The 72089-nt window shown below is 33.2% G+C and overlaps 2 protein-coding genes and 3 long non-coding RNA genes across 5 annotated transcripts; 1 reads left to right on the top strand and 4 right to left on the bottom strand.

Annotated features, from left to right (window-relative positions):
* The first annotated feature begins 10392 nt into the window (after positions 1–10392).
* LOC111906745 (uncharacterized) lies at positions 10393–11389 on the top strand. The gene is made up of 2 exons (XR_002855339.3): positions 10393–10737; positions 10984–11389. It is a non-coding gene; the product is annotated as an uncharacterized LOC111906745 (long non-coding RNA).
* A 1215-nt stretch (positions 11390–12604) lies between these two features.
* Positions 12605–13646, bottom strand: LOC128128651 (uncharacterized). Its single transcript, XR_008226651.1, has 2 exons — positions 13297–13646; positions 12605–12944 (listed from the first exon to the last, which is right to left on the bottom strand). It is a non-coding gene; the product is annotated as an uncharacterized LOC128128651 (long non-coding RNA).
* A 5760-nt stretch (positions 13647–19406) lies between these two features.
* On the bottom strand, positions 19407–20319 carry LOC128128560 (uncharacterized). Its single transcript, XR_008226547.1, has 2 exons — positions 19877–20319; positions 19407–19790 (listed from the first exon to the last, which is right to left on the bottom strand). It is a non-coding gene; the product is annotated as an uncharacterized LOC128128560 (long non-coding RNA).
* Positions 20320–24550: 4231 nt separating this feature from the next.
* LOC111906755 (uncharacterized) lies at positions 24551–25511 on the bottom strand. Its single transcript, XM_023902525.3, has 3 exons — positions 25329–25511; positions 24891–25231; positions 24551–24809 (listed from the first exon to the last, which is right to left on the bottom strand). Exons 1-3 carry the CDS (start codon positions 25417–25419, stop codon positions 24735–24737), a joined length of 507 nt encoding a protein of 168 aa, XP_023758293.1. The 5' UTR covers positions 25420–25511; the 3' UTR covers positions 24551–24734.
* Positions 25512–35939: 10428 nt separating this feature from the next.
* On the bottom strand, positions 35940–43416 carry LOC111906736 (receptor-like protein 7). Its single transcript, XM_023902506.3, has 4 exons — positions 43321–43416; positions 43128–43208; positions 39436–39567; positions 35940–39317 (listed from the first exon to the last, which is right to left on the bottom strand). The coding sequence occupies exons 1-4, from the start codon at positions 43414–43416 to the stop codon at positions 35940–35942; spliced, it is 3687 nt and encodes a 1228-aa protein (XP_023758274.3).
* Positions 43417–72089: the final 28673 nt, after the last annotated feature.

Below are 72089 nucleotides of genomic sequence, written 5' to 3'. Positions count from 1 at the left end.
TGTGATGTAAGAGGAATATAATAGTGAAATTTTGAAAATCTTGAAAGTAAATCAAGTTAGAGATTGTAGTTTAAAAACGATATAATGAATATATCATACAAAAAGATTTATTATGATGGGTTTGGATACCTAAGCTTATATACCCTTTATATATATATATATATATATATATATATATATATATATATATATATATATATATATATATATAGTTATTTTAACAAGATATTTGGGCAGCATAATAACTAAGTACAATGCATATCCTAAATCTTGTCTAGCATAACTCCTAGATGCTAAGCTTTCCTAGGGATTGGCCATTATAACATCTAAGTAATACCTACTCTGAGATTATCAGGCATTATATCCTTTAGACACAGATCATATCTTAAATCTATGTATAGTATCTACATTATACTATCCTAAGGCATCTAGCTTATTATAAAATGACTTAATATTTATAAAATAAATATTTTATTAAAATCATTTGTTAAGCATGTATTCCCCCTGAAATCATGTTAAAATAGTAAAATAGGGGTCGTGAACTCATTCTAGGGTTTGAAACCGCTAATGTAGGATAGAGACAAGCTCGAAACTTCGGGGACCACTCTACGAGGTAACACACAAACCAGAGAGAAAGAGAGGAGTACTGTTTTGAAGGTGTGTTGGACTAAATGGAACAACCCTCTATTTATAGTCGAGTTTTGGTGGTGTGCGTCACGCCTTTTCTATGCGCGGCGTGCATTTGAACACAATGGCTCCATATGAAGTTGCCACGTGTCCCCACCCTACTCAGCCACGTCACTTGCAATCTATTCGAATCCGCTGTCAGGTGCATGATGCATGGTGGCGCGCACTTGACGCGCAAGTATAGATTTCTGAAAAATCATTACTTCCACATGTCTTCTCTAATCTAGACCCTCTCTATATCTATGTGACGATTTCAACGGGCACTACAACTTTCCTTTTGGTTGTTTTGGCCGGGTTTGACTTTAATTTTTTAGCCCAACGGGGGTAAGAATTAATGATTCTATAAAAATCATAACTTACTCATTTGGATCCCGTTTTCGACAAACTTTTTTCTAAAGCTTATATCTCGAGGAGTACTACGAAACTCCTTTTTGCACTTTTAGTCAAAACTCAACCAATCTGTAAGTACCATTTCGACGTAATTAATTTTAACTATGCAGTTGATTTCTATTTTTATAAAATCCATAACTCTCTCCTTCGGAGTCAGATTTTTATGAATAGTATATTCTTGAGATCATGTTAACAAGTGTTATCCAAATATGTTAACTGAATCGGAAACTGTCACATCTTTTTGATTGCTAGTTTTTAGAGTCTAATGGACGATTTTTAGCAAATAAATGTAACAACATATATGATCTTATTATCTTAAAAGTCGAATATTACAATGCTTTCTATTACATTTATTTTCCTATTATTCCCTAATAGTGACTAGTGATGGAATTTCTCTGGGTTGTCATAATATATATATATATATATATATATATATATATATATATATATATATATAGGGAAATATGTGGCTGTTATGTACCTAATATTAGATATAGAACCATCAAAAACTACATTGTTTTAACAAAATACAATCAAATACATCTACCATCTTTCTTGCATCCTCTATTAGAGCTTATGTTAGGCTTTATATATATATATATATATATATATATATATATATATATATATATATATATATATATATATATATATATATATATTATGGAGTTTTATAAAAGAAACATACAAGTGTACATATGGTAGGTGTTGGGTAAGTTATTAAACCTATTAGATGTCTAATAAAAAAAACATTCGAAATACATAGATGTTGGAGATGAATCACGAGATCAAAAATAATATTAGTTAAAAAGCGATAAGAAGAAGCTAACAATGAAAGAAAATTATGTTTTTTTAGTCACAATGAAGTTAATTTTGATGGTTCTATACCTATTGTTACATACATGACAGCCACATATTCATTTTTTCTATATATATATATATATATATATATATATATATATATATATATATATATATATATATATATAGACACACACACACATTGTGCTTTCAATACAATGCTTTAATTATGGAAAAAATAACATAGAAAAGTAAAATCTTAAAATTTATGAATAAAATAATAGCATTGTACTTTTAAAATACATTTGTTTAATATGAAAAAAATAAAGTAAATTTAAAATGTTTACAGAAACAGAAGTGAAATTAAGATGCTATACTAGGAAAAAATGAAAGTACATTATCATTACTTGCATTTAGCTTAAGGTCGAAATAACTACAGGAAATAGCAACGTTAAAATATATGAATGAATAAATGAAATAGAAGTTTAAAATGACAATATTCAGATCAGAAAGAATAAAGCTAGAGTTACATTTATATGTCGGCTTGTATATTTACTTAAAATGCCAACATGTACAATTACAATGACTACAAGGGTTTGCAATCTGCGTACAAATGCCAAGAAAAGGTTATAAATTACACAATTTTTAGAAGTTGGCAGGCATTCAAATCGTTCCAACTTTGTGTATTTGAGCATTCTTGATGTTAAAAAACATATTCCATATTATGATTTTGGGAAAATGACACTATAATATATTTTGTCATTTGTCTGATTTGGTCACTAAAGTAATTTTCTTACGTATTAGACCACTAAACTCATATTTAACCTGTCAATTAAATCATTTTTGTCAAAATTAACAAGTTACAGGTCACAAAACTGACTTGACATTTAATAATTAATTTATGTTTATTATTTGGTAGCCACGTCATTAATCCACCGGTCTCCATCGATCCTTCTTGTTTACCCCATCTCCATCTCTCTTTTGCTTTCCCTAACTTCAAAATCTCATTTCCCATGATCTCTTCTCCGATTTCTCTCTGTGAACAAGTTCTTTGATAGCCTAAGCTCGAACAGTTTCTTACACTCGCCAAGTGTTCAAGGAATTTCCCCGGAGAGATTGTTTCTTTGAAGCTTCAGAACATTTAAGCCAGTTAGATTATCAATCTCTCATGGCATCCCACCGGAAAGCTTGGTCAACCTCGCTAATTTTGAAGGAATAAACCCGGAGAAACTGTTATTAGTCAAATCGAGCAACAACAACAAATCGGACCCCACAAGAGGCGAAATCGAACCCGAGAATCGATTGTGAGAAATATTCACAATTGTGAGATTCTTTAAGAGAGATTGTTTCAGGAAGAGGACCTTCGAAAGAATTATTATAAAGACTAAGAAACGAAAGCTCAAAAAGATACCTAAATGTATTTGAAAGTGATCCTGAAAGCTTGTTATCACACAACGGTAAAGTTTGAAGCTTTCTGTAGTAACCCAAACTCAATGGAACCTGACCCGATAAATCCTTTTGCCTCAACTGAAGAAAAACCAGATTCTTGAGCTTCCCAATTGTACCCAAAATCTGACCCGTGAAATGATTCCCAAAAAAATCAATTCATTTAACATCGAGCAATTCCTGAACTCAATTGAAATGTTTCCTGAAAGATGATTATTGTAAAGATATAATACACTTAGCTTCTCTAATTTCCCTATTTCAATAGGAATTTCACCAGTAATCATGTTCCCAAATAGATATAGATTCACCAAATTACTCAAGTGACTTGAAAGATCAAGATTCTGGAGCTCAGAAGCCAGAGTAGCTCCAGCGGGATTTCGCCGGTCAACCGGTTTCCATGAAAGTTCAAGTATTTCAAGGTGGAAAGGTTAGATAAATCAGGAATGAACCTGAGAGGGTGTTGTTTGCTAAATTCAAGATTTCGGGGGACTGAAGTTGTCCAATTCAAGAAGTAATTTGCTTCCATTAAATGACGTGGCTACCAAATAATAAACATAAATTAATTATTAAATGCCACATCAAATTTGTAACCTGTGACAAAAATTGCTTAATTGACAAGTCAAATACGAGTTTAGTGGTCTAATGCGCAAGAAAATTACTTTAGTGACCAAATCAGACAAATGACGAAACTTTAATGTGCTACAGTGTTATTTTCCCTATGATTTTTGTAAAAACAAAAAGTAGATTAGGACTTCAAATTCCTTCGAACCTCTTTTTTACACTAGATAAAACAAAATAGATTGTATTGTGTTTGGTTTGATCTAAATAAAATTACAAGTCAAGCTGTAAATATAACTTAACTTAAATCGCTATGAATGTTAAAAAAAAGACATGTTGAATATAATAAATTAATAATTAAAAAAATCTTGGTAGATGGATTAAACATATTTTCCAAAAGTAAACACTTGCTTGGGTTTCCAACAGACTCTTAAACAATTTGGGCTAAAGCTGGAATATAGACTGTAGATGGCTCATTAATCAATAAGGTCTCAACTTGAATCAGACCAGATCTATTGACCGAAGGGGCTCCTACTCCAAGAGGCCCTGGAACAACACTGCAAAGGGTAATACCGTAATTTTTGTGTTATATAAAACTAATACTATAAAATGTAACCAAGTTACCTTGATGCATTACCACTTTGATTCAGCTTTGCAGTAAACATCACCCTTGCTAGTGCGCACATTTAGAGTCGGTAAAATAGCCAATAAAAAATCTGAATATGATTAAATGACCATTTTACACTTACATAATAACACTCCAAAATACACATTTTTTAAATCAATTTTAACATCAGAGTTGTGAGAAAATATAGGAAGGGCTGTCACAGATGTCATTGCCCTGACCGGTCCCCATCTACCATCAGCCGCAGACTTGACTGGTAGTAGCGGATTTATAACAAAAATTAACTGGATCCCCTACATATAAAAAATTTAAAATTAAAGTTCTGAAATTAAAAAGTTTTTGTTTTATATACCAAAAGAGAACATCAAAATACCTGAATAAGGAGATACTACACATTTTATATAGAGAGGGACCGAACCAACTCTCAAATTGGCCCATTGTACATCACAGATTCGCTAATCCGTCACTCCTTACCACACCAGTTTTCCTTTGTCTATCTCTCCACTTGAATTATTTATAAGATTATATCATTATTATAGTAATAATATAGTTTGTATAACTATATCTTTGACACTAAGGTGCTGTTTGTTTTTTCGAAACAAAAATTCATATAGTCTGTGGACCACCTCTGTAGTAGAAGAGGCGAACCAAATGGCTGCAGCCTATAATAAGAAACATGTTTGTTTTTTAACAGCTGCAGTAAACTGAAATTTAAATAAGCTAATTTTACAAACTAAAAACTTTTTTCAACACCAAAATTTTAATAATTCTAGTATTGAAACATTGAAATAAAATTTATTGGATTAATCGAGTTTTCAAGAATTTGATTAATTTCATAAATAGGCAGAAGAATTTCTTATCCATAGAAAAATTACTTAAAACATTTGATTACATAAACAATGTATGATAGGAACTCCTAAACCTTTCAAAAAATCATCATTCTCATACAAATTTATTTGCTTTTCATCTCCAACCACACAACAATGGAATCTTTCAAAGCTAAAACCTTTACTCCTATTCTTCTTGTTCTTGTTCTTTTTTCATGTGTTATTTGTTCATCTTCTCAACAACACATCAAAGAAGACATGCTCAATGTGAAAACTAACAAGTGAAAGATATATAACGGCTAGTGTTTCATATTGTTATCAAAGAGAAGTATAAATACAATGAAAAGGAAAGACATAATATATATATATATATATAATAGCTAATTAGGGTTTCCTAGCTAAAAGGACCAATCATAAAACCCAATACAAGATAAAGCCCAAAATCTTATTAGGTTAACATCCCCCCTCAAACTCACAATACAAAAACAATACGCATTGAGCGTATTTCAGACAAAAAATGGAATCGAGGAGTACTCAACGACTTCGTAAGAATATCAGCAATTTGTAAAGAGGAAGGAGCATAAGGAAGGGAGATAGTGCCCTTCTGAAGATGATGACGTGTGAAATGATAGTCAATCTCAATTTGCTTTGTGCGCTCATGAAACACTGAATTCTTGGCAATCATTATCATACTCTTGTTGTCACAATACAAAGGGGTAGGCTGAGAGATGTGAACGCCCATATCTGCAAGACGCCATATCAACCAAACAATCTCACAAGTGGCGATAGCCATGTCTCGATACTTAGATTTTGTAGAAGATCGAGAAACAACATGTTGTTTCTTGTTTTTCCATGATATCATTGAATCTACAAGAAAAACACAATACCCAGTAGTGGACTTACGATCATAAATATCATTATCCCAATTTGCATCATTATAGGCACGCAACGCAAGAGAGGATGTAGATGGAAACATAAGAGTGTGGAACTGAGTACCACGTAAATATCTCAAAATACGGAGAATAGCTCCCAATGAACAGTATTAGGGGTAGTGACAAATTGGCTAAGCACATGAGCTGCAAGAGCAATATCCGGTCTAGTGACAGTCAGACAAACCAAACTCCCAACAATGGTATGATAAATGTCTGGATCAAATAATGGGACACTATCAGTTGGAGAGTAATTTACATTACTCTCTATAGGCGTATCAACTGTTCGATTATCCGTGAGTCACGCACGTTCAAACAAATCTGAAATATACTTCGTTTGAGATAAAAGATAAACATTTGGAGATTGAGCAACTTCAATCCCCAAGAAATAACGTAGCAAACCCAAGTCTTTCATAGCAAAATGGTGAGACCAATCACGTTTTAAAGACTCTATACCATCATGATCATCACCAATAATAATCATGTCATCGATATATAGGGAAAGAATAATCCGACTTGCATTCATACATCGAATAAATAAAGCCGAGTCATGGTTACTTGGTTGAAAACCAAGCGAATTAATCACCGTAGAAAATTTCTCAAACCAAGCACAAGGAACTTGTTTGAGGCCATATAGTGCATTTCGAAGTCGAAAAACTTCACCCGGTTGGTGAGCAATACCAGGTGGAGGAGACATTTATAATTCCTCATGAAGATCACCATTCAAGAAATCATTATTGACATCCATATGATAAATCTTCCATTGGCGAATGGAAGAAACTTCAATCAAGGTGCGAACGGTAGTCATTTTTGCAACATGAGCAAACGTCTCCTCATAATCCATACCATACTTTGCACGTAGCCTTTTGCAACAAGTCTGGCTTTATAACGCTCAACGGATCCATCAGGCTTTGTTTTGATTTTATATACCCAACGACAACCAATCATCTGTTTTCTGGGTGGAAGTAGAACCAGATCTCATGTATGAGTCTAATAAAGACCTGCAAGTTCCTCAACCATAGCGGTCTGCCAATGAGGATCAGAAATGACCTCTTTGTAGGATGTTGGCTCAGAGAGACGATGTACATTAGCAATAAAAGAGGCAAACACCAGTGAGTAAGAGGAATAGACAAATTCAGGAAGCTTTGTGGACTTCTTATTATGATAAGGCCTCGATGGAGGGGGGTCTTGATGATCCGCAGGCAGAGGATCAGCGGTATGTGGTGGATCAGCAGCAGATGGTGGATTAGTAACAAGTGGTAGATCAGTGACATGTGGTGGATCATCAATGTCAATGCTAAACGGATCAATAGTATGAAGCTCCTTTTCGGTTGCATCATGTGACTGAACATGAATGCTATATAATGGAATATGCTCCAAAAAAAGTGACATTGCGAGAGACATACAATTTTTGATTTGAAGGATCATAACGCCGATAACCTTGTTGACCAATACTATATCCCAGAAAAACACAAAGAGCTGATTTTGAAGACAACTTATCTCTCTCTACATGAGGCTTCAAGACAAAACATGTACACCCAAACACTCGTAACGAAGAATAATCTGGAAGTTGTCTAAACAACATTTCATAAGGAGACTTCCCCGACGTGTATGCAGTAGGAATGAGATTAATAAGATAAGTGGCAGTACCGTGAACAGTACTTGATGAACAGTACCCTCAAAACTGACAAAACGAACAAATCAAATCAAGCCGAATACAGAAACGAGCAAGAAAACCATACCCAAAATTGCAAACAGTGCCAATGAAAAGTACCGTGAACAGTACTCGATGAACAGTACCGTGAACAGTACTCGATGAGCAGTGTGTAAACAATATTCGATGAACAGTACGATGAAAAATACTTGGTGGACAGTAATCGATGCATAATACTCGGTGAATAGTGCCGATCAACAGTAACTTGCCCCCAAAACGAAAGTACAGATGATCAACCGAGCTTTGATACCATGAAAAGTAACAAGTGAAAGACATATAACGGCTAGGGTTTCGTATTATTATCAAAGAGAAGTACAAATACAATGAAAGGGAAAGACATAATAATATAGACTAACTAATTAGGGTTTCCTAGCTAAAAGGCCCAATCATAAAACCCAATACAAGATAAAGCCCAAAATCTCAATAGGCTAACACAATGATCATCACCAAGTTGTTCTGTCGATCAGTCCTTGATAAGCATTACACATAGTTATTCATGGGGTTCTCCTATGGGGTTCCATGGGTTCCTTGATTTCTGTTGGAATCAAGTAATTGAAAAAAAGGCTCAAAATCATGTTATGTATACATGCTTTCAGCAACAATTGCATAATAAATATAAACAAAAAACGATTTCATAACAATTGCCATTTCAACAATTGCATAACAAAAACGATTTCTGCAAAAATTTGATAGAAACGACTTGAGCAAACATAAATAACAAATTAGAAGCACAAATTCGATTATTGCAACAGCTACAATAGAAATCAGAAAAAAAAAACCCCTACCTTTTCAATACAACCTAGTTAGCCTTTAGCATTGCTACCGAGACTTGTTACTCTTTGTTGAATACAAGATTATACACGAAATTCACATACATACCCAACCGCAATTTTAACAAATAGAAAAAAAACATAGCAATCGATTTCATCTTCTGATTATCCACATCCCACCAAAACACAAATCAAATGATAGTTCATGAACAATCAATTTTAGGAAAAGATTAATCAGAATCTAGCAATCAACATTTATGTGGGTGTATGATAGTTCATGAACAATCAATTTCAGGAAAAGAAACATTGATTTCAACAAAGATTAATAAGAAAAATTGATTTTAGGAGGATACAATCGATTTTAAAAGCTGTTGATTTCAGGAAAGGAAACAGAACTGTTCAAGAGGATGGCAACGACTGAGAAGGCGGGGCTGGCCGATGACAGTGATGTGCCGATATGAGGCAACAAATCGAAGGTTGAATGGAGAAGGAAGGTGCAACAGATTCGATGGGTGGAAACAAGAAAGCGGCGTTTTATTATTATTATTATTATTATTATTATTATTATTATTATTATTATTAGGTTTTAGGCTATGAGTGGTTTAAAGAGCTAAAGCAAGTGATGCATGGCGCAGAACACACGCTGAGGTTTTTTAGGCTAAAGAGTTTTAAAAAACAATCTGCTGCAGGATGGAAAGTGTTGCCAGTGTGCTGCGTCGTGCAACAATAAGTGTTCAAAAGATGTTTTTTTTTTTTTTTCAAAAAACAAACAACGCCTAAAAGATAAACAAACCCATAACCAAAGATCCATCGAAGTGTGTTACTTTTATTTTTCTTATAAAAAATGAAAAATTTACTAAAAACATTACTACTAATTCATGAGCCCTACTTATGCCTACTCTGTAAATAGGGTGTGTATTAGTAATTTGTTTCATAATCTGAAAGATTAACAAGATCATATGGGAGCAAAGCAAGATTAACATCGACTATCTTATAAACAACATCGAAATTTGAATTAGAAAATATAACCTTAGTTGTCAATTTGAAGTCGCCTTGCTTCGATACTCCATTATGTATCTAACATATTAATCACAGGACTCACAGATGCGATGATCGTCACCTGAAAAGGAATAAAAAATATTTAAAACTTAAAAAAATAAATACAACAGTAGCTATGTAAAACATCGTGCCACTCATGTGTAGAAACTCAAAAGTTAGACCATGTATGTTCTTCTCCACAAAAGGCTTGCCAAGTATACCCATCAAATCATTAACCTTCAATGCTATGTTTTCTCAAATAAAAAAAAAAAAATACAACATGAATAAAAGATTAGTTTCTTATAACCTTATTAATTTCCATATTCATTAACACACAATAATGAAATTTTTAAAAAAATCCAAAAAGTTATCCATATCCACACAATTTCATCATAACTTACTATTTCCTATTTCGTATATAAATCCATTAAATAAATTGAAATGTATTTTTTAATAGGTTTACATGGGAAATATCGTCTTTCAATGAAAAATTAAGAATGAAATTCAGTTCTTACCGGACACGCCTAAGAACGATAAAATATCTCAAAAATGACTTTAAAGGAATCTCCCGTAATTCAATTCCATTGATACACCACGCAATGGAATTTAAGATTCCAATTCCTTCTTATTCCATAAACCAAACACACCAAGGATGTCTCTGAACAGCAGTTGATCTTATAAAATACCTCTGAATTGAATAATTACCTCTTAAAAAATCAGACATCAACCCACATCCGAATTAAAAAAAGACGCTTGTGCCCAAGAAAAAACCACGCCTCTTTTCCTTTCTTTATCGTAAGCGCCTCCAATTCCTTTTGTTCTCATCAGACATCGGCGCCACTTCTTTCTTCCACCCCTCCTCCTCCATCTTCGATCTCGTCTGCCATCGCCGCTTTCCCTGTGTCGCCTTCGCTTTGGGCTTCGACAGCTCCACCTCCGGTATCTTCTGCAGGTAATGGTTTCTCTTAAATTCGAGTTTAATGCTTGAAAATCGAGTATGATAGTTGCTTCCCCTGAAAATCGAGCACAGAGCTTTATTTGTTTTCTTTTTGTTAAATCCAGATGCTATTTGAAAATCGAGTTTATAAAGATTTTTTTTTTCTGAAAATCGAGCACATAGCACAGAGCTTCGTTTGTTTTCTTTCTCTTTTTTCTAGTCATTAATGCAGGTTTATGTTTACATGTATACATTGAAAAGATGAAGGTACATGAGTTCACTCATTGAAGCTCTTATGCACACCAACTGTTTGTGAAAAATCCTGTGAGGTTCATCAATGTATGTTCTGTGAAAATCCCAGACAGAAAATGCCCTCATCTTTGACCTCCAATGGTCTTACAACAAAAAACCAAGTCCATAAATCACAAGCATTATCATTGGCACACATATGGAATAGACCATTTGGTGAAGAATAAAAAGATGACAACATCAGTTGACTTTGAGATTGTACACCTTCAAAGGACACACTTTTACATAATGTCTTTTTAATCAAATCATAAATGCCCATCGATAATTTTGATGTGTATGAAATAAATCTTTGGTTCAGAAATTCAGACATTTGGGTTAAAGACACATGAGATTGGTGGTGGTGTTTTTTTTCCATGGATTGAAAGAAATGAATTTGTAAAATTTTATGTTTAATTTGGCTATATTGTAATTGAAAGAAATGAATTTGAAAGAAATTATGTTTAATTTGGTTATAGCACAAAACAAAACTATATAAGGGTAAAATAGTCATTTTTATCATTAGATAATAATTCAGATGTTCCAACCAAACAGCATGTTAAAAATTCAGATCTTAAAAGTTCAGACCCTCTTAGAAATTCAGACCTCTTAAAAGTTCAGATCTTAAAAATTAATATCCTGCCAAACAGCCCCTAAGGCCTAAAACACAGATGAATGAAACATAAAAACAATCGTATGACTTTTCAAAAGCATCTGCTTGTTGGGTTTTTTTTTTTTTTTCTTCTTCTTCTGAAAAACACAATGCCTTGTGAAACTGAATTCAATTTCGATAAAGGGAGTTGAATATAATGGTTCATGTTTCCATAATTTGTCCAAGAAACTGCTCATTCTATTATAAACTAGTTGTGAAACTCGTATATTATACAGGTTGATTAAAACAAAATGTTAAATAGAAACGATTAAATGAAAAGTTTATTTGAATTTAAAATTTGAAATAAATAAAAATTATGAGAAAAAAAAACATTCAAAAAATAAATAAATTAAAATTATTGTTTAGTTATCAGACCCATATACTAAATAGGTTAATTATAACAAAATGTTAAACACAAAGGTTTAAACTGTAAATTTATTTGAAATTGAAATTGAAATTTAAAATTTAAAATTTGAAATTAATATCATTATGGTAAGTTTAATTTATGGAAACTAATTAATAATATATTAGAAATGGAAAATGAAATAAATGACAAGTGGAAAATAAATATATCTCTAAATTATGACAAAATGACATGTCGCAAATTGAATGAGAGAATGACATGTGGCAAAATCATTCTTATTTATTAGGGTAGATATGTGAGTTGGCATTTTTTTTTAAAGAATTGTTGTTATAAATTCCCAAAAAACTTATCTTCTTTAGGGAATGCCACTGCACTACTTCTGTATTTTACCTACACTCTTACATAATTATTATGCTTCCGAAAAATGAATAAAAACCTCAAACAATTGATTATATATATATATATATATATATATATATATATATATATATATATATATATATATATATATATATATCCAGTTATTAATGTCAGAATAGATGCTGATAAGAGTCGATCCCATGTAGAGTTGCAAGGTATGCTAAAACCCACAAACAATTTTATTGATATTAAATAAGTAATAAACCATCAGAAATGACAGCTGGCATACACGAAATTAAGTCATGTGACCGGTGTACATGTACATAGAATAGTATTATAAGTAACTTCACTGAGCATATGCTCAAGATTAACAAATATAGTTACAGACACATCGCTTAACCTTATCCCTTATCTCACATTTTCCGGTTACATTCCTATCACCAGGTAAATCTATGCAGTCCTGATTACATGTAAAATCATCCTGACAAGGATATTTCGTGTCTACTTCTTGACATTTCCTTGGTTCTCTCCCTGCTTCTGTCCAAGTCATCAAAGTCTCATCTGCAACAAAACAATCCATCACCAGTCAACCATACAGATCTACATTTATTCATTCTCTCAAAATCACATTAATTCTTCATTCTCATCTTAATGTAAACATCACTTGTACTTATCCTTTGTATTCATGATAATTGTATATAATGAATAAAGTGTCCTCACCCAGAAAACATACATGTACAGGTGATGAATATTGTTTCTATAATATATATCCACTTTGAAAATCCAAAACCATCATTAATCATGTACTTTCCATAATTATTACTAAAAACAAAACTTAAAGAATCAACATGTATGTGAAAAATCTTCATATATGAACATGTAACAAAAAGAATATAAAAAGCAATAACATTACACGAGCAAAAAGCATAAAATAGGAATTAGGAATAAAGTAAAATGTCTGTAACAAAAAGGACAAGGAGCAACATGAACACAAATAAACTTTTTCTCATTTTGATATCTCATCACAAGAAACAATTTATATATATGTAAAGAAACACACCCCGACCCCCTTATATAGGAGACTCATTACGTTCCCTATTGTTATGTATAGATAAACACCACTTATGGATCATTAATTATTGGCAATTTAAGCACGTTTTCAAATTAGTTGTTTAAAAAATTCAATTGATGGACATATAATCCACAAATTAAAAATTCCATTCAAATGTAACCTCGCTTAACCTATATTCAAAGCTCAAACAATTATAAATTTTATAAATTTAACAAAATCACATAAGACTCACTTCACAGTTTAGAATCATAATTAATTATTTACAAACACGTATTTACATAATCTCAAATCACATTTAAGAGCATAACTTTTCCAAATAATCATATGCATTTATATAAAGATATAAAATATTACATAATGTTAAGTGATAAGAATTAGGGGCTTCTAAAGTTACCAAACACAAGTTAGGTTAAAACCTAACTGCATTCGACAAATAACCAATTATTTACATTTACTTAATCAAATATAATACGAACTTATTGACTACAGTAGAGAAAGATAATGAACAACATGAACCAAACTTATGTTTGGTTGGAGATTAAATTGTATCATTGTTTCTTTTTTTTTTTCTTCTACGTAAGCGTTGAAAGCTAAGAGAGCCAACAAAATGGGTTATATTTACTTTCCAGCTTCATTTACTCCTTAGCCCAAAGTGCACCCAACAAGCGAAATCTTTTAGAGCCTTACCCAAATTTCATTGTGGGCCTTTCTTCAATGGCAGAGGCAACAAGGGTATATACTCGATGCCCCTTAAATGTCCATAAATCTCTTGACATAAATCAACCCATTATATAATTCAAAACAAACTAGAAAATGCCTCCATTATACTAAGGAAAGAGGGAGTCATTTTCCTCTCAACCCACTCTTAGGGAGGAAGGAGTCGTTCCCTCCCAACCCACTGAACCTACTGTCAAATCAGTTTTGTCTCTCTTTTTTCTTCATCTTTCCCAACCCACAACATAGGAAAATCATATATTTCTCAACTCACTCAATTAAAAAAAAATACAAAACTAAGGTACAAGTCTTAAAACACATGGTAGAGGAGAAAATGAGAAAGAGAAAGTAGAGAGAGGATGAAGCGGGTTTCTTGGGAGTGATATCTTGGGAGTACCATTGGTAACTCTATTGCTAATTAAGATTTTACCTTGATTGTTTTGTATTTTTTTTAATTGAATGAGTTGAGTCAGTTGAAAAAGATAGGGTTTCTGTGTGTTGTTGGTTGAGAAAGATGAAGAAAAATGAAATAGAAAAACTAATGTGACAGTGGGTTGTGGGTTGGAACGAAATGACTCCCTCCTCCTTTACAACAAGTTTTCTCTCTCCTCTCATTTCTATCTTTCCCAACCTACAACAAACAAAAACTATATCTTTTCCAACCCACTTGCCATATAATTTTTTTATTTAATTAAACTAGAAAATATAAAATAAAATAAAACTTAACATTTTTTATTTAAAAATAAAATTTTGCTAATTTAAAACAAAAAAATCTTAAACATTATTAAAAAATAACATTTAATTAAAGAATCACACTACAATTAAAAGAATAACACGATAATTAAGTAAACACACTTTAAATGACAAAATAATTAAAATCCTAAAACGACAATTAAAATAAACTAGTTATCCAAAGTTGAAATGTAGATATTTTGAATACGATCAGTAAGATCGGATCGAAGTTGGTGGTGGTTTCAGCATTGCGTAATTCATATAGTATCCATGGGTCATAAACTTCATCATTTGGGGGGGAGGGGAGGGGGGGGGGGGGGGGGGGGGGGGGTTCGGCTGATGTATATGAGATATCGCAACATCCCAATCTTTCATTATCATATTGTTTAGGATAATACAAGCATATATTATATTTCTTATTTTCTTCACTGTCATGGACCATACGTGCATTTTTAATATGTCCCGACATCCTTTAAGGACCCCAAAAGCATATTCTACGTCCTTTCTTGTTGATTCTTATGCCTTTAACTGTACTTTTTGTCCGTTACAGGATGTGGATATGCCTTCACAAATACAACCTATGTTGGTTATATTCTGATGGAGCTCTTATGGACACATAAATTGGATCTAAACCATTATACCCACAAAATACCATGCCTATCTACATATGTGTTTTCTTGTGATTTTGACCGAAAATCCAAGATTATTTATCTAAATCTATCTACATGTGCATTTTTCTTGTGATTTTGACCAAAAATACAAATTATTTATCAAAATCTAAAGTCTGAACATATTTGATTCGCTTTTCATGGAGGTTGTGTTCCTTGCTGGTAGATTATGTGGCACTACTTGGCAAGTGCGGGACCCGGAACCGTTGCATAGGTTCCTAGATTCTTGGGAACAGTTATTGCCTCACTCTGCTCTTCAAAGTTCAAACCATACTTGGTAACATTGGCATGCACAAATTAGCATTTGATGTTGATTCGTAGGATCCACATCGCAAAACCATTCCTATACACTCGTGGGTCCACCCATGGATGCCACTGTTGGGACAGAAGCTCGAGACATTGTATTATATCATTATGAAATCGTGTAGAAGGTGTTCTGCAAGCATGACATTCGAGTGACATGTCAGCTTACTATATTTTATCACCATGGAAGACGATTTTTAATCCAAGAAGCTAGGAACAGATAATAGTTCGATATATCATTCCAAAATTGTTGGCTGTGATGCATAAATTCCATGTCAACCTAGCAAATCATAAGTTTGACCACTGGGTGAGGACTTGGGCTTCTGTGATTCCGATTCATCACATGCTTCATATAATGGATGTGTTTTATAACAAATGGTTAGAGGTTTTGTAGTAATGGTTATGTTTAAAGCCCAATTTTCAAGAAGTGATAAATTGGTATTTGAGTTGGAAGGAGTTGATTCCACCTGAGATTTTATCCAATAAGCATGTGAGATATCGGCTCAATATGGGTCTGAATACAGTGAACCAAGCGGACGAAGGGATAGAGGTGATTATGCCATGGTTAAGGGGGTTTAAGGCTCAGAAGGCGACTGCACAGGTGTCAAAAGGATGTGTGACAAAGAAGATGGGTGGTTGTTGAGGTTCATGCACAACAAAATAATTTGATGTTTAAACCTGAAATGGGGAAAATGAAAGATAGACACCAGGTTTATGGATTTGAGAATGTTAGTATGATTATAGACTCTTTGAATCAGAAGGTGTTTGCTCAGATTGAAGATAGGTGGTCTATAGTAACACTTGAGCAATTGGTAAAGTTGGAGAAGATTTCTGTTTTGAGAAGACGTTAAGTTTTAAATATTTTGGATTTTGGAGTTGAGTTATAATTTATGTGCAGCAGTTTGTTGTTTAGTAATGTTAGCATGTGACTTGATGTTTTGGTAATTCGACTCAAAATGAAGTGAAGAAAACCTAAATGGCAATCTAGAAGGGATAAGTGTTTGGAGATTTCCTGATTTACTTGTATATGGGCGAAACCCTATATAATTGCTAGGGTTAATGGTTATAAGTATTTGTAGTTAGGGATTCAATTGTAATCTCTTTTGAAACATTTTGGTAATAGAAAAGTTATATGGTTTCTACCCATGAATGTAGGCCATATCGACTGAACCATGTTAACTCCTTGTATCGCTTTATTTTTGCTTTCCCGAAGTATTAAAGGTGTTGGTTATTTTGTGTTATATATTACTTGATGAAACTTATAACAATGAAAAAAAACATATATTTTGTATCAAGTATTATATATAAAAAAAACAAATATACTTAAGGTCAAAGTTAAACAAAAAAGACTCCAAAAATCAAAAAATACAATAAATATAGGACCACTGGAGTACAAAACATAATATTAAAAGAGATCTCATTGAAAACTTTACATGTTTCCTATATTAAACCGTACAAAACATATTATTACAAGAAATCTCATTGAGATCTTTAAATATGTCCACTTACGAAAGCAACTCTAATTTTTTTAATACCTCATTAATATTTGTTATTATCATGATTTATATTTAACTATTTTATAATGGTAAAAGAGAAAATGGTAAAAAGAACGACTATATAATTTTTCATTTTCGTGAAACAAACCATCCCTAGTTATTTTAATAAAGTGGACACTCATTTTTATTTCTAATATTGCTAAAAATGTCCGCTTCAAGGTTACCGACCAAGGGTGGTGGACCTAATGGCTATGAGGTATGGAGAGAGGGAGTTATGCAAGGTGGATGATGACATAGACTGCAGGGAAGTGAAATTTCATTGAGGGCCTCTTTATATATATATATATATATATATATATATATATATATATATATATATATATATATATATATATATATATATATATATATATATAATCTAACAAATTTTAAATCTATTATCTTGAATCCTATTATATTATCTTATGTTAACTCTGTTATCTTGAATCCTGGTATATAATCTTTATTCCAATGATGCATATTCAACTTATTTATTAATTTATCTATTCTGTAAAATATTTATAAATCTTATATCAAAGAGCATTTTCTTTATCAAAAGTGTCGTTATCATTTTGATTGTGGTTCTTGCATCAAGTTCAACAATTTTTTTACCATTTCGTTGAAACATATTTTATTTAGACAAACACTTGATCCAAATAATACATTCATATAAATTGATGAAAAACACTACAAAAACTTTTCTCTATCTTTCTTGAGTTTGTTATTTGAAACTTTTTAAATGTTTATAATATTTGATTTTATTTGTAAACTACTTTACATTATGTACAGATATATCTAAACAACAAGATGAAGGGGCTTACTATCTTGGTGAATAGCTGGATCTTCAATGTGTATCATTGGTTCAATCCATAGCACCCACAAGCTTGGTCGTTTATATTCTTATGTTTGTGATTGTAGTGACATTGAGTTATGGAATTGTCCTTAGTTACCGGACAAAGACATAGTATCTAGTTATTTTCAGTTTAAGTCAAATCTTATTAGAAAATATCATTTTATTAATAATTAATGTTACTCATTCTAATTTAAAATTTTCTCTCAATCAACCCGTATAGGAAATCACTTACTACGTATTATTTATGCTAATTTTTAAGTCTTAAACTATGTATTACACAAGTTTTAATATTGTGTGTATGTGTGTGTGTCTATATATATATATATATATATATATATATATATATATATATATATATATATATATATATATATATATATATATTAAAATTTAGTTTCTTAAAACTTTATTAATTTCCATATTCATTAATGCACAATAATACAATTTAAAAAAAAAAATCCAAAAAGTTGTCCATACCCACACAATTTCATCATAACTTACTATTTCCTGTTTCGTTTATAAATCTAGTAAATAAATTGAAATGTAGTTTTAATAGGTTTACAAGGGCAATATCGTCTTTCAATGAAACATTAAGAATGAAATTCAGTTCTTACCAGACACCTCTAGGAACGATAAAATATCTCAAAAATGGATTTAAAGGAATCTCCCGTAATTTAATTCCATTGACACACCATGGAATGGAATTTGAGATTCCAATTCGTTCGAATTCCATAAGCCAAACACACCAAGGATGTCTCTGAACAACAATTGAAGGGAAAACAGAAAAGAAACAAGGCCTAACACAGAGATGAATGAAATACAAAAACAATCGTATGACATTTCAAACACTTTTTTTTTTTCTGAAAAACACAATACCTTGCGAAATTGAATTCAATTTCGATAAAGGGGGTTGAATATAATGGTTCATGTTTCCAAAATTTCTCCAAAAAACTGCTCATTCTTTTAAAAAATATGTGAGTTGGCGTTTTGACCAAAAAACCAAGATTATTTATCTAAACCTAAAGCCTGTACATATATATTTAGCAGATCTGTACACAGTAAACTTTAACAAAATTATTATCCTTCCGGAAAATGAATAAAAATCTCAAACAATTGATTATATCCAGTTTTTAATGTCAGAATATATGGTGATAAGAGTCTAAACATGGGCAGTTGCATGGTATGCTACAACCCACAAACGTTTTATTGATATTAAATACACCATCAGAAATGACAGCTGGCATACACAAAAATTAAGTCATGTGACTGGTGTACATCGTACATAGTACTTATTTATTATAAGTAACTTCATTGAGCATATGCATGCTCAAGATGCACAAGTGTTACAGACACATCGATTAACCTTATCCCTTATCTGACATTTTCCAGTACTCTTATGATTATTTTCCGGTAAATCTATGCAGTCTTGCAAACATAGATAATCAGTCTCACAAGTTTATCTCGTGAATACATATTCACAAAACCTTGGATCTCTCCCTGCTGCTTCTGTCCAAGTCATCAAAGTCTCATCTGCAACAAAACAATCCATCACCAGTCAACCATACAGATTTACATTTATGTATTCTCTCAAAATCACATTAATTCATCATTCTCACCTTAATGTACAGGTGATTAATTTTGTTTCTATAGTATCCACTTTGAAAATCCAAAACCATCATTAATCATGTACTTTCCATAATTATTGTTAAAAACAAAACTTAAAGAATCAACATGTATGCGGAAAACCTTCATATCTGAACACGTAACAAAAAAAATATAAAAAGCAATAACATTACATAAGCAAAAAGTGTAAAATAGGAATAAAGTAAAATGTCTGAAGCAAAGAGGGCAAGGAACAACATGAACACAACTAAACTTTTTCCCATTTTGATATCTTATCACAAGAAACAATTTATATATATACGTAAAGAAACCCCGACCCCCTTATATAGGAGATTCATTGCCTTACCAATTGTTAAGTATAGATAAACACCATCTATGGATCATTAATTTTTGGCAATTTAGGCATGTTTTCAAATTAGTTGTTTAAAAAATTCAATTTATGGACATGTACTCCACAAATTAAAAATTCCATTCAAATGTAACTCATGACCTATATTCAAAGTTCAAACAATTATAAATTTTCTGAAATTTAACAAAATCACAAACAAAACTGACTTCATGGTTTAGAATCATAATTAATTATTTACAAACACGTATTACATTATCTCAAATCAAATTTAAGAACATAAGTTTTACAAGCGTTCATAAATATATTTATATAACGATATAAAGCATTAATTACATAATGTTAAGAAATAAAAATTAATTATGGGCTTTTAGACTTACCAAATAAAAGTTAGGCTAAAACCGAACTGCATTTGACAAATAACCAATTAATTACAATTACTTAATCAAATGTAATACAAACTTATGGACTGCAATAGAGAGAGAGAGAGAGAGAAGGAACAACATGAATCGAACTTATGTTTGGTTGTAGATTAAAGTGTATCATTGTTTCTTTTTTTTCTTTTACGTGAGCGTTGAAGGTTGAGAGAGCCAACAAAATGGGCTATATTTATTTTAGAGCCTTACCCAAAACTTAAAGAATCGACATGTATAAGAAAAATATTGATATCTCAACATGCAACAAAAAGAATATAAAAGCAATAACATTACATAAACAAAAAGGGTAAAGAAGGAATAAAGTAAAATACCTGCAGCAAATAAAGCAAGGACGAACATGAACACAAATAATTTTTTTCCCATTATGATATATTATCACATGAAACAATACATGTAAAGAAATCACACCTCCTTATATAGGAGACTCATTGAGTCTCCTCTTGTTATGTATAGGTAAACATCTAACTATTAGCAATTTATTCACGTTTTCAAATTAGGTTTTTGAAAAGTCCAATTGATGCACATGTAATCCATAAAAAAAAAAAAATTCTAATCGAACATCACTTAACCTATATTCAAAGTTAGAACAATTATATAATTTCAAAATTTTAACAGAATCATATAAAATTGACTTTAAAGTTTATAATCATAATTAATTACTTAAAAACACATATTACATTATCACAAATGAAATTAAGATCATAATTTTACAAACAATTATATGTATTTATATAAAGACATAAAGCATTACAAAATGTTAAGTAATAAAAACCAATGCTTTTAAAATTAACAAAAAAAAGTAGGTTAAAACCTAACTCCATTTGACAAATAACTAACTAATTACAATTACTTAATCAAATATAATACGTATCACAAAAATGTCAAATTAATATAAGTATTTCAAAAGTATCAAATAAGAATTAGGTTAAAGTTTGAATGTACTTGAGTTAGAAGGGATTGGAGTTCTAGAACGCGATTGAGAGACGAAAGAGAGGTGGATCGAAGTAGAGAGAGACTTTGAGGGTCATGACAATCAATCAAATCATAGCATACATATCTAATACTCTCTAAGACTGTTAAAGTCATCAATTAATATTTACCTAATCCTAGGATATGGGCAATCTCTAATCCTAACAATTTAATGGTCATAAACTAGTTAAGATTCAAGTTAATGTAATTAGATTGGTCCTCTCAACTACATGTAACTTAGAAATAGGCAATAAAAATCATAACTTTAACATGAAAGGTAAAACGATCAATCGAACACAAGTATTAACCAAACTCACATAATAACTAACGAAATCAAAACATACTCAATTAGGGTTCATCAAGATCTAGTGAAAGTAAAAGTTTTTACACCATATTCAGTAAACTAAAGAAGAAAAACATCACCAAAAGATTGGTAGACATGATTATCAAGAAAACCAAAGTGAAATCTCAATACAATAATGCTTGAATCTCCAATCCTTGCTCCAATTGAATATATAGCTTCAAAATCGACCCTTGGAGGGTTTCTGGACTTCAAAATGAAGTAAAGGTCACACCTATAGCCCCCCAAAGGCTGCACACCGATTAGGTATGGAAATATCGTGTTTTTATAGATTTTTCGGCACCACGACATGGTAAACAACTTGTCGCTCCATGGGAGATGGAATCTTCCTATCTATGGAATTTTTTGTTTTGCCACGCTGTGGAAATGACTTTGTCATGGCGTGGGAACTGGGAATCAGATTTTCATAAATATGAAATTCATCAAGAATTTTGTCTATTTTTCAAAATATCTTGAAACTCGTCAATCGGAGTTATGAGTCATGATATATAGTCAAAGTATTGACGAGCGGTCAAGCTACCAACAACGTCCTTTTGTGTCTTTTATGTCTTTTTGAGCTCCGTTTGCTTCATTTTGCATGCCAACTTCCATTTTAGCTGTAATTTAACATTTCAAACATATTAAGTATCATATCTCTAAAAAAGTAAAAATATATCATTTTATAGCTCAAATGTATTTACATAATGCATAAATATATGTATAAAGATAACAATATCACCCTTCCGGGAAAATGATTTGTCCCAGTTTGGATGGTCGTAACAGAACCTTCGGGAGAAGTGATCAGTCCCATTTTGGATGTTAATGACCGACCCTTTAGGAAAAGTGATCAATCCTAATTTGGATGGTCATGATAGATCCTTCGGGAGAAACAGTCTGCTAGTATAGGGTTGGTACCAACAATATGTGTTAGGAAATACATACACATTATGTGATACTATGTAATTAATCTATGGTTTATTAATTGAAGTTATTATGTGAAATGTATATGATCTGTATAATGGGTGAGTGTTATAATTACTCACTAAACTTTAGACTTGCAGTTGTTACTTTATGTTTTTAGTTGTAGGTTCTTTAAGTTTGAAGGGCAAGGAGCCAACATGATTGAAGATATTTGGACATTTTCAGAGAGGCATGTCACCCAATTTATCCATTCTATGCTACAATATGGTTTTCGAACAAGACTTAGCTTCCGTATTTTTACTAAGATTATGTTGATGTAACGTCAGAAAATGATTTTATAACTTATTAATGTTTATGACTAAAATCTTTTGTGAAAACCTATACTCTTATTTTTAAAAATTTATGGTTGATTTTTGAGTTGTTACAAAAGACTCTTATATAAAGACAAAGAAGACTCTTATATAAAGACAAACGAACTCGAAGAACGAAGACCCTGACAAACTCGTCCATTTTCTAACCGAATCCTTTTTTTTTTATCTTGGATCGGATGAAATTATTTTTGATTTATCAGATTTGAACAACTTATCCAACTTTTATAGGACTTCAAACCTAATTGTTTATACTACTTACAAGAAATTAAATATCCTTTTATATTCTTCCTACGTATTCTCTATATGAAATGATAACAAATATTTAAAATAGCGTGAATTTTATAAAAATATGACACTAACAATGTTTTACATGGATATGAAAATAAATATGATAAAATATAAAAGGAAATTTAATTTCTCATTATTTACCATTGTTAAAATTTATGATATTTGAATATTATTCTAACTTTATGATTTAACATGTTAAATATACAATTTCTTTTTAAAATTTAGCTATTTGTTATGTTAATGAGAGAAAAAGAAAGGGATAATGGCATAAAAGTCATTAATTTTAAATCAGAAATCTAATTTGACACTATGTTTTTTTGAATTGTTATGATTCTGACCACTTGATCGTAAGGAACAGTTTGTCCCAAATCTCGATCCGATCGATGCGGTACTAGTACCATTATCAAACCGTATCGAGTTTAAAAATATAAGACAGTATTTGGTACTTCAAATACATGAAATTCGGATATCACTGGTACCGGTTACTGAAAACCAGTACCATTCCCGATACTTCGGGATTGACTTTCGACCAAATTCGGTTTTTTAGAAATCGGGAACGATACAGACCAGTACCGATTCCGTCTCATGCTCATCCTTACTTGACCGGTCTATCTGATCATAATTCTAATTTTGTTTTCGCCGACCATTTTTTATTGGAAAATATATCAATATTTTTCTATTACATTTTAAACAATATAAATACAAATTTTTTTTATTTAAAAATCACATATTCTTATAAATACAAGGATTTTTTTACACTTAAAATAAAAAATAAATAAATAAATAAAAATAAAAAAAAAAATCTTAATGTCATTTTAAGAAAAAAATTCATTTTTGATACATCAAAATAATGTCATATCATTAAATATTGGTTGTACAAAATAATGTCATATCATTAAATCTTGTATACAACCGGATTGACCGGTCAAAATGTCAAAATAATAAGATAATCAAAATTGTAAAAAGTTAGAAGACAAAGTGGAAAATTCAAAACAGAAAAAAGACAGCATGACATTAAAATTCTAGTGGAAACTTGGTGGTTTTTGTCCTGTTTATCCAAAAAGAAAACTATATGTATTTGATATTTCTATAGACGATGGCAACAAAGAAAATTCCGTACAAAATCGAAATCAAGTATGCATTATTCAAGATTCATTAAAAACGACGAAACTCTGCTGTTCAATGGATTGCTGTAAGAACGGCTTCCCCAACCACATGACCATCAATAGCCTCCACCAGCTTCTCTTTGGTCACCTATATATGGATAATGGATTAATCCAAACAACTTAGCCATATAAACACGTAAATTAAGAAACTAATAAATCTCTTAATTACCTTATTTCCCAAATCGATTTCATCATCCAACGCATAAAGCTTGAACTCAAACCGATGTCCAAACGACGGCAACTTTGGGCTACGCCACCCTGGTAGCTTGAAATCATTGTTCCCTTCCTTGATATTAGCAAAATCGCCACCCTTCTCCTCCTCTTTGCCGGAAAATCCCTCCGGCAACCCTTTCAAGGTTGGTGGTATATTGATCACCACCCACAAAGTCCACGGAACCAGCGGACCATTTGGGTCCGGTGCGTCGATATCCTCCGCCACCAGTGCTAATGTTTTCGTCCCACTAGGAATGTTGTACCATTCTAACGGCGGCGAAATATCTTTCTGTGTACCTGAAAGTTCGAACATTGATAAATCAAATGATCAAGCTAATGAATTAATCCTCCCAACTGAAAATATAGTAATGAAAGGAGTAACAGTTATATATACCTTGGCCTTCGGATGTGTATTTTCTTGGCAGCCGGCCTTCATGATCGATGCCGGAAGATGTAAGTCTGAACTCATCGCTTGCATTCGCCATTGTTGGATCTTCTAAGTTAATTCAAGATCTTGTATATATAATATATATCTTCTTATTTGATATTGGAGAATAAGTGTCTTGAGATTAGGAAACTAATTGTTTTCTGTTGTGATGTTTGACGTGTAAGAAGCTTATGGAGTGTCGTAGATGAATAAGGTTGTGTAGGTTGTTGACACGTTTAATTAAGAGTTGTAGCAGGTTAGAATAGCTTGCTGGCTCTTGACACCTTGCCATCCACGTGGCAGTTAGAGTCGAAAGAACAATAGTATCACATTTTCCATCGTTTGTTTTTAATTTGTTGGATAAATAATACTAAAAGATCAAATCCACTTCGGTGTTTTAATCACGACAATTAGAATTTGTGGTGTTTCTTAGGGGTGTACTGTATACTTTATGCTCAAAGAAAATTAGAAAATTGATTTAAGAAGATGATATGATATTTAATACCATTAGATAAAGAAAACGACAAATTATTGGGTTGGGTTTTGGCCTAACCATTATTGGGTTGGGTTTAGGGTTGTTGGGTTGCAACAAATTATTGCTGGGCTAGAATTTTGAAAATTATGAATTGGTTGAGGTTATTTCATCCGTAAGAAAGGTATGTGAGGAACACAAGAGTGGTAGAAGTGTGAAAGTTGTTGAGACCAATTGGAAATTTGATTCATCAATTGAACCTTAGGTAGAAGAATCGAATGAGTTTCTAAAAATGTAGGGAGCGGGAGCGATGTGGATTCATACTAGCAACATATATAGTCGAATTTAGGAGATAAACCATTGCTAGTATAGGTAAAGGGATTTTTCTGGGATTGTGGCGTCAATTTTATAGAAAAGGTCAACGATATTCTTGATTTTGGTGAAATATTCGGTGATCCAGGAATCTCCCATAGCAATATTACCAAGTTTTATATATATATATATATATATATATATATATATATATATATATATATATATATATATATATATATATATATATATATATATATATATATATATATATATATATCCAATTGGATGACATTTGCATCTTTTTTGTCACGAAAAAAGGTTTCGTGGTTGATCCATACTTGTTCTGAAGTTGCACTTTTCTTCAAATCACCTAAAGCATTTACTTAGAGATTGTTTCGTATATCCACATCTCGATAATGGAATTAATGTAGTGTCTTATGTTGTTGGGCCCTTCTCATTTGGTGGTTTCATTGGATACTCCAAGTTCGTTGTGGGTTTCAAAGCGTTTGCGCCAAATATTACATGATAATTTTTACATTTAATAACATATTAGGTCTGAAATCCATGTATTATACGGTTGAATTAAAAAAGATTAAACATTAAAGTGTAAATAAAAAATATTTTTTATTGTACAACTATAAAATAAGAAAAAACATATTATTGCAATTCAATATCTTATATATGATATTTAATACTTTACATATATAAGTATATGACTTTAATATTAAAAAAATGAAACAAACCAAAATTTGACAAATGGGTAGTATTTATTTCAAAAATTCCATAAAATGATAAGTGTCCAAACTTATGAGAGATTGACATGTGGCAAAAAAAACCTTCATTTATTAAAGAGGATTTAAATTAATAAAATTTATATAAAATATAGAAAGTTGAAGGGCTACGGGGTTACAAATAGATATGATGAAAATAAAAATGTTTCATTTGTAGTATAATAATATAAATATAAATATAGATATAAGATACCAATATGTTTTTTTATAGTTGAGAAATTTCAAACGTTGGTAGGAATTCAAATTCGATTATCTCGGCGAAAAAGCCGACTCATGAGCATAACCCTTGACCGGTAGAACATGGCAGGTGGGAGAATGTAACCATTAATTAATGTGGAACAATACTATTAATACACACACACATACATATATATATATATATATATATATATATATATATATATATATATATATATATATGGTTAGGTTATTTTGTTTTTACTATCTATTGTGTGCATGTATGACTGATTCTGGACCAATCATTTTATTTATTTTAAGAAACTAATTAATGCATATTACATGTTAAAGATATAATGAATATTAATTACATCTTCAACATTTAATATGCATTAATTACTTTCTTAAAATAACTAAAATAATTAGTCCAGAATCAATCATACATGCACACAATAGATAGTGAAAACATTTGAACCTAACTCTCTCTAATAGATAGTGAAAACATTGGTTCAAATGTTTTTCACATCTATTGTGTACAATAATGCACCAATAAGAATTTTATATTAATTATATGTATATTAAATGCTATCCATACTTTTAAATCTTTTTTATGGAAACTAATTAAATTCGTCATTAATGTCAACAATAAAATTCTTTCAGAAAAAATTCATATCTAGAAGAATGAGAGTGTATTGCAGCAGAATAAGAGTGTATTATAGTAGAATACATTCTCGTTCTTCATATTTCATACAACTTTATTGTATTTTAAATGATTGAGCCTTGAGACAAAGTACGAACTCATATATAAAAACCTAGATGCAAATTTATTATTAAAGAATGTTATTGCTGGCATTAACGACGGATTTAATTAGTTTCCATAAAAAAAGAATTATAATTATGGATATCATTTAATATACATATAATTATGGAAATCATTTAATATCTATAATTATTTAATTTACTAAATTTCTATTGGTGCATTCTAGCCCAATAAATGTAAAAAACAAAATAACCTAGCCCTATATATATATATATATATATATATATATATATATATATATATATATATATATATATATATATAGGTTCGAATGGTTCTACTATTTATTGTGTGTATGTAAGATTCATTGTAGACCAACAATTTTAGTTATTTTAATAAAGTAATTAATACATATTAAATGCTAAAGATTTAATTAATAATAATTATATTTTCAACATGTAATAGGCATTAATTATTTTCTTAAAATAACTAAAATGATTGGTACACAATCAATCCTACATGCATACAATAGATAGTTAGAACACAATAATCTAAGCATATATATATATATATATATATATATATATATATATATATATATATATATATATATATATATATATCTTATCTTACTACTTTATAATGTATATATGATAAGAAGACCAAAAGTTTTAAGACTAAAGTCTTAAAAACAAGGAGAAGAATTGTTAGCCATTAGATTTTATTTGAAAGGGTTAGATTAAAAATTGATAATCCCAGTGCCTAAAAACCGACCAATAAAAATCAAACAGTTTTAGTATATAAACCGGTGGTGGATTAGATGTACATCACACTTTTTGAATAACTCTTCCAAAGTCTTCATAGATATCGGGTCTCCACCTCTTGTGTTTGTAAAGAAGCTTAATTGCGGCGTTCACAACCATCATCCACCTGCAAAATGGTTGTTGTCTAACTTGCCGCCATTTATCCTCTGTCGCCATCACCATTTGTAGTGATTTGTGTTCACCATCCACACACAAATCCGTTACTACTATTAAGTTAAGAAGGCGCCCGTTCTTCTCTTTAGCGTTTTTAGATCTTGAAACAAATATGTTTAGTTCCATCAGTTGAAAACCATGAAGCTGATAATCATTCTTCGGTATTTTCAGATACAAATATAAGCCTCAACATTATCCTCATCTTTGGTTTCCAGGGATTCTATTTCAATTTGTATTATTTTGTTTTTTTTTTTTTTTGTTGAAGTTTTTGATATCGTTGTGATTTGATTTTTTTTTTCTGAAAATTTGATTGTATATTTGTATGTCATCATTTATTTTCTTTTGTTATGGAAGTTGGACCATTATTTTTATAAATAGTTGATTAGCTGCATGGTGATCGAGTGTGGTTTGGTTTTTATATATTCAGGTAGAAGAAAATGGTTAATTTTCTGCAATTTTTAAATATTATTTACTTTTTAGTAATGAATTGTGATGTTGTTTGTAAAATTATTAGGACAATGCTTGTCATGTTGTTTCTAAAGTTATTGGTGGAATGCTTTTGATTCTTTGTATTTGGATTGTAACGTAAAAACCTTTTTACATGACTTGACTCCCCTTTTTATCCATCAATTTATTAAAATTCATCATCCTTAAGTTTGGTTTTAATTTCTTTTCTTTAAGTTTAAATATTAAATTTTAATGGAGATGGATCTATATAGGAAAAAATTTAATTGCTATGATTTTACAAGTAATTTAGCTTAAAACTTTTGTTGATATTATATAAATCTATAAAACATTTTTATAATGTTATATCTTTTTATTTACAAATGAAGATAAATGATAAAATTAAATATTATAAAACCAAATAAAGTTAATAAAATAACAATTAATTAATAATAAAATAAATATTATGACATCTTACTAATTTATGTGTACAGTTTCAATGTAAAGGTACCAAAAGCAAGTTGTCAAATCTCAAAATTGGTAAACTATGATTATCTTTATAAATAAACCTTATAAAGCTTTAATGTATAATAATTACTTGATAGTTCCCAAAAAATTTCATACACTCCACGAAACTCAAAAGAAAGTATATAATGTAACCTATAAAACTAAAATTTATAATATTAATATAAATATCGATAATTTTTTTTAACATAGTTAACTATATAAAAACATTTTAATTAAAAATGTTAAAGTATGTTTTCACATACAATAATATATATATATATATATATATATATATATATATATATATAAAAGCATATTAACTAATATTTAAAAAATTTTAAAAGATAAAATTCAAATACAAATAGTAATAGTAAAATTTAATTTAATATGCGTTTGAAGCCTAGAAGACAAATCGTTTTTAGATGAGTTAAATGTATGTTTACGTAATCATCTTTAACCTTCTTTTATTTTTGTTTGTGCTTAAACATTATTTTTCACAACACCAATTTATGAATGAAATGTCTTAAAATCTAACAAATTTTAGCAAAATATATATTTCACAGAAAATCATTAATATGAAACTACATTTTTCTAATGATATAAGAAATAATACCAATTAATTGCACAATATATATATATATATATATATATATATATATATATATATATATATATTAAATAATTCAAACAAGATTTTTATATTTTTAGAATTTTGACCTTTTAAAAGACTTTTTAAACAAATATGCGATGTAGTTTGATGTTTACGATTTACCTTTTTAACTTTTTTCAGCGTTTCAAACTTTTTAAACGTATTTACAAAATAAAAAAAAAATTGTCATTTTTAAACGTATTTTTACTGCTTACATAAGAATAGTGTTTGGGGCATTGTCCCTTGTTCATTTTATTTTTTTAGATTTACCCACAAGTATTTACCTTATTAGTTGTGATATGAATTTGACAATTAAACATTGTCAAAAGACTAACAAACGACATACAAAACGTGAGAAACAACAATAAACAATTAATGTTTCTTCAATGATGCATTTTTCTTTCTGTAAATTTTTTTTGATAATATTAAATAAAATAATAGTGATTCTTAGAAGATGAAAATATATAATATTTTATATCTAATTTAAAAAGGTAAAAACTGTCAAAATGAAGTCAAATTAATGTGATAACATACAAAATTACAATAAACCATTAAGATTTATTCACGACCAAATATTCATATAATATCATATAACTATATTTTAATTTTTATAACAAAATTATTCTTTAAAACGATGATTCGTTAGAAGATAAAAATATATACTATAGCTAATTTAAAAGGTAAAACCTGTCGAAATAAAGTTAAATTTATGTGATAACATATAAAATTACGATAAAACATTAAGATTTATTCGCGACCAAATATTCATATAATATCATATAACTATATTTTAACTTTTATAACATAATTATTCTATAAATCGCTTATAACCTATCGTATTATACTTTATAACCGATCAACAAGCTTTTATTTTATCCAAAATATTAGTAGAATTTTATTTGTAATAATAAATACCAATGTAATGTTTATATTAAACCCAAAACCAATATATTTTTCTTTTTAACATGCCAAATAGGCCATTGAAAGGAAACTAATTATCGTTTTGAAATTAATTTTCACCGCTGCATCGCGCGGGTAGACTACTAGTATATATATATATATATATATATATATATATATATATATATATATATATATATATATATCCGGTAAGAATCTTTTTTGATAGGAAAAAAAATGGGCATTTTTTTAGGAAACAAAACAAATGAATCATTATATGAATTAAAATAACATGATTCACAAAAAAAAAAAAAAAAACAAAACAAAAACAAAAACAAAAACAAAAAACAAAAAACAAAAAACAAAAAAAAATCTCGATTTCATTTTTACGATGATTTTGTTGCTATTTGTTAAAATTGTCATAAAAGTGAATATTTTCTTGGTTGACTTAAAATTGAATCATGAAGGTGTTTTTTGAATCGATCATTTTGTTTATTTGCTAAAAAAGTATGTATATAAAAAATTTCTTACTTTTCTATCAAAATTTTCCTTGTTATTTGAGCTTGGTTATATATATATATATATATATATATATATATATATATATATATATATATATATATATAGTATCTTATAAAAGAAATCTCACTATTTTTAAAAATAGATTGAATATAATAATATTATTTTTTTAAGATGTTCAAATCATTAAACTAATAGCACAAGTAGTCATCAATAAAATAATATTAAATTTTAATCTGTGTTTTGAATCCTTATATTTCTCAATAAATTCTATCTCATTCCCTGAATTTCGGATAATTCAAAATTTGAAACCATCGGAAAATACATGTTGATTCAAATATCCCTCCTGCAGATGATTCTTTCTTAACAGGTTTTTATTTTAATCCTTACTTGTAATTGATTTCATCATTTTTAACTTTTATATTTTTATCTTATAAATATATTGGGTGAAGACTTTATTATATCAGGTTTGTTCTTAAAAAGGTTTTCACTATGTTTCTTTAATATGTTGGCTTTGCAGGTTCAAATAACTCAATCAAGAGGGTCACTTAGAGCATTGTATTATCATTAGTTTGTATATTTTGGCATCTTACTTTTGCAATAAAGAACAGTTAAACACAAGATTTGACATGATTAAGGTAGTTTGTATATTTTTCATCTTGTTTAGTCTAAAAATGAAACCTTTTTCATCATTGGTCCTTATAATATCAAGTTTCATCACATGGACTTCCTGATTACGGTGATTGTTGTCCATATTATAAGTATCTATATAGATTTTGTTCAATATTTTAAGGTTTCGAGAACCTAAATCAATATGAATCCTTGAATTACATACCATCGTTGAAAATGTTTTAATTTGTGACCAAACTTGGTTTAAAATCACGATGAACAAGTTGACACCTGAGTATTTTGGCCTTCTCAAATGCCTATTTATCGACTTTTGAATCACAACACCTGATATTCTAAAGGTTTATTTTTATAAACTATTATTTACATATTTTAGCATTTTACTTAGTAGGACATTAAATTAATAAAGGAATTAAGGAAAACGAAAAAAAAAAAAAAAAAAAAAAGAGGACGATAAACAGTACAAGTGGTTTGGGTATGTATAAATGGAAGTAATAACCATTTAGGGGGTGTTTGGCAAAAAAGCTTATTGCTTATTAGTTTATTAGCTTATAAGTTAATAAGTAAGTGTAGGGCAACTTATGAAAAAATGACGTATTAGAGGTTCCCCACCGGAATAAGTTATTTTAATCCAAACATTTTTTTAACTTATAGTGATGTGGAACCTAATAAGTTGTTTTAAAAAAGCATAGCCAAACACCCCCTTAATATGGTATGGTAATGCTCTTGAAAAATAGGCGTCATTTAATATTCATTTCTCGAAGTGAACGCAAAATGGTTTTAACTCTAAAGAGATCAAATTATTCGCCGTCCGCCGCTTTGCGCGGGTAGACGGCTAGTATATATATATATATATATATATATATATATATATATATATATATATATATATATATATATATATATATATATATATATATATATATATATATATATATATATATATATATATATACTTCACAAGAGGCTAAGAAATAGTAAAGTTTACTATCTTTGGGTTTTTGTCACAGCAGTTTGGAAATCTTAGACTTTTGGTCCCTTATCACCCACATCTTCTCTTTTCTAGCTAAACTTTTTTCCTTGACTCATTAAAAGATAAAATATAACCCAAAATCGGCCCATTTATATAATTGAGAAGTTGATTTATTTTGTAACTAATTAAAATATCATATAATTGCAAAGTTATAGTATCAACATAATCATCTAACTTTATAAGCAGTAATGATGCATACACTTGGATCCACTTTATCTAACCTTCCACCTCTTTTGTTTTTAGATTTAACTTTTTGATTTACCTACTTGATAGGTTAAATGATCAAATATAACCCAAATTGACCCATTTTTATTTTAAATTGATTGAAACTGCTATATTTTTTTTTTGTCATTAGTAATCATCATTAAGGGGTATAATACTTTTATTCAACCATCTTTGAAGTCAAATTATTGCTTTTATTTTAAGAATTACCACTGTAACTTGCATAATTTCTCAATATTTTCAGGTTACGAATTGCTCCCGCATGGAGATCTATTTGATGTACGGAGTCGGAATCCCAACTGAAAGAGCATTTGCAGTTTGTTGTATTATGATTACTTTGTTAAACATTCATTATTGCCGTGAAAATGCAAAAATATCATCTAAGTTTGTAATATTTAAACGATTCTTTCAATTAGTCTAAACGGTAATGTAATTTCTAGGCATTTCATTAAAACTGCATGTACTTCTATTTATACTAAAAAATGTCAAGATTATTAACATATTTTCACATGGAAATTGTTGCATTATGATCATTTTAGAAACGCCACGACTTTTACAAATTTTAATCAAGTCTCCATAGATTTCGCTAAACTTATTCGAACCCGTGCCAATGGCGCGAGAGGTTTTACTAGTTGAAGTTATTTTAGGTAGTTTAATGTTTCCTTATATGTAAGTTGGGCAATTGTAGGTAGGGATTTAAAGAACACAACAAAATGGGGTCATGTTCATGTTCATTCATTTAAGCCTTGAAGTTTAACCGAACAAACGAATAAACACGAATGCATAAACATATTAATCTTGTTTCTATTCGTTCATTTAATAACTTAATTTGTTCATGTCCTTCTTTAAGATACTACCCATAAATCATAAATCAACTAAAGATAAACGTACATAATGAACAAAGATGAACAAATGTTTATACAACATCCAAACTATGAAAAAGGTTTATCATTTTTAGCCTTTGTGGTTTTCCACCTTACATCTCTACCAAAAGTTTTAAGTTCTAACCTCTATTGTCTTGGGCTAATATATATGTTCTAAAAGTATCCATTATAAATGAAAGAAAAATGAACATTTATATAAACGAACGAACGAACATGAACAAACTTAAACGGTCATTTACTAATTTGTCTGTCATTTAATTAAACAAACAAAAAAAAAATTATTCATGTTTCTTCGTTTATTAAATAAACAAACTTCCGACCGAACGGTTCACGCATAAAACTTTTAGTCATTTACAACGCTAATCGTAGAGGTTCAGGAAGCTACTATTCCCACTTTTACGGCCACAATTTGCGGAGATGTGCTCACAAAAGTTTAGTAAGTTGTTAGCACTAATTTTTTTTGTAATTTACAATGTGGTTACTATGCTTATGTAATGTTGTAATAACATATGATCTTTGAAACTCTTGTTGTCAAAGCACACAACATTTTTTTGGTGAATCATAAGCCTTATTTTGATGTGCTTACTTATTATATAAGGGTGGTTGATGCTCTGCTTAGTGCATCAACATTTTTGAAAAAGCTCTCTTCCTACTTTGAGGAGTTTTTTCACTCAAAGTTTTTTCAAGAAAACCTGTTAACTAATTACAAGCTTTTCATTGAGCTTTTTTTTTTACCATTATTGTGGGCCCATATATATATATTCAACCAATTGTAATTAGCCAATTAATACAAAAAGCCATAAAATAGTATAAATAATTTTGATGAGTCACATATGGGATTATGCAAAAGCTCTCATGTTTTGGGTATTAGTTAAGCTTTTTGGGTTGGTGATATGTCAATGAAATGACATCAAAAAGCTTTGTAAATAAAGCTCTCCTATTATAGATGTTCTTAACAGGTTTGGTTATGACAAGACTTTAATAGACATTTTAGCGGTATAAAACATATGACACTATGTTGACTATGTAACTATGCAATACACCGTATTAGTACGTTATTATTTCCATTGTATTCAGTAATTTCCAATCGCCCTTGGGAGTTTTTAAGAATCATTGTTCATAAACCTTGTTATGAAAAAATGGGGTGTTACACAAACCATGTTGTGAAGCTTATGAAGGTAATAATTATAGAAACAATTGTATTCTTCTCCATTCTCCTACATCTAGAATTCACATTCTGTATCTATGTACATATGAAAAATCTGAAGGAGATGAAAAGAAAGATATTTAGATATCAAAACTCACAATTTGGTAAATGGAGACTCTACTTCCGTTGAAGAAGTGGACACTGAAGTAGACAATGTTGGTGTTTGGTCAAAGCAAGTGCATTTTGTATCATGAATGGCTTGTTTCCTAGAGAAATCAAGTTTGGTACAAAACACACAATACCTACCTTTAGACTGATCAACTTCTGACAGAAATTCATCTTCATCTGAGCTTTCATCCATGTCTTGTGTCTCATTTTCATCATGTTCATCTTGGTTGAATAACCCATAAGCTGCATAATGGATACCCAAAACCAGACAGATAATCTCCACAATCTTGTTTGTGTACTTGTCCCAGAAGTTTCTCCCTTGCTTAGACAACACGAGAGGCCCTACAACAATGGCTGCACCTGCCCCGAATCCCACTCCAGTGAATATAAACTGCCAATCATATCCATTAGAATCTTCAAAAACTGTTGTTGTGTGCTTTGGTTTGATTACATCTGAAGTGGTGCATATTTTGTTCAATGGAGACCCACATAATCCTATATTTCCTTTGTATGATGTGTTTTGGAAGGTCTGAAACTGGGAGCCTGTTGGGATTCTTCCTTCCAATTGATTGTATGATAGATTAAGAACAGAAAGGAATGGAAGAGCAGTGAGCTCTGATGGGATATTTCCAGTTAGATTGTTTGATGACATGTCTAATGATTCAAGCTGCCTCAAATTCCCGATAGATGAGGGGATAGGGCCTGTGAACTCATTATATGATACATTGAACATATACAGAGCATTGAGTCTCCCAATTGTGTCAGGTATTTCACCAGAAAAACGGTTACTTGAGATGTCAATGGATGTGAAGATTGTCAAGATTTTCACCAGCTCCAGCTCAAGTCCTTTGATTGTGACTTCCACAGTATCCTGATAGTAGATCGGATCAAGAGATAAGACTGTGAAACTTAGGTGTTTCTTACCTGATGCTTCTCCATCGTCATTACTGATCATAGCATCCCATTGCCAGAAACAATCTGCAGGAACAGGACCATTGAAGCTATTGTGAGCTATGTCTACAATCTGAATATTTGACCAGTTGTTGCGTTGTTGTTCACTACAACGCACGGACCCATGAAACTTGTTGTTCCGCAGAACAAGGACACGCAGATTCGTATTGTTACGCAAAGAGCAAGGATACGTGTCGTTCATCTTGTTGTTGCCAAGGTTTAAGACTTCTAGCATCGTGCAATTGGCAAGAGAACGTGGGATCTCCCCCTCCAAAGAGTTGCTATGAAGGTCTAGAGTGTTTAGACCACAGGTGGTAGGGAATATTCCCTCGATTCGACCAGTAAGATTATTGTTTCCCAAGTTGAGCACCCCAAGACTTCCACCGGAATCAATTAAACACTGTGGTATCCTTCCAGTGAACAGATTGTTTGATAAATCAAGAACCTTGAGGTAGGTAGCATCGCAGATGGATTCGGGAATCTCCCCAGAGAGTGAATTGTTAGAAACCGAAAAGAAATATGCATACAAGAGGTTTATGCCAATGGTTTCAGGGAGTGAGGAATTGAAACGATTGTTGGAGTAATCAATGAAGGTCGCAGTTTGTGGTGGAATTGGAATCGCCCCGTGGAGGCGATTGGAATGCAGGTCGAGGACAGCAAGATCAGGAAGAACATAGGGCTCTTGGAGACCAGTTAACTGGTTATGAGAAAGGTTCATGTATGCAAGGCCTTCACTGCGAACTTCCCAGATCCAGTTTGGTATTTCTTCATCAATTTTGTTGTCTGAAAGGTCTAGATTTATCAATCTTGATTGGTTTTGTAGTTTAGGGAAATGTTGAAGATTGCATGAAGCCAACTTTAATGAGAAAAACTTTGGAAGACGAGGCAAGGGGATTGGGCTTGTGATAATCGACAAGTTGTTGAAGGAAAGATCAAGGGTTGTTAGGTTGCTCAGACCCTGGAATTCACTTGTGTGGATCGTGCCATTGAGGTTGTTGGACGATAGCAAGAGGATATTAAGTCTTCCAAGTTGAAAGAAAGACTTGGGAATTTGTCCTTTCAACTTGTTACTGCTTAAATCAAGAGTGTCCAATAAAGATGCAGATGCATTTAAAAAATCAGTAAGTACGCCATCAAAATTGTTGTTGGAAAGCTGTATCTTTTGCAATTGCTGCAGATTGAACAGAGATGGAGGTATGCTTCCATTGAAGGTATTGAACCTTAGATTAATTAACACAAGATTTTGAAGATCCTGGAAATGAGCAGAAGGGATGATACCCGATAAACTGTTCCTTGAGAGGTCAATGTGGGTAAGATTTTTGCACAGCTGAAAGGATGGGATTTGGCCAGTTAACTTGTTTGAGGACAAGTCAAGGTAAGTCAATTGGGTGAGGTTTTCCATTGACTTGGGAATCCTTCCACTGAAATTGTTATTTGGAAGCTCTATCCGGGATAAGCTCTTAAGATTCCCGATAGATTCTGGTATTGCTCCTGAAAGATTTGTGTTGCTGAGCACTAAACTTTGAAGGGATCCATTCACAGGAAAATCTGATAAGGAACCATGAAGATTCATATTGCTTGAAAGATCCAGACTCTGTAATTTCTGCAATTCCAGGACCTTTGAGGGAAATGTTCCACGCAAATTACAAGCACCAAGATGCAGAATAGTCAGATTTCTGAAATTCCCAAAGAAATCTGGAATTGGAGTGCTAAGATTGTTCTGAGCCAGACGAATTACAGAAAGTGAGTGTAGGTTCCCAAGGGAGCCATCTAAAGGGCCTGAAAGTTGACAAGTTGACAAACTCAAAACCTCCAAATCAAGCAAAGAAGAGGATAAAGCCTGGCACCAATCTGATTTTTGTGCCGATATGTTCACACTATCCAGATGAAGAACTTTAAGCTGTGTGAGGTTTTTGATAAGCATGGCTAGATTGGGGCTCTCAAGTTTCAGTGAGCGAAAGGAGAAAAGAGAAGACAGATCAAGAACTTGAAGCTTTGTCAGATGCGACAATTCTCCAGGAATCTGGCCAGAAAACCACGAATTTGACAAGTTCAAATTCCTTAAACTAGTCAAACTGCCAAATCCTGAAGGAATCGGCGTGGAATTGAAGTTATTTCCAGCCAGATTCAGCGTCTCAAGACTCTCTAAACGGAAGAGAGAACTAGAATCATCAATACCACCAGATATCGTTTCGTTGCTTAAATCTAGACCGATAACCTGACCCCCAATGCTGCAATTAACACCTATCCAGGTGCAGCAATCTGCTGCATTTGGGTCCCAAGACACTAATTTTGATGATAACGAAGAATTGAACTGTAATTCGTTCTTCAACCGGATCAAAATCGATTGCTGCTCGATTTGACATATACCAGAAACACCAAATAAAATTAAGTAAAACTGTATGAAGAAAATCTGAAAACAGAGGTGGTTTCTCATTGGAAAATAGAGTTCAAGACACCCACATGATGCGCATACACTTCGGAGGCTCTATAATTAAAACCCATCAACTGAAATAACGAAACAAGAATACCTTTTTTCCCCTTCTGTGGGTTTGAACCTGAATTTTCTTTGAAGTGTCTGTGCAGTAAAGAAGGTTGAAAATCGGAATTGGATGTTGTTGGCCTCGACCTAATTCAATTGGCTTACCAGGTCTTTGCGTTGACTACAATGAATCTATGAATAAGAGAGTGGTTGAATAATCAGTGAGCCGTTTGTTTTGACTTGTGGCGTTGGTGATGTGTACGTTTGTGCTTTTGCTGGCAAGTGGCAACCCACTCCAAGACTTTTATTACGTCTAAAAAACACCCCTCGTTTTATTTATTCCCCATATTATTTTAATTTAATTTTTTTAATTTGAAAAACAAATTAATGATCAAATCAAAGGCGAGAACAGTAACGTTTAACATATAAAATTAATTCAAAGTTTATTAAATATATTTTTGGATATTCCAAATCAAATGAGGACATACCATAACAAAACAGATAATATATATATATATATATATATATATATATATATATATATATATATATATATATATATATATATATATATATATATATATATATATATATATATATATATATATATATATATATATATATATATATATATATATATGGAAAAGTGAATATACCCTTAAGGGTATATAAGCTTAGATACCCAAACCCACCATAATATGTCGTTTTGTTTGATATATTCATTATATTCTTCTTAAACTTTAATCCCTAACTTTATTTACTTTAAATCCCTAACTTTATTCATTATATTCTTCTTAAACTTACGTACCCAAACTCATCATAATACGTCGTTTTAGTTGATATATTCAATATAATGTTCTTAAACTTCAATGCCTAACTTGATTTACATTTAATATTTTCAAAATTTCACTATTATCTTCATTTTATATCACATCTTTTTGACGAACACCTACTAAGCTATATATATTATAGTTGAAAATGAAAATTATGTAAGAGAAAGATAAATGTGAAATTTATAAAAATCTTGGATGTAAATGAAGTTAGAAGTTAATTATAAGAATATTGGACAATTACAATGTATATATATGATACAAAACGACGTAGTATGATGCGTTGGGGTACCTAAGCTTATATACCCTTAAGGGTATATTCACTTATATATATATATATATATATATATATATATATATATATATATATATATATATATATATATATATATATATATATATATAAGTGAATATACCGTTAAGAGTATATAAGCTTAGGTATCCAAACTCCCAATAATACATCGTTTTATTTTATATATTCAATATATTATTCTTAAACTTCAATCCCTAACTTGATTGACTTTCAATATTTTTTAAAATTTCACTATTATATTTTTCTTACGTCATATTTTTTTTTTTACCGAACACCCAGTAGACTATATATATTATAGTTCAAAATAAAATTATGTATGAGAAAGATAAATGTGAAACTTATAAAAATATTGAAAGTAAATCAAGTTAGAAGTTAAAGTATAAGAAAATTAGACAATTACAATGTGTATATATATATATATATATATATATATATATATATATATATATATATATATATATATATATATGATACAAAAGGATGTAGTATGATGAGTTTGGATACCTAAGCTTATATACCCTTAATGATATATTCACAATTCCCTATATATATATATATATATATATATATATATATATATATATATATATATATATATATATATATATATATATATATAGGGTTGAGAACTCATAGTTTCCCGAAAACTAAAAGTGGAACGTTGGATAAAAAATAATTCATTAAAGACATGATCGTCATCTTACCAAACTCATTTAATGTTTAATCTTTTTGTGTTATTTGACATATTAATATAAATGTCTAAAATTTTACATCATAAATCAAATTTTCATACTTTTTTAAAAGTAGTATTATTTAATTTTTTGTTTTTCTTTAATGCAGATTTTTTAATTTTTTACAGAAAACATGAATTTTTGAAAAAAATAATTGAAATTTTTTTTTTTAAAAAAACTGAAATTTTTTCAAGAAAACTGCAAACTAAAAAAAACAGCAATTTTTTTCTAAAGAAAACTACATTTTTTTCAAAAAAAAAAAACTGTAATTTTTTTTAAAATAAATGCATTTTTAAATAAAAAACTACAATTTTTTCAAAAAAACTATAAGCTTTTTTAAAGAAAGTTACATTTTTTTCAGAAAAAACTGTATTTATAAAAAATCTGAAATCTTTTTTTTGAAAATAAGCATTTTTTTTTTCAAAAAGTATATTTTTAGGTGCATATTTTTTCAAATGCACATATGTACATTTCTTATACTATAATATTCGTAAGTAAATCACAACAAATCTAATATTTATTAATTAATCTATAAACATAATAGTACAAGTATTTTATTCGATACAAAATAAAACATAAAAAATAAAAAAAATGCTACAAATTTCAAAGCATTTTCATGTCTTCGTGTCAATATTCCCTTATTTTCTTCAATTTATCATTTTTCACATCTTCAATATTCACCACAATTTCTTCCAAATCTACAAGAAAATTTAAAAAAAAATTATTAATGCGAAAGCACTCACAACAATACATATGTGATTTTCATGTGATTAACATATGAATCACATTTACATATGACATCATATGTAAATCATATGTGATTTATATGTGAATCACATGTGAATTACATGTGAATCAAATGTGATTCACATGTGATTTACATCTGAATCACATATAATTCACATGTAAATATATAATCTTTCTCGTACCTTGTAAAGTAAATAAATAAAAGTATGAGGCTAGTGCCATTGAATATAATAAAGTTCATTAACTCAAATAATTTTCACTTGTGATTTACATGTGAATCACATGTAATTCATATGTGATTTACATGTAATTCATATGTGTTTTACTCGTGATTTACATGTGAATCACATGTGATTCATATGTGAATCACATGTGATTCATATGTGAATTATCTGTGATTTACATGTGAATTATCTATGATTTACATGTGAATCACATATGATTCATATGTGAATTACCTGTGAATCACATGTAATTCATATGTGATTCACTTGTGATTTACATGTGAATCGCTACATATTTATAGTCTTGCTTCTAGTTAATTACTAAAATATTATAACAAATCACATATGGAGATATCCACCCAAATATCATAATATAAATTATTAAATTCTCATACGCCGGGTTCATAAGTTTCCAAAAAACTGCAGTAAAAGGTTTCTTTTACCTGGATTTGGTTTAATATATTGAGCTTGGCATGCTTTATCCTTGTACTTCTTGCTGCAGCTAGATCTAGTCAAACATGTTGTGTGCACGAATCAATGAATCAAACAACCGATTCATTGTTTTAACTTAATAAATCAAACAATCTATTAAACATCTCGGTTTCTAAATTTTACAAAATAAATCTAGTGAAAATATTTATTCGGGGATTAAATAGGCTTTTTTTCCAATTATCAGACTTGAGTATCATGTTATTTTCATTTTCCATTTGTACATAACAAACATAAACTCATAAAAACCATAACCGAGTTGCAAAAATTAACATGATATGTGAATGATGAAGGGTGCAACATGAATAATGGCATTATGGCAATATTTGGCATATTAAAAGGGTAAAATTGCACATTCAGAGTATGTATAAGCAGATGAAAGAGGTAGGAACTGAAGTTAAAAATACCAATACAAGATTCAGACCATTATTGTCAAGTATACTGATCCTCAAGATCCTATTCATTGTGGGTCCCGGTTTCGATACAACCTAACAAAAAAAGGATATTTTAAAAAACAGTGGATTACAAACGGATAAGAAGGTGTTTTAACTTTTAATTAGTAACACTAAATGATGAGAAAACATGTAAAAGTTGCTTAACCTGTTTATTAAAATAACCAACAACATTGTTGTCTGCATATGTGAGAAAATGAGTAAGCATATCAATATCTCGAGCATGTTGCTTGAGATGATTCATCAGTCTTATACCATAACCCTTTACTTGTTCATTTGAAATGATTGTACAAAAACTTATCTCCCCAAATTTTTGGCTAACATGTCACATATGATAAGCAAACAAAATCTCTTTTCAGAAAGTAATTCTTCCAAATACTAAATGAAAGTAAACCATGTGAGATATGTAAAATATCTACCTGACATATGGTCTATATCTAATGCCACCAACAACTGTATCGAGAGTGGAGAAAGAAAGGAGTGGAGAAAGCTTGTTTGCAAGAAAATAGGGAAAGGGCATCATCACCCACTGTTGGAGGATCTCTTCTAGGTTGTAACATAATATCTTAGGGGTTACACATGCCAAAACAATGGATTACATCATACATCTATTCTAGGGACAACAACTTAAATGAAGTAAAACTGTGACACTTTATCAAACAGGTTGTGTGCACGGATCAATGAAACAACGAGAAGGATGAATAACATACTGATTAGAATCAAAATCTAACAAAATTCAAAGATTTCCATTGTACTCATCTGATACTTCATTTTTGAATAATTTATTATTACAATAACAGTAACATCACACTTTCTACAAAAACAGGGAAGCAATAAGGATTTTAATGATTCAAATTTCACGTGATGTTCATATGATGGAAGAAAATGAAAGTATATCATCTTATTCCTTTTCTCCATTGGAGGTGGAGGTGGAGTTTGATTTAGTAATCTTGTTTTCCAATGTTCCTCATTCGATTCTGTGACAGGTCATTATATAATTTTTCGTACGAAGAAAGGTTAAACACATCATGCCGCTATACTATGGAAAACAGAAGAGGATAAGATGCATTGTTCAATGGATTACCTGATTCATGAAAGACCTAAACGATTGAAGGTTTAAAAATGTTGTTGAATCCAAACTCTTTGTTGATTCTCCGTTCGATGTGCGCTCGAATCGCATGGATCTTTTCCTCGAGCATCCTGCAGAGCGTGGATGACAACGTCTCTCTAGATCGATTCAATAGACTTCAAAGCCATTTAGAGATGAGATTCATCCCTGAATCTAGAATAAAGATCGACTGTTTCCCCCAAAATCAAGCATCGCCATTTGGGGACAGCATCAAAGAAGAACGTCGTTGGGGGAGGAAGAAGATCATAGGATTGAGAGAAAGGTATCAGAGGGGGTATGAATTATCTCCCTAAAATGCCCAGTGATTTATTTCAATCGTATACCCTCGTGTTATTTTTTTAATTATTTACAAAACTCCCATAAAACATCTCAGGCTTTTATTATTTTGATATGATGGTCCTTATTTAGTTCTCGGGTTCTCGGGAATATATAAGTTCTCAAATGATCCTTCCTTCCTCTCTCTCTCTCTCTCTCTCTCTCTCTCTATATATATATATATATATATATATATATATATATATATATATATATATAGGGAGTGGTTCAAATGAGAACCATAAAAGATTAAGAACCCTAAGAACCATTTTTAATTTTTTTGCATTAAATACATTTTAGACAAATCAAACATTAATAGTGTAGCACCTGGTTCTTGGTATGTATTCTTTCTATTAATTATTTAAATATTTTGCATTTTGGCCTTGGACTCGGCAAGTTGAAGGACCAACTCGCCGAGTAGAAGCAGGATGGGACACGGGACTTAAGTTATGGACTCAACGAGTAGGCTCTGGCTGGACAAAAACCCTAATCTGAGGGTTTACACCCTATATAAACAATGTTATGACGGCCATATCATCCCTTATGCTCCCAAAACACTTCTCATTGAAACCCTAGCCGTTTGTGCATGTGTTGAGGCCATTTTTGGTGTTCTTGTGTGGTTTGTAAAGCTTGGAAGGAAGGAAGGAGCTTGGAACTTGAGTTGGGACTTGTAGATCCAGGGATCTTACTCCATTTTCAGTTTCATCAAGGTAAATGCCTCTGTCTTGACTCATCTATGTGCTCTTTCATATTTGGAAATTGGGGTTTTTATGGCTTTCTAAGCCATTTTCGGATTATGAAGTGTTAAGTGGGATTTGGCTTCAGATCTGGACCTTAAGAGGGGTCTCATGGCATAAAGATGCCAACTTTAGGGCCATGAGAGCCCCATGCACATTGTAGAACACATTTATGGACTTTTGAGCTTAAAACCCCCATGCATGTGCATCAAGCTTGGAACTTTACCTATAAAATGGACATTAGGAGGCCAGATCAATGGTTTTGGTGCGTTAAATCCATTTGAAATCGACAGTATAGAAATGGTTAAGACTGGACTCGGCGAGTTGTTCTTGGAACTCGACGAGTCGGTGAGCATTGGACACCGAATCCTTTCTGTGAATGGGACAGTTGTTAGGAAGGAAGTCCCTTGGTGGGTTAGACACGAAAAGGGACCTGGAATTCATGGGAGTCGACGAGTGGTATGAGCAGACTCGGCGAGTCCATATTAATCTCCCAATCTTTGAAGATGGACGCAACGAGTTGTTCATACAACACGGCGAGTCATAGACTGGACAAGTTCTTATGTGGGAGATGAACTCGACGAGTTCAAGAAGGAACTCGACGAGTCGGATGAAGATAGTCCCGATGTTATGGCTGAAGGAGAACCCGTCGAGTTCTTGCTATACTCGACGAGTGGGGTCGGACTTTGTGTCAGATTAGAGAAGCATGGACTCGATGAGTTGGTAGGCCAACTCGGCGAGTCAGGTCAACTGAATGTTGACTTTGACTGGACTTGAGCTAACCCTGGTTAGGGTTGTATGTTTTGTGTGTTGACTTGAAGGTTATCGTGTAGAGATCGAGGAGTCGTAGGGAGTCGACTGGTGCGCCGAAGATAATTCACATTGCACGGCATTGAGGTGAGTTACCTTCTAGTAGGGGTGGGTCTAAGGCCACAATACCGGCCCACCAAAAAGGGGTATTCAGAAGATAATGGTCTTTGTGATAATTATCTTGGTCTGGTTATATGTTGGTTATGAGATTTATCTGGATGATATGTTATGTGTATAGTAGGGATTAGTTTCCCTGACAGTGGTCCTTAGGACCCAAGGGTAGGTCAGTACCCGGATTTTCCTGACTGTATGCTTATATTGCTGATTGTATGCTAGTGGTAGGGGTAAAATAGTCCCCAGTTACCGGTTGAAAGATACCGATGACAGATACCGGTTGAAAGATATCGATGCTGATTACCAGTTGAAAGATACTGATGATAGTTAACGGTTGAAAGATACCGATGGAGGTTACCGGTTGAAAGATACCGATGAAGATTACTGGTTGAAAGATACTGACGATATTGTATGGTATGTGGTATGACGGGGGAACTGACTAATCTTTGTGCTTAGAGTTTTGGTTTTGGTTTCAGGTACCTCTTCATCGAAGGGGAAGGAGTCGGCGGTGTAGCAACGCATCACACACACATGGTTTCCGCAAGAAGTTTTTGGGACTGTACTATGATTTTTCAATACTTATGATGTTATGGATTGAAATACAGCATTATGATTTTGTAATGTGATGTTTTGGTAAAATTTTTATTAAATTATTAATTCAAAAATGAAATTTTTGACCTTGAAAATTGGGTCGTTACAAATAGAGTAAAGTAGTTGCCATTAAGAACCATAGTTTGCAACTAGTTGACACTTTTTGTCGGACTGTCGTCGAATCACCATCGGAATGCCCCTGGACCACTCGTAGACCACCGCCAGACTAACACCAAATTTAGTGACATATTTCAGGTCGTATTCACAATTCACAATTTGATAGAGCAAACATCGTTACTCTCATTTATTTGGTAATACTTTTTAACATGTATTATTTTATTTTTGCAGCAAAATATACAATTTAATAACAAAATTTAGAATTATATCTTGGCAAATTCAATTTTCAGTCTTCAAAATTTTAGATTTATTAAGAAAAATATATCATTTATAAGACATATTCACAGTTTCAAATACCATTTTCACAGTTTAATAAACATATTAATTCACTAATAAATAGTTTAGTATTTTTATGCATACATTCATTCATATTTTAACACAAGAATTATATAAAATATACAATATAATACAATCTATTTTTAATTTAAAACATAAAATTTACAATAATACAATTCATGATACACTAGTTCACATATTGAAAAAGAAAATCAAACCTAGGATCTACCACCACCTGCTACTTGTTCCATCAACGCAAATAACGTTCCCTTCAAATCAGATCTATATATAAAATCATGGATTAATAGCTTATATACTATAAATATAATTTAATAAACCAATTAATTCACTAATTCAGAATTTAATACAAAATAACTATAAAAACTAATACATTTTAGATATTTATACGACACAAAAATAAATATATTCACAAGAATGTTAATACAAACATTCATACATAAATCATTTATATTTGAGTAAATTACTAAAATCGTCCCTATGGTTTGGTCAAAATTTCACATTTGGTCCTTAACTTTTTTTTTTGCACTCAGATCATCCCTATGGTTTGATTTCGTTGCGATTTTCATCCTTATGGTTTGGTCAAAATTACACGTTTGGTCCCTAATTTTATGTATGTAAGGGACGAAAAACGCAATAAAATCAAACCATAGGGACGATCCAAGTGCAAAAGAAAAGTTAGGGACCAAACGTGAAATTTTGATCAAACCATAGGGACGATTTCAGTAATTTACTCTTTATATTTCAACACAAAATTCATAAAAAATTCACTACTTAATACAATAAATTCATAGTTTAGCACACAAATTTCACAACTTAATATAATAAAACTACAGTTTAATACATAAAAATTATACATTCATAGTTATATTCTCAACTTAAAATTTACATTTATACCTTCAAATATTGAGGCTAGTGCTTATTTCAAAGTTCTTTTACACACTATTCACAATTTAAATTTCACATACTTTATTCAAAATTAGATAAAATCGGATCGGTGTATAACACGTTTCTTTCCTAATATATTTAAGAAGCAAACAAAATATTTATAAAAAATCGCAACTTAATATTTTAGTCAATTCATATTTTAACATAATTAATTCACGGTTTAATACAAAAAATTCATACCTTAATATAGTAATTCACGGTTTAAACACAAAATCCACAACTTAATAAAGTTAATTCATAGTTGAAAACACGAAAATCACAACTTAATACACAAAATTCTCAGCTTAATACAATACATTCAAAGTTTAATAAACAAAAAATATGTATTGATAACCATATTATCAACTTAAAACTCTTTGTTGAGATTAAGGTGTTGCGTCTTGGGCCCTTTTGTATTGTAATCGGGTTGGGCTTGTCAATCCGTGTTTATCTAGATTAGTTTCCTTTTATTTAGATAAACTGTTAGGGTTTCATTATAAATATATGCATGCATGTATGCGTATTGAGATAGATAGTCGATTACGTTGATTCTTGTAACCCTAATATACCTCTACAGTTGAAGTTCTTTATCGAGCTCTTCTGGGGTATTTTGCATTAATCATTCGACTTATTCAGTGCAATACTTGTGTTCTTTATTACGTTCTTACTTATACTTTGCTTAGAATCATACAATCCTGATAGAACTTTGTTCTAACAATTGGTATCAGAGCAGGAGATTGTGTGATCAATACAATCTTCTTCTGTATTCTCAAATATTTAGGGTTTCCGCTTTTATCGAAGTTGTCTTCTTCTTAACGACGACTACTAGGTTTTTGATAAAACCCTAATCTCAAGTTTACAGCTAAGATTCTAGCAGCTCACCATGTCTCACGGCGATACGCATACAAACTCAATTAACATCTCAAACAGCATCGGTTCAACAACTAGAGTTCCCATACTCTATACTCAAGACTACGAGGTATGGGCTCATCACTTTAAAGATTACGTGGTTGGATCTGAGGATAATGGCTATCTCATCTGGGAAGCTATAATTCTTGGACCGTTTGTGCATTCAGAGACAAACACAATCGTTAAGACACAGAAGGATTACAACAAGTTAGTGACAGATGTTCAAAAGATGCCACAGGATGAGAAGGATAAGCTCCTGTGTAATGTTAAAGCCATGCGAATGATAATATTCTCCCTACAATCTGACACTTTTCGGCTTGTAGGCTCATGCACAACTGCTAAGGAGATATGGGATAGGTTGAAGGAACTCTACTCCACTGATGAAGATCTGGAACACTCCATTCAAACTCTGTTGCTGTCAAAATTTGGAGTTTTTGAACAGAAACCTGAAGAGAAACTCATTCAGACCTTTGATCGGTTCAACCATCTTCTAAGTAAGATGATCAAGCACGGAATTGAGAGGAAGCTGATCGAACAGAAAGTTACATTCATGAACGGCCTCAGACCAGAATGGATGGCTGTAGTTTCCACTGTGAAGGCGCATGAACAATTCAAATCCTACTCACTGGCGAAACTAGTTGGTATACTAAAGTCACATGAAAGTGTTGTAACCAAGGAGGCAAAAGTGGTCTCTGGCATGGGATCTCTGGCTCTTGTCTCTAAAGGAAAAAGCACTGTTGAGGAAGATAAAGAGTCAGACATGTCGGAATGTGATCTTACTAGTGAGGAGTACGCTCTAATGATAACAAATCCAAAGAAATTCGCAAGAAGAAAATTTCCCACCAATAAGAACCGAAATTGGCAGGGAAGTTATAGCTCTGAGAAAGCAAAAGAGGAACCGAAAATCTCTTCTCAAAAGGTGGAAGAGAAAAAGGAAAACAAGCTTGCAGGAGACTCTGGATTCGACTGCAACTACTGTCATGGCAAGAACCACTTTGCCAAAGACTGCATGTTGAGAAAGATGGCTGAGAAGAGAGAGGGTGAAGATGATGAAGCGTATTACATGCGTAAGCTTGACGAAGCCAACAAGAAAAAGGCTTCCAACAGCTCAATGAATGCACTTATTGTACAAGAAAATGCAGGTGAAGATGAGTTCGGTGGTGTGGAAGTCTGGTCAACAGACTCTAAAGATGAAGAGGTTAGAAGGCCCACTCATGGAAAGGCATTTCTGGAAAAGAATTCAGGTTCTGGTGGAAAATGCTTTGTCGTTACAACTGCTTCATCAACCGAAAGTGTAGAAACAGAACCGAACATGACTGAGAACAAGTGCTTTGCAGCTAAACCTGTGAGTGAGAAGATCAACGACTGCGATCGATTGATCAAAAAGGTACATTCTTGTTGGGTTTTGAGCATTCTAACACTCCTAAGTGTACATGCAACCCTAAATACCTTGGATCTATGTTTTCTCTATTATACATGCAAATAAGAACTTCCAAGGTATTATCCTAATCTAGCATACAAAACAATAACTATAGCAAGATAGAATACATACCTCTTTGGAGAAGAAAGTCTTCATGAAGCTAGAGTGCCTAGTGCCCCAAGTGTGACACCTCAAATGGAATCACAATCATCAAAACACTTGGAATGACTTGAGAGAAAACCCACACTTCATGAAATCGGCTAGCCCTTCTAGTACACCCACTAGTGCCGATTTTTCCTCAATAATAAGATGCTTATATAGTTACACAATTAGGGTAAACTCTTAATTGTCATGGCTTTCCATTTCCTTGGATCCATGGGTACAAATACACCATGGAGCATCCATGGACCATCCTATGGGTTTTAGCCCAACTTGATTATCCATGGAGCATTAGCCCACTATACAAGTATGGATGATTTACACAATCAACCCATATATTTAATTAGTCTTCTTTTGATCACTTAATTAATCCTAGATTAATTCTTGATCAATACTAATTAAATAATCTTATTATTCTTATTATTAATATACTAGAACTTATAATATATTAATAACCATAAGTATCTTATTTCTCTCATTCAAGTGCATGATGGTATGCAACCCAAATGGACCATGCCGGGTCGGGTCAAGTCTTACCAAATATAGTTATGGACTTAGACATTAATCCAACAGTCTCCCACTTGGATAAGTCTAAAACTATTATTGCGTATGACTTCAGGAACCAACCGGCAATCGTAGCTCTCAAAAGCTTCTGTCGAACTCTGACCTTGTAGATGAACTCTGACCTTTGTCAGTGACTTGTCCATTAGATAAGGGATCATATATTCCTCCATTCTAGATATCATATGGACTGAGACATGGATTATAATCATTCTCTCTGTCCATTTGTTGTTTCCCGATTTCCGATTTATGACGACTGACTAATTGAACAAATCAAATCAGTCCTGGCCCGGCCGAGCACTTCCATTTGTCATCATCAAATCATCGAGGGGCCCACAGATATCGCTTTTATCCCGAAGGTAAAAGGAACGGATAAACTTCGACTCATATGGCTTGTTCTACTACTTGTTGAATCATACACAAAGGCACGTTTTATAGCACCGAGTTACCAAATGCGGTTTCGTGCAATCAATGTACTATCAACTCATAGTAACAACTCATATCTCTAGGTTTGAAGAATATAAGATATTATCGTCTCATGATCACTCGTGATAAAATCCATGAAGTGATTCCAATGAGCGTGGGTTGAATCCAATACTCAGAACTTATGAGCACTCATGATTGCTGTAGCCTTGTCCAACACCTTAGACCTCTACAACCCATCATGACAGTCTTAATTCATATCTACTTCCAACATATGACCGACTGTGGATGGTTTGAATAACTTAGTCATTCCGGAAGAATAACCCAGTTTATTCGGGAAGTCAAAACATGCAAAGTGAAACACAATAATAATAGAATCCAATATGGTATCAACCCTTTGAACATAAATAAAACACCTTTTATTTATCACCATATGATTACACATTATTCATTGTATACTGTTTCAGCTATCAACTTTAATCTTGAATTTAAAACAATAGTTGTCCCATGCTCCAAGCATGTACACTATGTTTTTCTCAAACACTAGTCATGCCATACACCAAGTATGCATACTATGTTTGTCTATGATCTTTTCTTTGTGAACTAGATCCATTGAACATAACTTCAATGATTCTCTTTTCACACTCCCAAATCCTTACTGCAAATGCAAGAATTCCAAATTCATGCCATTTACTGAAATCTGTTAGATTCTAAACTTATATGCATTGATCCTCTTGTAATGATTATGCACAAAGTCAGAAAGACTTGACAACAATCACTACAGAGTATTCCAAAAGAGATCAGCTCCTTGGAAACTTCCTTCTTGCATTAAGTTTCTTAATCTTAAACAGATTGAAAATTCTAACTTTGAAACATTTCCAGATTCCATTTTGACTATCACTTCTGAACAAGAGTTGCCTCCTTACAGATTATGTCAATATGGTCCTTCTAGAATTATCACTATACTTCCAACTGTCCTTGAGCAACCAATCTTTGGTAAACCTTAGATTGTTCTCGACAATTGTTTAATCATTTTAGTCATATCCAGTTCTAAACCTTTTTCCCTTCTTAATGCCCTAGGCATTTGGAAAATTTTTAGAAAGGATGAATATAGCACATGTAATCGATCCTATATCCGAAGCATATGGGACACGATTCATGATGTCTCACATAAAGACTAAACCAGTCTTTTGCTATAACATTTCCATTTCAATTTGCCAAGTTCTCATAATTCAGATTATGAAAAGGGATGCCGTAATCATAATCGAATTTTAGAACGCAAATAATGGACTCATATATACAGAATTTCCTTATGTTGAGTCATTCCAACATGAAATTCATATATATCCTTGACTAAATGATTAAAACCTCACGATCTAAGCTTATAGATTTGAGATGAAGCATAATTTCCTCTCCCTTAATTATAGCAAAACAACTTTTTCCCAATTGAAACTTTTGTTTTCTATAATTAACATTGCTAGCTTGCAATACTTAACATAATTATCATTGCTCCCACTAACATGATGATTATTAGCATAACACTTATGCTCCCACTAGCTTTGACATGTTCTCAGAAATCACCTGGACTTCTAGAAATCAATACTTCATTGACTTTCTTACCAAAGTTCAGATTTCTGATGCTAGATTGTTTTGATAAAGCTGTATCAAAATCATACACCTTCCCTTAGATAGCACACTTGTGAGTCTAAACAATTATGAAGAGGTATGCCGTAATCATAATGGTTAGACCTTTTGCCACTTCTCACAAGTCCATATTAGTGTGCCGGTTAACCACACGCGCTCCACTAACGACTTTGAGAATGCAAATATCACAATTGCTATCTAGCTAAAATCTACTTAGTGAAAGTGTTTCCTCACCATCATTTCCATGAATCGGAGAGAAACCTTATGACACTTAGATTTACTGGTGTATGTGTTCTTATCCATGTGAATTGTCAAAATCATAGTCACAAGACAAGGATAATGACAAATCCAAACTCATATGGACTGAACTCAATCTTAATTTCTTGCCACCTGGCAGCTCAAGGGCCTACCATTGCTTCCAAGTTGTTGTGCAACAAATTGAGAACTCTAAGAACTCATATGCAAAACCAACTTTAACTGGAATGGGCACAGAATATGTCAACACGATAGGTTATGAACCTCAAGTTGTGTGCTAGTGAAGAACTTTAGGTTTTATTCTTGATTAGTTCTTGAGACTTTCAAGACTTTTAAGACTCCCACTGACCTCTTGACCTATAAGACTCCCTTGTCAAATATCCAAGAGATAGTGTGGATTCTAATCAAGACAAACACTTCACACAATTGGCCTAAGTTGGTCTTTGTTTTATCCAAAACATCACAACTTACCAATTTCAAATGTACAAGAGTAGAAAAACTTTTACTCTTACATTTGACAAGTGTTTTAACCTTCTTTTGAGACATGTCACTCAAGTTACAATCTTGGAGTATGACTCTAAGACTTGTATTGGAACGAAGTATGACTCATCTTCTTGATTTAACCACTTCAACAATTCAAGTTCCTCTTCTTAGTCATAAGAATGCACTAAGATTTCCTTAGAGAACTAATTGTGATATGGTTTCTTAATCATTAAGATGATCACAAAACTGATACTAAAGTACTCTCCCATCTTTTCAGATATGAGAAACTTTTATCCTTCTGCCTAATTTGATTCTTCTTATTCGCCCTGCCACACATTGAAACCTTTTCCAATGTCTCAGAGTTACACTTAAGCTTGTAAGTATAATCATATTTACTGAACTTAAGTAAATCATGACGAATAATCTTATCAAACTTTTGTGGTGGACTAAATCAGTGCACAAGACTATGTACTCGACCCCTTAGTCCATTACTTGACTCACACATCCATGTGAATAAGTAATTAGTCTTAATTTTCCAATGCTTGAAAGTTCTCATTCATCATGCTATACAACTTGCATGATTCCAAGTTTCGGTCCAATTGAAACTTGGGTGATGAGAATCTTTCCTTATTTGGTAAATTTAGACATTACCACAAATGAAAGAATCAATTTCATACTTCCACTCTTGCTACTAATGGAATCTTATAAGCAACAAAAATTTCCACAGATGCCATTGTAAGGATATTTTAAAATAAATAAAATCAAAAATTTTCTTTTATTTTAAAACTTTGCGGAAAAAAAAACTTATCCTTACAATCCATATGAAAACTTGTTGTTATCTATTCCTAAGCAATATCTCATAACTCCTGAGAAGTAGCTCAAGAATCCGATTTTTCAAACTATGCGATAGAAATCCATCTACGCGATCAGATTCAGCATATTCTTTCTTTAAGTTTCTTCACTTTTTTTTCATTCTTAAAACATCACCATGTGACCCAGTCACATCATGTATCAAGAATCTCAGAATAGAAACTTAACAGAGTTAGATAGTGGATTTTACCTGAAGTAGAGTCAAACTTATTGACTTTAACATCCTTAGGTAAATTTGGCAGCTTCGCAACCAATGCCCTTTCTTTGGCAATACAAACATATGGACCCTTTGATAATGGTACACATGACTATCACAGACTTAGCTTTTCTCTTTACCATTTGGTCAACCGAGTTGACTATAGCCGATCCCTTTCCATTGGGAAGAGAATGCTTTTCTGGATTTCCTGTGTCACTATTGTCAATGTCCATCAAGTTTTAGGAAGTTGATCTTAGCAAATAGATAAGATCATTAAGGGTCTTGTCATAGTCTGTTTCATAGGTGTCCCAAAGGAACTCACTATGTGACTTAGAAAGTGATTGAACCACCAACTTTCTCAAGACTTTGACACCCAACTCTCCCGGCTTGTCAATATGTGACTACATCTCCAAGATGTGCTCACACCTAGACCTTGCCTTGCCAATAGGGCTTGAGTGACCTTCAACTTTTCAAGAACTTGTGGGTTAGGGAGAATAATTGGAGGAGAAGAAAGAAGTATGATATCCATGGGACATCATCTTCATTAGGAAACCTTGTTTCAAGAGATTTGGGAAGATCATAAGTGTCTAAACCAGACATCTTTTGGGAGATATTCAAGATAGTTGATCTTAAGTCCTTAATATGACACCCAATATGAAATATTAAGGCTAGGACCCAACAAACTATTTTTATAACTTAGAAGAGGTATGTCGTAATCCAAGCTATAAAATATTTGAAGGTAGGTGAATGACGATTCACCAATTTCCACCAAGATAAACGAAATGAATTATTAGGTTTTAATTGGTTTTGAAACTCCTAGATCTTTGAGATTCATTGAACTGTTCAATGGCATGTTTCAATCTCGAGTGTGCCCTTCAGGTTTTGTGACTGGGATGCCGAGGATCACAAAACAAGGTGTGAAGTAACCATGCAAATCACTTGGTACCCTTAATAAATTACCCCTCAATCGATGTGCCGGTTAACCACACACGCTCCATCGATACTATGATAAATATTAAGTCACCCTTTACCTACCTTGTTAAGTCCAAGTTAGTGTGCCGGTTAACCACACACGCTCCACTAACGACTTAGACAAAGTGTAAAGTGCAATTTCATGGATTAGCACCTTATTCACATTTTTCCTAAGTAACTAAGATTGGGTATTATTAAGAGTTTAGTTACTTAGTATTATCATTAAATACTTTTAATGAAGGGAGAATTCTAGTCCTGTCAAACCCGTTCGGCTAACGACCCTCCACCGGTCAAGCAAGCGGTGGGTGAGAGTGGACACCCATTAAGTTGCCATTTTATAGGCAACAACCTTATACCCACCTTATAGACCGGCTTCGTGAATGAGGCGTACTAGCGGTAAGACTGACTTTACTCTTATACATATATATATTATTAACTTATAATATTATAAAGTATAAGGGTTGAATTTTAACTTTTAAAATTCTAAGGGCTAACTTGGAATTAAAGTATTCATAAGTGAAAACTTTACAAATTCCAAAACTTGAGGGCAAGTTTTGAAACTATTCAAAACTAATTAATTCCATAACTTATGTGTTTAAAGTAGTTTTAATCCAAAAACTCTTCAAGTTCCATAACTTGAGGACAAGTTATGGAAGACTTTAAACTAATAAAAGAATTAACTTTTTCTTTATTTTATAACTTATGGATTTAATTATGGTTACATATTTTTCTTTAATGAAGTGACTCTTGAACTTTCATAACTTGAGGACAAGTTATGGAGTCATAAAAAAATTATTCAATGACACAAGAGTCTTCATTTTGTAACCATTGCCAACTATTATGAGTTTTATGAGTCTTTAATGTGACTCTTCATGTAACTTGAGGACAAGTTACACAAACACATTTTATACTCAACTCTTAGATTAAAATGGATTGAAAACAACTATTTCACTCAACATTTCTATTAATCTAAGCAACTCATAAGAACAAGATAATTCAAATCAAACTTTTTCATGTAATTAGTCTAAACCTTAAACTAATACAAAACATGAATCTATTGACAATTATCTTTGAAAATGGATTAGCATGAACATTACCACATCAAAAACAAGTTTATAAGTTCAAAAACAACTTAGGGTAATGTTCCTAGTCCATTTCTAGCCAAAAAACTCGAAAATATGCTGTCTGGGGGTCCAACTCGTCGAGTGCATGAACAAACTCGGCGAGTTGGATCGAATTCATCATTTTTAAGGCATGGACTCGTCGAGTCTCCTGATGGACTCGCCGAGTCTGATGGCCAGACAGCACCAGATTCGTTTTTTCAGCTTCTATTGCAGGTATAACAAGAAAACAAGCCTAGGCTCTGATACCACTGTTGGGTTTTGAGCATTCTAACACTCCTAAGTGTACATGCAACCCTAAATACCTTGGATCTATGTTTTCTCTATTATACATGCAAATAAGAACTTCCAAGGTATTATCCTAATCTAGCATACAAAACAATAACTATAGCAAGATAGAATACATACCTCTTTGGAGAAGAAAGTCTTCATGAAGCTAGAGTGCCTAGTGCCCCAAGTGTGACACCTCAAATGGAATCACAATCATCAAAACACTTGGAATGACTTGAGAGAAAACCCACACTTCATGAAATCGGCTAGCCCTTCTAGTACACCCACTAGTGCCGATTTTTCCTCAATAATAAGATGCTTATATAGTTACACAATTAGGGTAAACTCTTAATTGTCATGGCTTTCCATTTCCTTGGATCCATGGGTACAAATACACCATGGAGCATCCATGGACCATCCTATGGGTTTTAGCCCAACTTGATTATCCATGGAGCATTAGCCCACTATACAAGTATGGATGATTTACACAATCAACCCATATATTTAATTAGTCTTCTTTTGATCACTTAATTAATCCTAGATTAATTCTTGATCAATACTAATTAAATAATCTTATTATTCTTATTATTAATATACTAGAACTTATAATATATTAATAACCATAAGTATCTTATTTCTCTCATTCAAGTGCATGATGGTATGCAACCCAAATGGACCATGCCGGGTCGGGTCAAGTCTTACCAAATATAGTTATGGACTTAGACATTAATCCAACAATTCTATCCTTGAATCTCTTAAAATTTCCAAAACTAAATATCTAGAAGAATTAAATGAACTAAACTTTAAATTTTCCAACCTAAGTAGTAGCCTCATGCAAACCTGCTTGGCAAACTCTAATCTAACTGACCAACTCGGCATGGTGTCATCAAAAAGTGAGGAGAGAAGGATCTGGATTGAGCAGAAGGAAGCATAATTAGTTAGGGCTAAGGATGAAAGTATTATTTGCAAAGAGACAATTTAAGATTGTTAAAACAAAGAAATGTTTTCTGTTTAATTGCTAAGCGTCTTTATACTAATATTGCTCAATTACATCTTAATTGCGAAATTGGAAAGAAAATACATAAAATGATTTTACCTTTTCTTGAATTCAAGGAAGATGATGTTATAGCAGAATGTGAATCAGAAGTATCCTCTGATGAAACATCCATGTCATATAAGCTAGGTTTAGATAAGATAGAATCCTTCATCGACTCTAAGGAACATAAAAGCATGTTAAAAGATATCTTAGATGAAAATGATAGGCTAAAAATCAAAACCGAAACTATACAAACATTCGATGAGTCAAATGCCAAAATTTTCAAGGATAATAAAATAAACGTAGATAATTCTTCTGAATTTGAAACCGAGAGTGAAATGAGTGAGATTTCAGTAGAGGATGAAGTTGACTGTTCTAAGTTTGTGAATAGTGAAACCAAGAGCGAAAAACCTCTTATTTCAGAAAATTCAGTTGAGTTTGTGCGTTTGTCAAAGGAACAGAAACCGAAACTTAAAGAAAAGGCCGTGGTCTATCAGAAGGTATAGACAGTGCCAAACCAAGTTTATGCTGTTACTGGAGTCACTCAAAGACAAACAGCAGAATTAAAGATAATAGTTGATGAGGATAACGCTGAAGGATGCGAAGACTACTTCTGGTCTGCTCCCATTGACAATGCAGATGAGACTGTAGGTTTGTCTGAGAAAACCACATGGAGAGTCAAAGGACGATACATACCAGATTCCATCAATAAATCATCCAGTTTTGATATTCCCAGCACAAGCGGAACTAAAGATATTCCGGAAGAACCATTGATGCAACCTGATGTTCCAATCGAGAAGAAAGAATCGAAAAGTCTACTCAAGAAACAGGCAGCACGAGAAGCTCAGACTAAGGAAAGCACCAAAACAAGAATCGAAGATAAGACGACTGCAACTCAGACAGAGAAACCAAAGGCCAGCTTCAATGTTCACAAGACTCAGAAGGAGCTAGCTGAACAGAAAAGACTTAGAAATCAAAGATATGCCTCGAATCTGAATGAACGTAAAAGGCATTGGTATTCTCAAAATCTTAACTATAATCCTCATAGGAAAGAACCCATGGACAAAGGAAAGGAAAAGTCAAAGGAAAATTTCAGTCCTAATTCCTATTATTCCAAATCCCAAAACCGAAAGTCAAGTCTCGGTTCTGAACCCAAGTTCGATCCTCAACCCAGTTTCGGTCCTCAATCCAAGTTCGGTCCTCAACCCAAGTTCGGTTCTCAACCCAAGTTCGGTTCTCAACCCAGTTTCGGTCCTCGACCCAAGTTCGGTAATAAACCCAGATTCAGCTCTCAATCCAGATTCGGTTCTAACACCAGTTTCGGTTCCAATTCCAGAAATGGATCCTTCAGGTCCCAAAATGAAACAAATTCCTCTAAGGACATCAAAGGAAAAGGAAAATTGGTATTTGAGAATGAAAAGAAGAGATCCCCCCCCACTACCTAACAATCAAATGAAAAACACGAAACCTTCTAATGACAATAAATTAAAATTCAAAGAAGATAAAACTAAAATCAAAGTGTTTACCATCAAAAGAAAAGATCAAACAACTCTTGTTAAACGAACTTATTTAGTTGATGCTTCTATTGTTATTCCCTTCTCTGTGAAAAACTTACCAGGACCCAAGAAACTTTGGGTTCCTAAATCTGCTTGAATTTGTAGGTAATAAGTGACGAGCAGTTTGACGATGAATGGTATATATACAGTGGCTGCTCGCGTCACATGACAGGAAGAAAGGAGGAACTAAGGGAATTTCGATCTCTAAAAGATGGTGGATCAGTAAAGTTTGGAAACAACTCTTATGGCACGATCAAAGGATATGGGATGATAACTAATGGAGACTTCTCAATCAGAAAAGTGGCTTATGTAGAAGGATTGCAGCACAACCTCATTAGTGTCTCGCAATTAGTTGTGGGAACAGGTTTGAAGGTATCATTTAATGATGCAGGCTCAGAGATAATAGAAAAACAAACCAAGAAAGTTCTGCTGAAATCTGCACGTAAAGGAGAAATGTATCCTCTGAATCTTAATCCTATTCGAGGGACACCAGCTACCTGTCTGCTTTCAAAGGCAAATTCTGATGAAAGTTGGCTCTGGCATCGACGTTTATCCCACCTGAACTTCAAAGATATCAACAAATTGGTAATTGGTGATCACGTTCGAGGTCTTCCTCTTCTCAAGTTCGACAAGGAGCATTTATGTGCAGCATGTGAAATGGGTAAACAGAGCAGAAAGAGCCACTCTACACGTATAAATACCAAGATCGTGGAAGCACTTGAACTATTGCATATCGATCTGTGTGGACCTTCTGCTATCGAGAGTATCGGTGGAAGTAAGTACATTCTGGTTGTTGTCGATGATTATTCACGCTTCACGTGGGTTTTCTTTCTTAAACAGAAATCAGATGCAACTCCCAAACTGAAGATGTTCATCAAGCAAGTAGAAGTTCAATTAAAGAAGACAGTGAGAAACATCAGAAGTGACAATGGGCTGGAATTCAAAAACAAGGAGTTTGAAGACTTTCTGGCTGATAAGGGAATCACACACAATTTTTCGGCCCCTTATACACCGCAACAAAACGGGATTGTTGAAAGACAAAACCGATCGCTGTGTGAAGCAGCCAGAACCATGCTCAGTTATGCCTCACTGCCTCTATACTTTTGGGCTGACGCCATTGCTGCTGCCTGTTATACTCAGAATCGGTCCTTGCTCAACAAAAGATTCTCGATAACTCCATATGAGATCTTAAACAACCGGAAACCGAACGTCAAGTTTTTCCACATTTTCGGTTCCATATGCTTTATCTTTAATTCTAAAGAAAACCGAAATAAGTTTGATGTTAAAGCCGATGAAGGAATCTTTCTGGGTTACTCTCTGTCATCCAAAGCATATCGGGTGTTGAACAAGCGTTCCAAACGAATAGAAGAGACTTATTATGTCACCTTTGATGACAATTACATGAAGAAGGTTCAAAGAACAGAAGACACTTCAGGAGACATATTTCCAGAATCTGGCCAAGTCTCGGTTCCGATATCCAATCTGTTTGATGAATACATTCGGTTATTTGATGAACCAGAAAAGGCAATACATTCGGAGGCAACAGCAGCAGATAATAAGGTAGATAATTTGAAGAAAGTAATAGATGAAGCTTCCAAATCAATGGAAACCGAAACACCTACTCCTAAACCATCATCTAGTCCATCAAACACCGATTCAACATTCCAGGGGGAGAACTCTACAACTTATAAAACATCTGAAGTTCCTGTTGAGGGGGAGAATCACAATTCCGCCCCAATATCTACTAGTTGAACTCCCACTCGAACAACTGAACCGACATCAACAGGTGATAGTCCCATCGAGAGGGAGATACCCACTGCCTATTCTGCTGAAGGCACCGGCTTCACTTCGCCAGTCGAGGGGGAGAAAACAAGTGATAGTTCAACTGACAAAGGTGAAGAAGATCAGTCAGATATTGAAGTTGAAATTGAAGCAAAACTAAATCCAAAATATGATCCAAGCTATCCTCCACTAGCAAAATGGACAAAAGACCATCCCAAAGAGCAAATTATTAGAGAGTCGTCCGAAAGTGTTCTTACTAGATCTCAAGTGAAGGCGAAACAAACAACATTATTCTCTAAAGTTGAATTTTGCATGTTTAACTCTTTTATCTCCAAAATAGAACCAAAAACCATAAAAGCTGCACTTGATCATTCTGATTGGGCCCAAGCAATGCAGGATGAGCTCAATGAATTCGAACGAAATAGAGTTTGGAGATTGATTCTTACACCGAAAGATGCCTCTGTTGTTGGCTTGAAATGGGTGTTTCGGAATAAGCTGGACAAAGAAGGAAATGTCATTCGTAACAAGGCTCGGTTGGTTGTTAAAGGCTATTGTCAAGAAGAATGGATTGATTATGAAGAAACCTTTGCTCCTGTGGCAAGGTTAGAATCTGTTCGAATCTTTCTAGCATATGCCGCTCACAAGAACTTCGAAGTTTTCCAAATGGACGTCAAATGTGCTTTTCTAAATGGAGAATTAGAAGAAACTGTATATGTTGAGCAGCCACCTGGTTTTGTGAATGAAAATACCCAGATCATTGCTATGTACTGGATAAAGCCGTCTATGGACTAAAGCAAGCACCGAGAGCCAGGTATGAAACACTTACTTGATTTCTAAAGATGTCAAAATTTAAACAAGGTTCGGTTGACCCAACCTTCTTTCGAAAGAAGGAAGACGAACACTTAATGATTGTTCAGATTTATGTCGATGATATCATCTTCGGCTCCACGAATCCAAGCTTAACTGCTGAATTCAGAAAGTTGATGGAGACTAAATTTGAAATGAGCGCAATGGGTCCAATTAACTTTTTCCTTGGCTTAAATATTAGACAGGGACCAGAAGGCATCTTCATAAATCAGGAAGCATATACCAAGAATTTGCTGACTAAATTTGGAATGAAGGGTGATTCAAAAGTAAAAGTTCCTATGGCATTCGGCACCAAGCTAACTCCATCACTAGAGAAATCGGCTGTGGACATAACTCTTTATCGACAAATGATAGGATCTCTTATGTATCTAACAGCTAGTAGACCAGATATTATGTTCTCTGTTTGTTATTGTGCCAGGTTTCAAGCTAATCCAAGAGAACCTCACATGCTTGCCATGAAGAATACTTTTCGATATCTGAAGAAGACTTCATCTCTTGGTCTCTGGTACCCTGCAAGATCTGGATTTTTCATACAAGCCTTTTCAGATGCTGATCTTGGAGGATGTGGACTGGACAGGAAAAGCACTACCAGAGGATGTCAATTCCTTGATGGAAAACTTGTCAGTTGGCAATCAAAGAAACAGACCTGTGTTTCCTTATCTACAGCAGAAGCTGAATACATTGCTGCCGCATCGTGTACCTCTCAGGTTGTTTGAATTCAAAGTCAGTTAAGAGATTATGGGCTGAGCATGAAAAAGATCCCTCTTTACTGTGATTCTGAAAGTGCAATCAGAATATGTCATAATCCAGTTTAACATTCGAAAACCAAGCATATTGCACTTAGGTATCATTTCATCAAGGATCATGTAGAAGACGGGAACGTAGAAGTGCATTTTGTTCGTTCTGCTGATCAACTGGCTGATATCTTTACTAAAGCCTTACCAGAAATAACATTTAATAAAATCTTACAAGGTCTGGGTATGATGGAAGGAGAGTCGGTACCGAATCTTCAAATCTCTCTTTAAAATTTAGACAACCGAAATAGACAGACCGCTCGGTCTATCTCTGCTCTAGAATTTTTAAAGAACCGAAATGCATAGACCGCTCGGTCTATCTCTGCTCCATGATTCTCTGCATCAAAGGAAAGTTGAATGATCAATTTATTTCGCTGCTCTCAACAATAAGATAAGGTTTCAGTTGTATATTATGTCTTTCTGTTTTTATTCTTTTTCAGAAAATTTCAAAAATCCAAAAATATTTTTCAGTTTTTATTCTTTTTCAGAAAATTTCAAAAATCCAAAAATATATTTCTGTTTTTATTTTTTTCAGAATCTTATTCAAAAATTATTTTATTTCTTTCAATTTCTTGTTTGTTTTGTTTGGTGTCTGTTATTAACAGGAAAATACAAGTATAACCAACGATAGATTTAAAGCAGGTATGTTTCAATTTTCTCACAAACTAGTTACGGGTCCCTAGAAGCATGCTGCTGTATGTTGTCACAAGCCTCTATGATCTTGAGTAAGCCTTAATGATTCGATTGATATCCATCGTTTCTTCCAAATCAGGCTATTTTACATCACTCGGTCTAGAGCTACCTTACTCTTCTCATTTGAGTTAAGAGTTTCTCTGCTCTGTCACACTTATCTAGCAGAAGGTACATTCGGTTTCTTAACCACCTCTTGATATTCTACATTTACCTTCGGTTCACTAACGTAACCCTTGATACTTTCGGTCTTTACCACTGAGGTTTATGGTTACACAACATCTGTGTTTATGATCTTGGATACGATTACCACGTTCTAAGTGAAACCCGAAATCCGACACCTAAAATGAATTGACGGTGAGTGATATACTCAAGCTGTAACTGGTTACCTAAGGAAATCTCTTTTTATTTTGCGTGATCTTTTATGAAATCGTCTACAGCCAAGACATTTCTTCCCAAAGAGGTCCAGTTTATTTTTTTTTGAGATTTCTGCTTCTTACATGTTATTAACAAAATAAATCCTACCTACTTGTTCAATAGATCACATCGGTCTCACAGGTACCTCTACCAACAATCGGTTTTATGTTGAAACTTGATGTTTGGATAGAGGACAGCCACCCAAAGCCTATGATCAAAAAGAAGCCTTTCATTGTTTATTAACAAACAATTGATCGTATTTCTCGGGAAACCACACAAGCACTTCAAGTCTCTCTTGACTTTGAAGGAAGTGATTCTTACCCGGAATCCTCTGCTTTCTGTCTTCTAAAAGACATCACTCACATCTGATACACATTTGTTTTATTTCTTTATCTTTCACACCCTTATGCACGAAAATTATTTTTTCCAACATTCTTATTGTTGTTTGGTATATGGTTTTAGTTTTCAGTTGTGACCAAACAAGGGTAAAGAGAATTTCAAACGGTACGAAGATAAGATTTAGGCGCGTGGATTTGATTCGTTTCAAACCCACGTGTGCTGACGTTTTCCTGGGATACACCATACTATCAAATCGCGCTTTTTCAGACGACGTTTTAGTTACCTCATCATCACGATTTTCTCTCTCCAGACAATGGTATAAATAGGGGTGATCGTGTTATTTGTCACTTACCAATCACGAATCATCTCTCTCTTCAAAAGTTCACACTGTTCATCTTCTTCTTTGTTCAACAATGGCGACTTCATCTTCTGCAAACGATCAAACTGCAACATCATCCCTACTTACAATCAAACCCAATCAAAATATGATCATCGAAATGACTCCATTCTTGTATGACTCATACATGCTACACGTCGTGGAGTGTTTGAAGTATTCACCCCTGTTGTTGGCCCTAACACAGGTGGAAGCAGTTCCGATGTCATTGCTCTCACAAGTTTATTCATCTGCAAATTATGACAAGAACAAAGATCGTATCTACTTTACGATACATGACAAGAAATCCTCGATTTCAAAAGCAAAGTTTTGTTCGCTTTTAGGGCTTGCAGTTGATTCCTCAATCATCTCGCCTGATTTCATCTCTACAATGCAGCTTTTCACAATGATGTATGAGATGGGCTACACCGATGTCCTTACGACGATTGTGAAGGTCAAGAGTCGTGCCTACCATCACAATGGAATGGGTTGCTGACCTTGCTGATCAAGGGTTTAGCGGAACGATGCGGTGGTTCCGATACTACGAGCAAAGAATTTCTCACAATTCTCTATTGTCTATACAACGGAATCAACTTAGATTATGGCTCAATAATCTGGTCTCGAGTTGTTCAGAGTCTAAACACAACGACCCGTTACTCGGAAATTTCTTGTGGTCGTTTCTGGATGCTTATTACAAAGAAGGCTATGGATTCTCTGGAAATTCCTGTGATGAAGGATGTTCTTCTTGCCTCAATCGCTTCATTCCACACCAAGAAGATCATCATCTCTGATCCAAGTAAGTTTCGTCATTATGGATTGATTCCTGAATCCATGTACAGGTGTGTTACGGCACATAGCAGAGTAATGGCTGATTATAGGTAAAGAACTCCTCTGGCTCCAAGGGTTCTGTCTGAAGAACAACAAGCTGCCTTGGATGCTTTGGATCAACCTACTAACAGAGGAAAAAGGGTTGTGAAGAAGGAGAAAGAAGAAAAGAAGGAGAGTAAGCCAAAATCTTCAAAAAGAAAATCTGGTGAAGAAGAAACTTCTCGTTCAAAACCGAAGAAGTTCAAGAAGATGGCTAAAAGGCCCAAGGGAGACTCTTCTCCTGGACCTGATAAAGTTGAAGAACAGGAAGAAGAAACAGAAGCTCCTCATGATTCCACCAGAGAACCAACTCCTCCAAAGTCTCCAACTCCACCACCATCTCCTAAAAATACTCACATTCCAACTCCACCAGCATCTCCCAAAATTACAAAACTTCCCACTCCTCCAACGTCTCCTAAAAATCCAACCCCACCTCCATCACCGAAACAGAAAGTTCCACTTTCTGTTCCTACCGATATACCACCCATTACAACTGAACCAACTTCTCTACCCACTTCAACCATCATTACTTCTGTCCCTATCTCAACTATCCCAACACCAACTCCACTGATAATTGAGTCTATCACTACCACCATTTCCCAAATCCCGGTAAAAGTCAATGTATCTGATACAGGGGCTGCTACTGTGATTGAAACACCAGTTATAAACATACCACCATCGCCTACCCCATCCTCTACCTCTAGTGCTACTCTCGGTGGAGATGATGAAGACTACGATTCCTTGTATTACAGTCCATACAGGATTCCCACAGACAATGATAATGATGCTCCTGTCACTAGTCAACAGATTCAGGACATCAATGAGAAATTGGATAGCCTGCTTGCAGATAATAAAGCTTATGGCAATGTTGTGTTGAAAGCTTTCATAGAAACAGCCATCAAGCAATACACAGATGCTATAGATCAATCAACTGCCGCCATTGATAAATCAGCTACTTCGTGTTCACAGGCCACGAAAGAGGTTTCTGAGGTTGTTCACACAACTCAGATCTTTCTTGATTCTCTTAAGGCGCATGCTGATGTCAATACGGCCAAATATCAAGCATCAGTGGACACATTTTCTAACACTCTTCAGAGTGAAACAACTAAATTTGAAGCTCTCCGTGCTAATCTCAAAACAGAATCCACTTCTTTTCTTCAATCCTTGGATTCTCATTTTGCTTCTCTTGCAGCAGAGAGTACCCTGAAGGAGGATCTAGTCAAACACCAGGCAACTATTGATCTTCAGAAAGTTCAACTGGCCCAAGCAGAACAAGAGATATCTTTGTTGAAGACTCAACGGGCAGTTCTTCAGAGTTGTGCTAGTGATGTGAAAAACATCCTGACTAATATTATCGAAACTCATGATCCCTTCCTCACCTTGACTATCCGAAAGCATCTCCAGGCCAAACTCCTTCCTGCAATCACCATTCTAAGCGAAATGAAGGGTGTCTCGGAGAAGGTCATTCTTCCAAGACAAGGGGAAGAAGAGAGTGTGCTCAAGACAGACCCAAGGGTTAATTAAGCTTCGGGTTCTGGGAAGAAAATTCAAGCTGACAGTGATACCGATACTGATGAAACCATCACTGAAGCCCTTTAGAGAAAGAAGAGGGATAAAGAGCTTGATGAAACCATGAAGATAGCTCAAGAGGCAGAGGCAAAAGAAAGAAAGAATAAGGAGGAAGAGGATGCTCTTGAATGCAAAAAGACTCTATTTCCGGAATGGGACAGAGACACACTCATCAATCAGGCGATTGAGTTTCCTTCCATGTACTGGCTGGAACCAATTGCATCATTCGAGTGTGAAAATTCCAAGGACTCGCAGTTTGACATGCCAATCACGAGAAAGGCTTTTACGTTTCATTGTTTTGATGTCACTGCTGAGGTTCCTCATCCAAACTTGAAGGTTGACAAGGAATTAATTGGTTTTTATTTGAAGTACGGTCAACCGCAGTACTTGACATGGAGTGCCCAGAAAATTGTGAAAGTCAAAGTACTGAAACCGACGCCAGCTGGGAAGTTTGTCAATGTAAACTTCAAGATCAACAGAGGAACAGCGAACACAGAATACTTCATTTCTCTGGCAGATCTTCCCAGTCTGAATCCTCATGATTGGATTCTGCTATACAACATTCTTCTCTCAAATCAAAGGGAGTATGAACCGATTTTGAAGCGTCTCAAAAGAATGTTGGCCTCCTATATCCATGAGCTTGCCACTATGGATCAGGAGATAGAAAAAATAATGAACAAGAAACCGACCGTCAAGCCTACTTCCAAGCCAGGTGATGTGCATAAAATGAAGCTGGGGCAAATCGATTCTACAAATTTGACGGTTATGTTTACTAAGGGTGATAGGCACAAGTTTCTGTTTGCTTTGGTAGACAAGCATCTGTTTTCAACAGATTGTCTGGAGCATATTATAAACATTATTCACCGATGCAAGCAGAACTCAGCAGCAGACAAGAAGAACTTCACAGATATGCTTCGGTGGTACATTACATTCAGACATCACATTCTGGCCATCATACCAAGGATATTTGAAACCGTGAAGAAACCCTATGTTGTGAAAAGGGAATGAAGTTTCTGCTCCAAAGACGCAACAGGGGAGATTGTTGAGATTAAGGTGTTGCGTCTTGGGCCCTTTTGTATTGTAATCGGGTTGGGCTTGTCAATCCGTGTTTATCTAGATTAGTTTCCTTTTATTTAGATAAACTGTTAGGGTTTCATTATAAATATATGCATGCATGTATGCGTATTGAGATAGATAGTTGATTACGTTGATTCTTGTAACCCTAATATACCTCTACAGTTGAAGTTCTTTATCGAGCTCTTCTGGGGTATTTTGCATTAATCATTCGACTTTTTCAGTGCAATACTTGTGTTCTTTATTACGTTCTTACTTATACTTTGCTTAGAATCATACGATCCTGATAGAACTTTGTTCTAACACTCTTAATACAATCACTCCACAATTTAATACACAAATTTCATAGCTTATACAATAAATTCACAGTTTAGTTCAAAAAAATTATGCATTTACAACTTAACGACATTTACAACTTAACGACAGTTAAAACTAAGGTTAACAAAAATACACAAAAAAATGGGAGATCAAAATATTAAATCCACACCTTAACAGAAAAGAAAAAAAAAACAAGAAAAAAATTGCATCATAGATGTAAGTAGAAATTTAATACAAATATTTATACATAAATTATTCGTATTTTATTTAAATTGCATAGTCCATTCACAGCTTAATAAATAATATATTCACAACTTAATACATAGTCCATTCACAACTTCATAAAATTATATCATTGTCTAGGTATAATAAGATTTATTTATGAATCTCCACTTTGATTCTAATTACAAATTTCGAGTAACATCATTTTCATTTTACATGTTTACTAACAAAGTTTACTTCACACATTAGTATATTAGTATATATAATTATATATGACATATTTATGTTTTATATATATAGTTGTATATTATTGTGTGTATACCTTATTATATTTATATATTACTATTTAGAACTAATACCTAAACCACTTATTCTATCTACTCTAATTAATTAATACTTTAAGTAATTCAAAAGTGAGTAGAAAGGTACCTGCAAAAGTGAAGCATCATAATTTAAGCTTTTCTTTTCTCTTGTTTACTTTTTAGCTTTTAGGATTTCCAAATCAATAAAATATTCATTAAACGTCGACATCTCCTTTTTGCCTCTTCTAATTTCCATTCGCAACTGAACAAAACCTGATCCTATTCTGGTGCCCTCACCATTTACAACCAGTTCTCCCCCCTTGGGGTTCGAACTACCACTCACTGGCCCTCAGAGTCAATCATAGCACTGAACCGACAGAGCCAAATCTATCGGAAAGGACACTTCGAAAATCTCCAACTCGCACCGTCGGTAGACCGAAGAAGCAGAAACCCCGTGTTCGTTAGCGATAGAGACTCGCAACGGACACTCCAACTCACCCTATGGCACACCAAACTCCCTACTAAACGACTGAGATACGAAAGACCGACTCGCCCCCGAGTCAAATAAAACCAAAGTAGGCAAGGAGTTCACTAAAAACGTACCTAATCACAGGAACAGATAAGCATACACAGATATAATAAATGTGATAAAGGATAGAAACATACCAGCAACCACATTTAGTGCTGCCCTAGCCTCCTCTGCCGTAAGTTGGAAGGCACGCCCCTGAGCCGTCGGAGGCTCGGCCTCAATTGGCCTCCCATCAGCAATCCTTAATGTAGCTGGTGCCGTTGGAACCTGCAACGGCTTGGCGGCTAGCAACGGGCAGTTGGCCTTCACATGGCCAACCTGATCATAGTTAAGGATGTAAATGGGGCGGGTTTGGGGTGGGGTTGACCATCCCTATCCCCATCCCCAAGTGTCTAACTTCGTCCCCATCCCCATCCCCATCCCTAACAGATGTGGGGAATCAAATCCCCTCCCCTTTGTATTTGGGTTTTTCCCCAACCCATCTTCGGCCCATCCCCAACCCATCCCCAATATATCAACATAATAAGCTCAACTTACACAAAAAGACCAAGGTTAATAAGCGATCAAAACCAAAATCCATAATCAGATTCTGTTTACATCAATCATAAAGTTTAACAAGCATCAAAACAAAAAGTGACGATTTGGTATACAGATTGTCGAACGAAGTGATGATTGACGAACTCTTGAAATTGGGAACATAATTTGATGTACAGACTCTATTTCTGATGGTCTAATATAGATCCATTCATTTTAGTAGACTTAATTCAAATTCAATAGATGATTAATATATATATATATATATATATATATATATATATATATATATATATATATATATATATATATATATATATATATATATATATATAGTCATCAAAGCGGGGGCAGGGCAGGTTGGGGATTGTTATATCCGGCCCCGGCCCCATCCCCGGTTTTAGCATAATAGGGATCCCCGGCTCCGTACCCGATACCCGTGTTAATGGGGAATACCCATCCCCGATTGGGGCGGGTCAACCGGGTTCCCCACCGGGTCGGGTGAAATTTCCATCCCTAATCATAGTAGTAGCACAACCTCATACCCGGAACCGGGGCGGCCTGGCGACAATTCTTCGCATAGTGCCCCTCCTTACCACACCTATGGCACCCACTACCAGCTCGACATACTCGAGAATGACCCTTGACACACTTTCCATAAATATGGCTCCGCTGACTCCCGACCCTAGAATCAGCGGTCTTAGACCGCTTAGGTGCCGATTGCGATTATGACGGGGCCTGTCACTGCTCCCTCAACTACAGCTCAATCTCCAACTCATGTCGTCTAGCGACCTCCTGCAACTCCAAAAGAGTATCACATCGCTGGGTAGACACAAACTGATGGATGACAGTCTTGAGCATTCTCAGATATCGGGTCATCTGAGCCTACTCGGAAGGAAACTCTGGGCAGAACATTGCCCTCTCTATAAACATGCGGGTGATCTCCGTCACCGACTCCCCATCCTGCCTCAAACTTAAAAACTCATGTGATAATCGTTCCTGCTCGACCCGAGGAATGTATCAGGCGCAGAACATATCCCTGAACTGCTCACAGGTAACAGCAGCTCTTTGATCATCAATGTATGCCCCAGTCACCAGTCTCCACCAGTGCTTGGCCCCAGACCATAGCAGGTTCAAATCTCACCTGACCTTTTGGTCAGTAGGACACAAGCAGGTAAATAAACACACCTCCACATCTGAGATCCACCTCATAGCCTTGATGGGATCCTGTGTCCCATCAAAAGTAAGGGGATTCGTATTATCGAAGTCCC

The sequence above is a fragment of the Lactuca sativa genome, chromosome 9 (assembly GCF_002870075.4).
Source record: "Lactuca sativa cultivar Salinas chromosome 9, Lsat_Salinas_v11, whole genome shotgun sequence".
In the NCBI taxonomy this organism is placed as follows: domain Eukaryota; kingdom Viridiplantae; phylum Streptophyta; class Magnoliopsida; order Asterales; family Asteraceae; genus Lactuca; species Lactuca sativa.
Note: the sequence above shows the minus strand (reverse complement) of the source record. Positions and strands in the feature narration are given on the sequence as shown.

What these genes read in the sequence shown, in the direction of transcription:
- LOC111906755 (XM_023902525.3), bottom strand. Translation starts at nt 25,419, where the DNA reads ATGGCGAATGCAAGCGATGAGTTCAGACTTACATCTTCCGGCATCGAT. An exon ending in ATACACATCCGAAGGCCAAG is followed by an intron (nt 25,232 to 25,328) that starts GTATATATAACT and finishes TCGAACTTTCAG; the next exon opens with GTACACAGAAAGATATTTCG. An exon ending in AAATCGATTTGGGAAATAAG is followed by an intron (nt 24,810 to 24,890) that starts GTAATTAAGAGA and finishes ATCCATATATAG; the next exon opens with GTGACCAAAGAGAAGCTGGT.
- LOC111906736 (XM_023902506.3), bottom strand. Translation starts at nt 43,416, where the DNA reads ATGAATCATCTCAAGCAACATGCTCGAGATATTGATATGCTTACTCAT. An exon ending in TTGGTTATTTTAATAAACAG is followed by an intron (nt 43,209 to 43,320) that starts GTTAAGCAACTT and finishes TTTTTTTGTTAG; the next exon opens with GTTGTATCGAAACCGGGACC. An exon ending in ATGGTCTGAATCTTGTATTG is followed by an intron (nt 39,568 to 43,127) that starts GTATTTTTAACT and finishes GATTCATTGTAG; the next exon opens with TCAACGCAAAGACCTGGTAA.